At 32.2% G+C, this 72089-nt stretch overlaps 4 protein-coding genes across 6 annotated transcripts; all 4 read left to right on the top strand.

Annotated features, from left to right (window-relative positions):
* The first annotated feature begins 18798 nt into the window (after nt 1–18798).
* On the top strand, nt 18799–25801 carry LOC121174271 (uncharacterized). 2 transcript variants are annotated; one of them, XM_041013174.1, is made up of 11 exons: nt 18799–18955; nt 22779–23088; nt 23176–23394; nt 23488–23751; nt 23830–24465; nt 24553–24791; nt 24874–25041; nt 25114–25218; nt 25312–25381; nt 25479–25574; nt 25653–25801. In XM_041013174.1, the coding sequence occupies exons 2-11, from the start codon at nt 22783–22785 to the stop codon at nt 25746–25748; spliced, it is 2199 nt and encodes a 732-aa protein (XP_040869108.1). In that variant the 5' UTR covers nt 18799–18955; nt 22779–22782; the 3' UTR covers nt 25749–25801. The 2 variants fall into 2 exon arrangements, with proteins under 2 accessions (XP_040869108.1, XP_040869107.1); XM_041013173.1 differs by lacking the exons at nt 18799–18955; nt 23176–23394; nt 23488–23751; ... (5 more) ...; nt 25479–25574; nt 25653–25801 and adding an exon at nt 19330–22677 and having other exon boundaries at nt 22779–22920.
* Nucleotides 25802–42272: 16471 nt separating this feature from the next.
* LOC778072 (transcription factor MYB61) lies at nt 42273–44566 on the top strand. 2 transcript variants are annotated; one of them, XM_006605710.4, is made up of 4 exons: nt 42273–42402; nt 42590–42809; nt 42919–43048; nt 43175–44566. In XM_006605710.4, the coding sequence occupies exons 2-4, from the start codon at nt 42677–42679 to the stop codon at nt 44196–44198; spliced, it is 1287 nt and encodes a 428-aa protein (XP_006605773.1). In that variant the 5' UTR covers nt 42273–42402; nt 42590–42676; the 3' UTR covers nt 44199–44566. The 2 variants fall into 2 exon arrangements, with proteins under 2 accessions (XP_006605773.1, XP_003555168.1); XM_003555120.5 differs by lacking the exon at nt 42273–42402 and having other exon boundaries at nt 42443–42809.
* A 5780-nt stretch (nt 44567–50346) lies between these two features.
* LOC102669742 (replication protein A 70 kDa DNA-binding subunit C) lies at nt 50347–52629 on the top strand. Its single transcript, XM_041013549.1, has 10 exons — nt 50347–50487; nt 50565–50832; nt 50922–51006; nt 51158–51285; nt 51362–51452; nt 51552–51713; nt 51941–52009; nt 52081–52201; nt 52302–52472; nt 52561–52629. Exons 1-10 carry the CDS (start codon nt 50347–50349, stop codon nt 52627–52629), a joined length of 1305 nt encoding a protein of 434 aa, XP_040869483.1.
* Nucleotides 52630–66183: 13554 nt separating this feature from the next.
* LOC121174352 (uncharacterized) lies at nt 66184–67663 on the top strand. Its single transcript, XM_041013548.1, has 3 exons — nt 66184–66303; nt 66415–66631; nt 67605–67663. The coding sequence occupies exons 1-3, from the start codon at nt 66184–66186 to the stop codon at nt 67661–67663; spliced, it is 396 nt and encodes a 131-aa protein (XP_040869482.1).
* The last annotated feature ends 4426 nt before the right edge of the window (nt 67664–72089 follow it).

The raw sequence follows: 72089 nt of genomic DNA, 5'->3' as shown, positions 1-72089 counted from the left end.
ATTGAGAAGCTGTCAGAGTCTCGAACCGACTACAAACAACAGTTAAAGCACAAGCACAAAAGATGTCACTGCCAGACCTTATCACCCACATTATCATTGAAGATACAGACAAAAAGTGTTGCAACAAGGACCTAAGCAATGTATGCCATGGCAAACATAGTACAAGACAAACCGTTTCATAAGAGGTATGTCAACAAAACTGATCACAATAACAAGAATAAGTACAAATATAATAACCCACGCGCTACTCCTTCTAATCCCATCCCTCGTGCTCCTGCTTCTAATCCTTCTTTCAAGAAAAAAAAGGAGCTTGTTTTGTTTGCGGGCAGCCAGGACATTTCGCTCCTCAGTGCAGGTACAAAGTTATGAGAAATGTACAACGTGAAATTGAACTGCTAGGCTTAATTCATTCTGATCTTGCTTATTTAAAGCAAATTATGACAATAGGAGGTAAGAGTTATTTTGTAACCTTTATATATGATTACTCTAGATATACTAAAGTTTATCTAATTAGACACAAAGATGAAGTGTTTGATATGTTTTTATCTTATAAAGCCGAAGTTGAAAATCAATTGAATAGAAAAATCAAGAGGCTAAGATCTGTTAGGGGTGGTGAGTACAATTTGTTTAATGACTTTTGTGAAAAAAAGGTATAATTCATGAAGTAACCCCACTATGTTCACCTAAGTCAAATAGAGTAGTTGAAAGAAAAAATATAACCCTTAAGGAAATAATGAATGCTTTACTTGTTAATTCCTTTGCTCCTAACAACCTTTGGGGAGAAGCCCTTTTGACTGCTTATTTTTTAGAAAGTAGAATTCGACATAAGAAAACAAGTTTAAGCCTTTATGAGTTATGGAAAAGATATAAACCAAACTTGAAATATCTGAGAGTATGAGGGTGCCTAGCCAAAGTGATGTTACTCGATCCAAAGAAAAAGAAAATAGAATCTAAGACTTTTGATTGCTTATTTATTGGTTATGCTGAACATAACACTGCCTATAGGTTTTTAGTTCTTAAGAGTGATATGATTGAGTGCGACACCGTCATGGAGACTAAGAATGTCAAATTCTTTGAGGACGTTTTCCCTTTGAGGTCTAGTGCTAGTTCCAGTATCATTTCTAGTCTTGAACAACTAGTTGAAACCAATAGTGAACCTATAAGTGAGGATTTTAGAAAAAGTAAAAGACATAGGACAAAGAAATCTTTTGGAGATGACTTTTATACATATCTTATTGAGGATGATCCATTAAGTTTTTCAGAAGCTATTAGTTCTTTATATGCAAACCTTTGGGAACAAGCCATTAGAATTGAAATTGTTTCTATTAAAAAGAATAATACATGGACTTTAGTAGATCTACCTGAGGGTGCAAATCCTATTGGACGTAAATGGATCTTTAAGAGGAAGTATAACCCTGATGGATCTATAGATAAGTACAAGGCAAGGTTAGTTGCTAAAGGATTTACTCAGAAAACTAACATAGATTTTTTTGATACCTTTGCACTTGTTACAAGGATTTCCTCCATTAGGATTTTGATAGCGTTAGCTGCAATCCATAAGTTAGTGATTCATCAAATGGATGTTAAGACAACTTTCTTGAATGGCGATCTAAAAGAGGAGATATATATGACTCAACCTGAGGGGTGTGTGGTGGATGGTCAAGAGAACAAAGTGTGCAAACTTTTGAAATACCAATATGGTTTAAAACAAGTGCCAAAACATTGGCATGAAAAGTTTAATAAGACTTTACTTGTTGATGGTTTTTCTAGTAGTGATGCTGATAGATGCATGTATACAAAGTCTGTGAATGATGCTCATGTTATTATATGCTTGTATGTGGATGACATGCTTATTTTTGGTACATGCAATGATATAATTTTTAAAACTAAATCTTAGTATCTAAATTTGATATGAAGGACATGGGTGAAGCAAGTGTTATTTTGGGGGGTTCATCATGGATGGACCAATCAATTGAGTAAGGAGTAAGAGATTTCAAGCAGAGCTTGGCCAAGAGACTAAATTCTCTCATGGAGGAAAGAGAAAAAGCGAGGCTCATAAAGTTTAGCCAAATTTTAGAATAGGATTTATTTTTTGTTTTTAATTGTATTTGGGACCTATTTTTGGACTTGTAATGGGTAGTGATCTTTTATTATTATTGTTAAGTCTTGTAATTATTAGATTAGTTATTGGGCCTTAAGCTTAATTTAGGATTATTAGTAGGAGTATAAATAGACTCCTTAAATACTTTGTTGGCAGTTTTTGATGAAATTTCATATTAGACACAGTTAAGAAAATGTCTTTCTTGGTTCTTGTGTGAAACATTAGGTTCTTATCAAAGAATTCTATTATGTGGCGAATCATCCTCAACTTATCAATCTTCCAAGATTGTGGTGTTATTTTCATCTCCTTTTCTAATTCTGCTTTTTCCTTTTTATTTTCCCCAATTTCAGAAAGTCTCAAATAGGTTTCCTAGTTTGTTGATGCAAAAACTTAGATCCGTAAATTGGGGTTCAATCAATTGGTAACAGAGCCAGGTTCTTGAAATCAGGTGCTATTTATCACTTTTGTGTTTTCTTTTTCTTGTGTGTTTCTTCCTTTGTTTGCTCTTTCCCTTTTGTTTAACTTTATATTATTATTTCATCTTCCTTTGTTTTATTCCTTCGAGTCTATATTTCTTTTATGAACTCTATCTAGTATCAATATTTTTATATCTTTTTTTTATATATATAGTATCAAAATTAGTGCAAAAAAGGAAAGAAAGAAGTAAAAAAAAAGAAACAAATCTAGTTTTCAAATTTGGAGCCAAAATTCTGTTACAATCTAGATTTGGATTTTCCCAATCACATATTTGCATTCAAATTTGAATTTTGTGCCAAAAAAGTGTAGATAAAAAAAACAAGCAAAAAAAAAAAAGTTTTGCATTCATAGTCTTTTGAGTTTTTACATACCTATATTTTAAAAAAATTGTGTTTTGTTGGTTATTTACATCTAGTATAGTTCAATTCTTGGATAATTCTTTTTCTTGATTATGGAGTCTCCTAGTTTATTGTCTTCCTTGACATTCCTTTTGAGTTTGGGAAGAATACACAGGAGTAGTGAAGCTTTAAGTGTGAGGATTGAAAATATAGAGCGAAAAAGAGAGGATAGATAATTTAATTCTTCTCATGGAGAAGATTAGGGGTATGAAGAGGATAAGGGAGGAATGAGGAATGAGATGTATAGGGAGAGAAGAAGTCATAAAAGATATGGAGGTAGGCAAAGAGAGGAAACGATTGAGGGAGTGAAGGTAAAGATCCCTACTGCTAAAGTGGCTTATGATCCAGAAGTGTATCTTGAGTGGGAGATGAAAGTCAAGCAAGTCTTTGCTTGCTACAACTACAATTAAGAGAAGAAGATCAAATTGGCCTCTTGGAGTTTGAGGGATATGCCTTAGTATGGTGGAATCAAGTGAGGAATGATGTTAAGAGGATGAAAATGCCTTTAATTAATACTTGGCTAGACATGGAGAGAGTTTTGAGAGAGAGATTTATGTTGTCCTACTATGGGAGAGACCTTCATAACAAGTTTCAAAGACCAATTCAAGAAAATAGGAGTGGGGATGAGTATTACAAAGAGATGGAGATTTCCTTGATCAAGGCTCAAATTGAGGAGTCTTAAGAGGCCACCATGGCAAGATTTTCAAAAGTATAAATATTATGACTTTAAGTTAGTGAGTATCCCTTGTGATGCTAACTATTAATTAAATAAAAATAGAGGAAAACCAATTGCTCAAACTCAATATGCCCAAATCATTGGGAGCTTACTGCATTTGATTAACTTTTCTAGACTTGATATTGCATATGCAGTAGGCAAATTGAGTAGATATACCCATAGTCCTAATCATGGCCATTGGGATGCACTTGCTAGACTCATGAGATATCTGAGAGGTACCATGGATTATGGTATTGAATATAATGGATTTCCCGTAGTACTTGAATGGTATAGTGATGCTAACTGGATCTCTAATTCAGATGAGACAAAATCCACTGGTGGTTATTTTGCCATCCTTTACCCGATATATATATTTATATAGTAAAATACATGAAAATATGGAATTACATAAAATGAGATTTTATTTTCTAAGCATAAAAGAGTTCACGTAAAAGGTTCACATTCACTTCACTGTTACCAAATAAAACTTTCAGAAACATTTTTGGCTCAAAACAAGGTCGTTCAAGTTTATAAAAGAACTCAAGTTAAGCAGCAGAATAAAATAATGTAAAATAACATGTTCGAAACATCATGCAATTAAAATAGAAAATTATGCCCTAATGTCACATCCTATTAAATCATTGTGTCTTGACGTCCTCCAGCACAAAGTTCCTTAAAGCAATCTACCTTGTCATCTACTTCCACGAACACAAGGTTTGAGATCATCACAAGATCCAAACACAAATAGCACACACGGAGTGAGTGATGAAAATCCTAAAACTGCCCAAATACAGGCACCTATGACCAGGAGTAGGACCAAACAATCAATGGATACCCTCCAACAAATGGTAGCAGACATACTTAATAATGCCCAAGTGGTGAAGGATGAAGGCCCAGAGGTAGAGGCACTACTAAGAATATTAATTGTTGCAGGTAGAGACTAATTTGAAGGCCCATGCCAAATATGTTCTATTTTTTTATTTATAATTTTTTTTGTTGTAATTTTGGCCCAAACTGTTTTGAAGGTCCATGTCTATTTCTATCCTTTCATTCAGATACACTATATGTATGGATTCCGTTTTCAATAGAAGACTATTGGCATTTGATAAAAAAATTGTGAGAACTTCTCTCTAGGTTCCTCGCTGAACCAATCTCGGACTTATCAAGGTAATCCTTGTGGCTACTACCCTGACTTATCTTCCCTCTCTAGAAGTGGCGTCATCCAAAACTCTGTAGCCTGTATCAAGTGATCCACTCCTAGTAAGGATCACATAATCTGGTATCAGAGCTTTGGCTCTTGATCCGGGTTCTATCCTATCCAATTTTTTTTCTTTGTCATTTGTCTCAGGTTCGTGTTTTTTTTATTTGCGTTCTTGTTTGTGTCTTGTTGCATTCTTGTTTGTGTTCTTGTTTTTGTTGTTGTTCTTGTTTGTGTTCTTGTTCTTGTTCTTGTTTCTTTTAGATTTTGTGTCAAAAAAAAATTTCATTTCAAAATTATGTTACAAAATTATGTTTGGGGACAATTTGGCTTCCTGGAAGAATTTAGGGGTTTAGTAGGCTCTTGAATCTATTTGCCTATTTGCCTATTGAACAAATTTCCTAATTTCCATCCTATACGAATTTGAAAAGAGGCATTAAAAAAAGTTGCAGAAAGTTAAAAAAAAGAAGGAAAAAAAGAAAGTGAGTGTTTGATCTTTGAACGCAGATTTGAGGCAGTTAGAGGCATTTTTTTTTTTGCAAAAATCACAAACTAAATGGAATTCTCCTCTAAATTCTGAGTGTTTTGACATATAGTAGGCCTCAAACAGACAACCGTAGCAGAAGTTATGACCATTTGAAGTTTACATGTCATCTTCGTTAATTTTGTTCTCTTCTTCTCTGTGATTAAGTAACTTCTTTGTTTCTTCTATTTGTTATCCAAATCAAATCTAATTTTTTATCCAAATCAAATCTAATCAATTATCCAAATCAAATATGTTACTGAGTCTGTGATAATTAAACTGTCTTTCTTGTTATATTACCTTGTGCGTCTAATTTGATTCATCCATGAACTTAAGAGGGAGTGAGTGGTAAAAGGCAAGAGTAAAAACATCACACAAAAGCCTATATTGAGAGCATCAAACACAAGTGTACTACCATCAAAGAGAGAAACACATGAGTAGAGTGTGGTGAGGTCCTGAAACTTTTTTTTTTAAATTACTGCAAAAGATTCTCTTCTCTGTTTATTATGGCAGAGCTGGTGATGGTGGTGATGATTATGATCAATTGGACGGATCTCAGTGTTTTTTATTGGACATAATGACTACACAAATGCAATGATTGATGCACCATAACAATGAAGAGCTCTATGGACGAATAGATGGTCTGAAGAACCAATTGAATTAGACTACTGGAAGACATTATGGTGGTAACATAGTGGACAATGTTGGACCCAAGCAACACAAAATGGATGGGCAGAACAGAATTGAGGGAGTAAAACTCAATGTACCTCCTTTCAAGAGCAGGAGTGATCCAGATGCCTACCTTGATTAAGAGATGAAAATTGAGCATGTATTCTCCTGCAATGATTATACTGAATAACAAAAGGTGAAGTTAGCAGCAACTGAATTCTCAGACTATGCCCTTGTTTGGTGGAATAAAAATCAAAGAAAGATGATGAGAGATGAGGGTCGGGAGATAGATACATGGATTAAGATAAGAAGAGTGATGCGAAAGAGGTATGTCCTAACTAGCTATAGTAGAACCATGCGACAAAAACTCTAGAGGTTGTCCTGGGGAAGTTTGACTGTGGAAGAGTACTACAAGGAGATGGAGATGACACTAGTAAGGGCCAATATTAAAGAGGAAATTGAGGATACAATGACTCATTTTCTGAGTGGCCTAAATCCTAACATTAGAGATGTTGTTGAATTACAAGAGTATGTGGAATTGGATGACTTGTTGCATAAGGCAGTCCGGGTTGAACAACAACTAAAGAGGAAAATTGCAGCGATAAGGAACTCATCCAACAATTTCAACCAGAATTGGACCAACAAATTCAAGAAGGAGGAAGGCAACTTGTCTAGTTCACATGGAAAGTTAGCAATGCCCAATGCTAAAACCAAGCATAATTCTGTCTCAACATCCAACACCAGTACCAGAAACATAAAATGCTTCAAATGCTTAGGTAGAGGACATATTGCTTCTGACTGTCCAACTAGGAGGACCATGATCATTAAGGCAGATGGAGAAATCACCAGTGAATCTGAAACCAGTGAAGAAGAAGTGGAAGAAGAGCTTGAGGAGGCAGCTATGCAGGGTGATATGCTAATGTTGAAAAGGCTATTGGGGAGTTAGATGCAACCACTGGACAACACCCAAAGAGAAAAGATTTTCCACACCAGGTGCACAATTAATGGTAAGCTTTGCTCTTTATTTGTTGATGGAGGAAGTTATACCAATGTTGCAAGTTCCAGTTTAGTGTCCAAACTTAATTTGGATACTAAGCCTCATCCTAGGCCATACAGGCTTCAGTGGCTTAGTGAAGATGAATAGGTAAAAGTGACTCAGTAGGTTAAGGTGTGTTTCACCATTGGAAGATACAATGATGTTATGTGATGTGGTTCCAATGGAGGTGACTCATATACTATTGGGAAGACCATGTCAGTATGACACCAAAGCATTGAATGATGGCTTCACCAACAAGATTTCTTTCCAGCACCAAGACTAGAAAATTATTCTGAAACCTCTATCCCCTAGAAAAGCGTGTGATGACCAAATCAGAATGAGAAAAAAGAGAGAACAAGAGAAATAAAAGAGTGAGGCACCAAAGAGGAATAGGAAAAACAAGAGTGATACACATGAGAGAAAGAGCGATACACATGAGAGAAAATTTAATTGTTTAGCAAAGGCGATTGAAGTAAGGAAAGTGTTACTTGCTCGTGAGCCACTCTATTTACCGTATTGTAAAAACAGTAAAATTTCTACTGGTAATTCTAATGAGTTAACTGTTTTTGTTTCTCTTAGTGTTGAACTCTTATTGCAGGAATTTAAGGATGTCTTTCCCAAGAAGCATTGTTTCAGACCGAGACACCAAGTTCCTTAGTCACTTTTGGAGAAAACTATAGGGTAGGGTTGGATTAAAATTTTTTTTCCCACCACATGTTATCCTCAAACCGATGGCCAAACTCAGGCTAAAATTGAGTATGTGAAAAGATTGCATGAGCAAGTGAAGGCTCAAATTGCAAAGAAGAATGAAAGTTATGCCAAGCAAGCCAACAAGAATAAGAAGAAAGTGGTACTTGAACCAAGTGATTGGGTTTGGGTACACATGAGGAAGGAGAGGTTCCCTAGAGAAAGGAAGTCCAAACTTCAACCTAGAGGAGACAGACTTTTCCAAGTACTAGAGAAGATCAATGACAATGCTTACAAGATCAATATTCCAAGTGAGTATGGAGTTAGTCCTTCATTTAATGTTGCTGACTTGAATCCATTTGTTGCAGGTGATGATTCTAAACATTTGAGGGCAAATGCTTTCCAAGAAGGAGGAAATGATGAGAATCTTAAAACTGCCCAAATACAAGCACCTATGACCAGGAGTTGGACCAAACAATCAGTGGATACCCTCCAACAAATGGTAGCAGACATACTTAACAAGACCCAAGTGGAGAAAAATGAAGGCCCAAAGGCACATGCACTACTAAGAATATTAATTGTTGCTGAAGGCACAAACTAATTTGAAGGCCCATGCCAAATATGTTCTATTTTTTTATTTATAATTTTTTCGTTGTAATTTTGGCCCAAACTGTTTTGAAGGCCCATGTTTATTTCTATCTTTTCGTTCAGATACACTATATGTATGGATTTCGTTTTCAATAGAAGACTTTTGGCATTTAATAAAAAATTGTTAGAACTTCTCTCTAGGTTCCTCGCTGAACCAATCTCGAACTTATCAAGGTAACCTGAAATATCTGAGTTATCACATTCCTAAACAGGTAGAGATAAATAAAAACACATATATACATATAATATAAGTATAACAAGCTCAACTTAGCACAATTCGTATCATTTTACAACTTATTGCATAACGCCACTTGTCCCCAAGGATTTAATCACATATTACATTCCACACTTTCACATTAATCACGTGTTCAGAACAACACATCTCTAGTACAACACAACATCTCACACTCACACAATTCATTACCTACTATCACGTAACAAGTTACAATGATCATTACACAGGCGCTATGCAACAGATACACTAAGACTCAGTCCTATATATGCAATGTGGTACCATGTCAATGAAAAACAACACCAAGGTGCCTAAGAGTACATAACATGACACACCACACAATGGGTATGTCAAGTCACTCCCACTAAGTGAAATCATAAGGTGACCAGTTAGGGTCACTCTATTTTATGAGAATGTTCCAACCATATGAGATTAACATAGACTTAAAGGAGGACTTAAATTGAGTGTATTACCCCCAAGGCCTAGACTCTGAAGAATTTGTGAGGGTCTTACCTTCCTGATTCAGGTCCAACCCTAACACAACTTTTGCATGTAAACACTACTCATGAATTATACAATACACATGACCTCACTTATTTTCAAAACACGTTTAGCACAATGTGCTACAATTTAACACCTCATGTTCTTAACTTGGAATCTTACACTTTCCTTTTAACACCTCACACATTGTGTCAATTTACCACCTCAGGTTCCTAACTTGGAACCCTGCACTTTCCTTTTAACACCCCGCGCATCGCGCTATAATTTAACACCTCATGTTCCTAACTTGGAACCCTACACTTTCCTTTTAACACTTCACGCGTAAACACTTTTTTCAAGGTAAAAACCAGTTGGGTTATTGTATAATTCACAACTCAAAACACAAGTAATATCAAATCAAGTATTAACCACACACTTCCCAACCATATCCCATGTCCATAATTTAACACCTCTCAATGTCACAATCCACTATCACATGTTCACGTGTATCTCACAAATTAACACATGCTCAACTTGTCACTTATACTCAATCTCAATCGCAATTCATAATATATAAATAGTATTACATATATAAACACATGTAGTATATAAATAACTAAACACACAAATATTATAATCATGAATTTACAAAGTGAAATATAATCAAACAAAACTGCACAAAGGATTCACTAAAACTTTCGAAGAACCTTATTGTTAAATAGACTTTGACAAATTTTAAAGAATAACAATATGAAACAATATATAAACTCATACTAAATATTAAAACTAAAACAATAATTGAGAATGCCATTATGTTAGCCTATTCTAATTCCAAATTATATTATTAATTCCAAACTATATATAAAAAAAATCCTAAAAAGCACAAAAAGGAGAAAAATACAAAATCAATATCTCAGTCCCTCTTATGGTAAATCTCTTTTTACTTAAATTCATCAATTCACGTTAATTAGAAAAAACTCACTTTCTAGGGTTCACACTCAACACAAGAACACATCAATTTCACAACAATTTTGCATCGAGACATTAATTAGGTTGTCAAACATATATAATTCACAGTTATATTTGTAAAGATAGAATTAAAATTTCAGAAACACCTCAAAACTCATTTTAATTAATCCTCTAAGGATCCCTACACATGTTCTCACTACTCTCCAACTGTGAATAACTCATACGTTACCTCTAAGATTATTCAACCCTTTCCTCTGGTTGTTTTACTAGGGTTTCCAAGCATTAGAGAGAAAGAGAAGTGATTGAAGCCTCAATTTCATTGTCTCCGTACAAGGGAAGTTTTTCTCTCCACAAAGATTATTTCACAAATCCCAACGATGGAAATGTGAGAAAATGAGTTCCAAACCTGGTGTCAAATTTTCAGGACGATCCAACGATTAACGAGTCTAGGATCATAGTTCTAATGGAATAGGTTTGTATGTATGTAGGAAAAAGAGAGAGTTTTGGGAGAAGAAGAAGAAAGAACGAATTTGGGAGGAAGAAACAACATAGAAACATGAAACATATCTAATGTAAAAACTGAACTAATATGTCTCTATTTATAGCTAGGGTACTCTGAGGCTATTATTTACTTTATTTTTCTTTATTTTATTGTTTTATAAAAATGAACTTTGTTTTCTCCTTACCAAACGAATAAATATAATATCATTTTTATTTTCTAAAAACACATTTATTTTATTTACCTTAAAAAATATTTTAATTAATAAAATTATTTCTCCTTATTTATTTAATTACAAAAACCTCATTATTTTTTTAAAATTTTATTTATTTTTAAATAAAATACTTTTTCATATATTTTATGAAAAATGAGGTGTTACAGTTATGTGTTTACTCTTGGTGGTGGTGCGATAGCTTGGAGATCAGCCAAACAAACTATTATTGCTAGATCAATGTTAGCTCTTTGGCAAGTGTACCAAATCGCTCGTAGTAATAATCTCTCGATAAGCTGAGTGTCGTACCATAGGGATTTTGTTGCACTTATATGAAATACTTTTCAGTTTGCAAATTGTAAATTTGGTGCATAAAATTAAAGGCAATTTAAATCTAGCAAGGGATAAGAAATTAAAAATAAAAGATAAAGATAATAGATAAGATAAAGAACGATAAAAGATTTAAAGATAAGATTAAAAGATAAAACTAGAAGATAAAATATTTAAATTGCGATATGATAAAGATAAGAATAACTACTTCTAAGAAACTCAAATAAAGGAAGAATATAGAATATTACTAATTCTACTAAGCCTAAATACTTACTCCTAAATAGGGGATAACTACTTCTTTTAAAACCCAACAATAAAATATGAAACAATAAACAATGAAATATGGAATAAAATCTGTATAATAAAATTGCTAAAACTTAACAAGTCTAATTAGCCTAGATATATGAGTTCAGGATTTGTCTGTTATCAATACCAGTGAACTAATTCTGCTCCTCATGATGATAAGCCTACCTTAATTACCTATCTTCCAAATGCCCTTTGCGAAGACTTAATAATTAAGATGCATTAAGATTAAATTATAGATGTTTTCTAAAGCATGGACATTGGGTCATGTGAACCCTATGATTTCTTTCTTTTATTGTTCTATTAAGCGTTACCCTCTCTCAAGTGGCCTAACCCTTAAAACCGATTCATGCATTCATTCCTTATCCCTAATTAGGCTTTACCCTCTCCCGAGTGGACTAAAGACTAACAGAAAATAAAGTCCGAGATGCAGAATAAATAAGAAAGAAAAGCATATAAAAGAACCTGGAAGGAAAACCCTCTAAATGATAACCCGATAATTTCTTCCTTTTAGTGTTCTATTAAGCGTTACCCTCTCCCGAGTGGCCTAACCCTTAAAACAGATTCACGCATTCATTCCTTACCCCTAATTAGGCTTTACCCTCTCCCGAGTGGACTAAACCCTAACATAAAATAAGGTCCGAGATACAGAATAAATAAGAAAGAACGGTAAATAATAAGAACCTGGAAGGAAATCCTCTTTTTATTGATAACTCTTGAAATGCTTCATACATCATTGGCTTGTTAGGCCTGCCAGGCCCTAGTTAGGGGGTTTAGCCACTCATAGTCATGAGGGCTTTACAATGAGAAAGGGAGGGGGGGGGTGAAAGAAAGGTAATAAGAATATAAGAAAAGGGAAGGAAAATGAGAGAACTAAGTGCCAGAAGTCTGAAAACTGAGCTCTGAAGAAGTGTGTTCATTTTCCTAGACTGACCCTCTTATTTATAGGTGCAAACTTGGGCTTGGGCCTTTCGTAGTCTCGCTGAGCGCAAAGCCTCACGCTCAGCGCGTGTCATGCGCTTAGCGCCTTGACTTCTTGCGCGTTGGGCGCGTCCTACGCTTAGCGCCTTGCTGGACTTGGGCTTCTTCTGATTTTCTTCTTTTTTTTTTCCTTTATTTCTGCTCCTTTTTGCTTGTTGTACCTCCCTTTTTCACATCTGCAATCAAAATTCGAAATTAATTAAATCTTTCCAAATTAAAGCATAAATAACTGCTAAATAATTAATTCTAAGTTAATTTTAGACTGATTTTCCACTATTAATTCACTATTATTTAGCAGTTATCAATCAACAATAGAGTCAGAGTTTGTTGCTCTAGAAATGGCTGGTAATGAGGCTGAGTGGTTGAAAAACTTCTTAGCTAACATTCCTTTGGGAATGAAATTGACCCCATCAATATGTATACATTATGATTCCCAGTCAGTGATAGTTGTGGCTAAGGATAAAACATTCAATGGAAAAAATAAACATATACAATTGAGACATAATGTGGTTAAGCAGCTGCTAAAAGATGGAACAATTTCCATAGATTATGTGAAGTCAGAAGTAGACTTAGGAGATCATTTAATAAAACCCCTAGGTAGGAATATGATATTAGAAACATTGAAGGGAATGGGAATCAAGCCACTTGAAAACAAACAAGTAATGGTAACCCAACCTTTGTGATTGGAAATCCCATGAAGAAGGTTCATATGGGTAAAAACAAGTAACTTGTCAGTTCCGCTAACACTCAAATTGATTTCTATCAATTTGCTCTTAGTCCCTTCCTATGGTGTGAGAAAGTGTTAGAGTTGCATTAATGAGAGGATAAACTTTATAGTAAACTTTACGTGTTTGAGAAAGCTTTACATCTTATAAAGTTTTTAATGATTTTCATATCCCTTATGGGTGGTGTATGATTTGCAACATACACTTGATGAAATCACCTATATGAGTAACAAGTGGGGTCACTTGCATGAGATCTTGGCGAGATCTCTAGAGCACTCATGAATATCAGGCATGCATATGGCCTAGTAGTGCAACACAACGATAACAACAAATATTGTGGGGGTGTCTTTGATTGGTAGACCACTATCACACGCCAAGTGTTTTTGGTTCATATAGCTTGCTACACCAATTACACTGTGTGTTAAGTCCTATCAGTCTAGGTCTGGTTCATATAGCTTACTATATCAAGTCTGATGCATTACATCTCATGTTAACCTAGGAATTTTCTTTTATTTATTAAATGTAATTTATTCTTTTGAAATATGTGGGAGATTGTTGTAATTTTGATGTTTATTTCAAAATATTTTTTTTAAAAGATTTAATTAAAGAATATTATAAATTATTTATAACTCAATTTCTTTGTCTCAAGTTTTCTTTATATTGGTTTAATGTTCATTTGACTTATTCAAATTCTTGGTTAATGATTTAACATTAAAATGATGGGCAGGTGCAATTTTGATAACTAACATAATTTGTTTTCAAACGTTGGAGATTAACGTTGGAAAAAGAAGTGTGTATTTGAGAAAAAAAAAATTGATCAAGTGATATTGTTGTTCCTCTCCTCTTTGCTTCTATTAATCTTTCTACTTCTTTATTCATGAGTTGTTTATCTTTGCAAGTTGTGTAACCTTAGCTCTCCTAAGACATTCTTGTTGTATCCTAGGAGATTTACGTGGAACACCGCAAATAAATCTTTTACGTCAATGATTGTCACGCCTCAAGAAGTTCAACTGCGTTCGTGATTTTCCACTTCAAACAAAAATTACATTCCAGATTATATATTTTGGCTTCCAAAATAATCAATTAAAAGGTAAAAACATTTCTGAGAGGGTGCAAAAAACAACTGGAGGTGCATGAACTAACAATTCTGTAGTAGTTTATTAATGAATATTGGGCCAGACCAATAGATTAGGTTACTAACTCTAATAATAGATTTTAAATATAAAACTCAACAATTTATCATGATTTATGATAACATTATATATATATATATATATATATATATATATATATATATATATATATATATATATATATATATATTCTTTATTCTTAAAAGCCATTGACAGAATCACCGTAAATCTCAAATGTAAATTAATCTTGAAAGCAAGAAGATAGTGACATTATTCGTACAACGGAACAAGGCACGTTGAAGACATAAAAATTATGGGTTAGCTTAGATGCATGAAGTTGTATTATAAAGTAACCATCTGGATTAGATATTGGGCTATCTCATGTCTGGCACGAGTTCTTTTTGAGTTTGATTAGACCCCTGTAATCAAATTCTGTTAAGTATTTCCCGAACTCAACACAAGATCTGAAATTAGATTGATTGAGAAGATTCTTTAGGAGCAAATGCTAATTAGAATCTTTAATAGTCCATGTACAGGCATAAGCTTTCTCCCAAAATCACAAGCAATGATGTATATATAGCAATAAAGTTGACTATCATTTCCCACCATAAAGCAAAAGTGAAAATGTAACTATTCAAGGATGGGGTACAAATTAACATTTCAACTAGACAAAGCTTTTGATAATTGATGCGGTTAAGGCTTTTTCTCATGAGCTTATGTGCCTTTAAAAACTCTTGTAATTTGACCTCGACATCGAAATTAATTTTCAATACTAAATGGGAGTAGCTTAGTTAATAACAAATGATGAGTTTGTGATTGAAGATTGAGTTTGATTCCTACATAATACATCTTTAAAAGGAATAAAGAGTTTTAAGTGAAATAAAGTCTAAATTAAAGATTCAGCTAGATAACTGGCAACACAAGTTAAGTTTATAGAAAAAAGACCCAAGTTGGATCCCCGTGCAATACATCTTTGAGAAGGAAATTTTTTTTTAAGTGTGACTAATTTCAAAATAAAGATTAATTTTATAGCCAACTCAAGAGATCGGAACTTGTAAAGATACGGAGAATTTCACTAGAAAGTCCAAAACTCTATTTAGAGTGATTACTAAAAAAGTTCAAACTGAAGATTAATCTTATAGATAGTTCAAATAACTAAATGCCCTAATTACGCACTATTACAAAAAGTAGTTTTAACATCGGCTTATTAACATCGGTTTTTTACAAAACCGATGTTAAGTTAAACGCGGTGGCATATTTGTAAATAAAGTATCATTCTTAACATCGGTTTTCCAAAACACCGATGTTAACTAATGATGTTAACATCGGTTTTTTGGAAAACCGATGTTAACGTATGATATGTTAACATCGGTTTTCCAAAAAACCGATGTTAATATAAATTTTTTTTTAATTTTTATATATTTTAAAAAAATCATATATTGCGTTATTAATTATATTTTAATTAAAAATATATAATAATTAAGAAACAATTATAAATTCAAAAGGTAAACATTTAAAAATTATTTTTAATTCAAACTTTTTATTTAAAAATTTTCTTCCGTCTAAAAAACTAGGATGAAGTTGTTAGATCTTACACAAACCTACACCGTCAATATTTCCTTTTCTTATTTGTGTTTTAAGTGAAATGTGCAGCAAAACTTACATCCTCGTGAATGAATTCAAATAAATTTTGAAAATTAATTTCTGAAATATATTTAATACATACCAAATCTACGCGTTTTACTAAGATATGTTACTTAAATTAATTTTGGCCAAATATGCATTTATAAAAAAATATAAAAACATGGATGGTCAAAATATTTTATAAATTTATTTATTTATTTATGAATGAGTATTTATATATTCTTTTTTATTTATTTAGAATGAATATTTTTGTATAGACGGTATAGTGTTTATTTATACCAAATTATTTTTAAGTATTTGTATTAGGTATACCACTTAAAAAGAATAGAACAATGTTTTTTTTTTATTATAAAGTTTACATAAAAAACTAGTTTTTAATTTTTAAAATAATTTAAAAATTACAAAATATATCCCTATTATTTTTTTTATCTAGCATTTAAATTCATAATACATGGTTTAAAAAAATAGTAAATTCAATCGTTTCATTAAATATAATACATGATTGAATTTTACGTTTCCAAATTTTTAATTGTTTTTATTTCGTCCTTCATATTAATCATGATTGATTTTAACAAAAAAAAATAAATATGAATTTATTTTGATTAATGATAATTTTAATTTTGTATTGAATTATATTTAATTATTTTAATGGAAAAAATTAATTATGCATAAACTAAGTGTTTTATATAATAATAATACACAGAGATATGTTTCGTACACTACACAGAGAGATATGGAAAAAATTAATTTGAGGGGCATTAAAATTTCGTTCACTGCACAGAGATATTCAGAAAAATTAATTTTGATAACATTACAATTTACAGCTTGTACGTATAAACATTGCAATTAATTTGAGGGGCATCCCTTCCATCACTTCACTCCACACTCAATTTTTGGCTTCCCGCTTTCTTCTCTCTTTACAACAGGGAGGGAGTGTGTGTGTTTACGCTCAACCCTTTCAAACACAACACCCCTCTGCTTCGTAGTCAAGTAAGTTCACGCTCAACAGGGAGGTGCAAGTAAGTTCCCTCAACAATTTTTTCGATCTGGCTCTTCCTTAGGGTTTTAGTTGAAACGAAACTCTTTGCTATGTTCCTTTTCTCTCTATTTCGATCCCTCTTTTCTAAACTTAGGGTTTAGGTCATGCAAGTAAGTTTCGGTTTTAAAATGCTAGAAGGTTTTGGAAGCTTTTCCATACTCATGCGCTTTTTCTTCTTGGTAATGCTATTGCAGATGTTGAAGATTTCTACAACCAATGTGATCCTGGTTAGTTATACTTTCTTTTCATGTAGTCTTTGTGTGCCACAACACTTGTGTTTTTGAATAGCCAATTGGCTTTTAATTTATTGTAAGGATGGATTCAATTGTGGATTCAATTGTGGCTGACTTGGTACCCTTTTAAACCAGTTTTTCTTTTTAATGCGGTTGTGGTGTTTGGGGGAGGGAAGGAATTTAGAGTCTTGGTACCAGCAAATTATATTAGAAATTAGTTAATACAGAGACCAAATCAAACCACGTCCTTACAATTGGACCTTCTGAGCGTCTTCTTTCAACTGTTGAACCATAATTATATCATATGAATGCTTAATATCGATTTTTTCATCTCAATATAATAAAGGGGAAAATATCTTCGATACTACTATATTATAAAGCTGATACTTCTTCTAGATTTAATTGAGATCGATTAACTCTGTCGCGATGATAGTACAGACTAACTAGAGACATTATAAGACTAGGTGTCATTGTCATGGTTAAACCAGCTGTGCAAATAGAGTGATCCAAAATAAAAGAGTGTCACTTGCGGTAGTTTTTTCTATTGGTAAGATGTTGTAAAAAAGATAGTGAGGGGTGAAGTGATTAGATCTTTAAGAGTAAATAGTATACATGTATCGGTAGTGTAATTATTCGATTTTTTATTTTAGTCTTTTTAAAAAAATTAAATAATTTTTAATTTGTAATATTTAATTTTTATCCTTAGTTTCAATTGTTGTTTAGTTGTCAGTAGCTGTTGTTTCATTCTCTTGAAAGAAAAATTATATTAAAGTTTTACTCACTTATTGAAAGAAAAATTATATTAAAGTTTTACTCAAATTCACGTAATCTTGAAGGTTGGGTTATTATAATGTGTCTTGGGTCTTGGTATGTACATGAACTCCGTTTTTAAGGTTCAGCAAATAAGCACTAAAGGCCCACACTAGGGAATATCTTGAGCTTATTATAATAAAGTCTTGGTAGAACTCACTTTTTTTTCAAGAGGCTTCAGTCTTCACCATTTATTCAGAAACAGCCCAAAATATTGGCAGGAAAGAAAAAACCATGACATTTTTTTCCCTTTCTTCTTTTTCTTCCAACTTACTGTATCCAACCTACTCAGTCTAATTAATTGTAGTTATTATATATTAAGTTTTTATTTTTCTTGAGCTTTGTTAAACTCTGTGTAGTGGTAGTGGTGGGTGTTCTTTGTATAGAAAGATTCTTTCTTGTAAATTAATATGAGCATTGGCCACTTGGAGATTTATTGCAGTGACTAAGGCTTCTTGGGAGATTGAGCAATCCTTACAAAGTTTAATAGGTACAACGATAATCTTTATGTTGCATTTTGTCTCCGTGACTACCAGAGATTTAATTCTCACCATTAATTCGTTTTATCTTTTTTTCTCCATTATTATTATTTTTTAAGTAAACTGCCAGTGACTCTCCTATGTGATCTGTCTCTCTCTCTTTTAGCCTTTATCATTTTGTAGTCCAACAGTTAAGAGAAAAGGGAATACAATTGCAGTTAGATCTTTATTTCTCACAAAAAGGAGTCCTAAGTAGTAAGTAAGACATTTTTTTAATATAATTTAGAATAAATTGTTCTCATATCTTCTGAGCGCTTATTATACTTAATCTTACTCTTTTTTTTTATCATACACAAGATTGTCTTATGTAGGTGTTCATTCAGTTATTTCTTTGATTCTTGCTTTCATTTTGGACCGTGCTGCTCATCATCACAGGTACAAATGTTTGTTACCAATGAATATTTTTATTACGTGTTCACTGCCATTAATGACAATTGATATATGCTATACAAATTGTGTTCATGATGAGTGAACCTTAGATTCCCGTTTGAGATTGGATGCAATGATTCTTGCGGACAGTTTGCATTAATCATTGTATTCAATCTTGAATTGTCCGTTTGGACAGTTTGGGGAGACTGATATTTTTATGGTAGATTCATGTGTTAAGGTTAAAATTATTTTGTTTAATTTGATGAAATTTTGGTAATGCATTTCTAGTTGTTCTCTGAGTGCATACTTGATTATCAGGAAATTAATTTCACCGATTTCATGTCGTGTACTTAGAGACCAATGCGAAATGCTGCCAAAATTTTGTCAAATTTAACAAAATAGAATTAACCCTGATGTATGAAGCTACCATAAAAGACGGTCTTGCCGAATGGGATAGGGCCACACCTTTAATAAAAAAGTGAGATTTTCATGCATCGAATAACTTTGAGAGTATGACCGAGTTATTACTTAGATGGATCGAAGTTGGATGAATCAAAGTCGCATCAGCCCAGAATATGAGGAAGGCGTCGAACAATTCTTACAATTTGCTTCAGAAAGAGGTCAACCGGATGAAGATGGAAAATATTATTGTCCTTGCATCAATTGTTTGAATGGAAGACGACAAATACTGGATGACATACGAGAGCATCTGTTGTGTGATGGAATTAAGAGGAATTATACGACGTGGATATGGCATGGTGAAATGACAGACATGCAGAGTGGGCAACAATCCGAACCGTTTGATGTAGAAATGGGAGATCGCTTGGAGGATATGATTCGTGACCTTGGACAAGAGTCTTTTCAGCAAGCACATGCCCCTATGTATGATACATTACAAACTGATTCAAAGAAACCTTTGTATCCGGGGTGCAAGAATTCGTTGACGCTGTTGTCGGCAGTTTTAAGTCTGGTTAATATCAAAGCCAGATATGGGTGGAGTGACAAAAGCTTTAGTTCACTGCTTCAAGTAGTGCACGACATGCTTCCAGAGGAAAACACATTGCCTAAAAGTTACTATCAAGCAAAGAAAATATTGTGTCCCATGGGTATGGAGTATCAGAAGATTCATGCTTGCCCGAATGATTGCATATTATACAGACATCAATTTCAAGAAATGTCGAAATGCCCTAGGTGTGGGGTATCACGGTACAAACTCAAGGATGATGAGGAGTGTAGTAGTGATGAAAACTCAAACAAGGGCCCCCCAGCGAAGGTGTTGTGGTATCTTCCGATCATTCCAAGGTTTAAGCGTATGTTTGCTAATGGAGACGACGCAAAAGACCTTACATGGCATGCAAATGAGAGAAACTGTGATGGAATGCTTCGTCATCCGGCTGATTCCTTGCAATGGAAGAAGATAGACCGTTTGTATCCGGATTTTGGCAAAGAGGCAAGAAATCTTAGGCTTGGACTAGCCACTGATGGAATGAATCCATATGGCAGTTTAAGCACGCAACACAGTTCGTGGCCAGTTTTGCTAGTGATTTACAATTTGCCTCCTTGGTTGTGTATGAAACGAAAATACATGATGTTGTCTATGATGATAACGGGCCCAAGACAGCCAGGAAATGACATCGATGTTTATCTCAATCCCTTGATTGAAGACCTTACAAAGTTGTGGGACGAAGGAGTTTTAGTGTTTGATGGGTTTCGAAATGAGACATTTAATTTACGTGCAATGCTTTTTTGTACCATTAATGATTTTCCAGCATATGGGAATTTGAGCGGTTACAGTGTTAAAGGCCATCGTGCATGCCCCATCTGTGAAGAAGACACAAGCTACATACAACTGAAACATGGAAGAAAAACAGTTTACACTAGGCATCGACGTTTTCTTAAACCTCATCATCCTTACCGACGATTGAAAAAAGCATTTAATGGAAGTCAAGAGCATGAAAATGCACCGGTACCGTTGACTGGTGACCAGATTTTCCAGCGGGTTCAACACCTAAATACAATATTTGGAAAGGTCCAAAAGAAAGACAAAAATAAGACTTGCATATGGAAGAAAAGGTCGATTTTGTTTGATCTTCCGTATTGGGTTGATCTAGATGTTAGACATTGTATTGATGTTATGCATGTGGAGAAAAATGTATGTGATAGTCTCATTGGGACGCTCCTTAACATTCACGGCAAGACAAAAGATGGTTTGAATACTCGTCAAGATCTAGCTGAGATGGGTATTCGAGCGTCGTTACATCCAAGGTCTGATGGTAGAAAAATATACTTGCCTCCAGCTTGTCATACTTTGTCCAGAAAGGAAAAGTTCAGTTTTTGTCAATGCCTACGACGGGTCAAAGTTCCACAAGGATACTCTTCAAATATTAAGAGCCTTGTGCATTTGAAGGATCTTAAGTTGGTAGGCTTAAAGTCTCATGATTGTCACGTCTTGATGCAACAATTGTTATCGGTGGCCATACGAGACATTTTGCCTAACAAAGTCAGGCTTGCCATAACTCGGCTGTGCTTTTTCTTCAATTCTATATGTAGCAAAGTTCTTGATCCTGTGAAGTTAGACGAACTGGAAAATGAGGCTGCTATTATATTGTGTGAGTTGGAGATGTATTTTCCGCCTGCATTCTTTGACATCATGGTTCACTTAATTATTCATCTAGTCAGAGAAATCAAATGTTGTGGTCCTGTTTATTTGCGGTGGATGTATCCGGTTGAGCGATACATAAAGATCTTAAAAGGGTATACCAAAAATCTACACCGTCCTGAAGCATCTATTGTTGAAAGGTACATTGCAGAAGAAGCTATTGAATTTTGTTCAGAGTACATTGAAAAAGCTAAACCTGTTGGGCTTCCCGAGTCTCGGCATGACGAAAGAGTAAGAGGTAAGGGTTCAAGAGGACTGCATGTCATCACTCCAAGTGTAGAAGATTTGCAACAAGCTCACTTGTATGTGTTGAATAATAGTAATGAAGTTTTGCCATACATAGTTCGTCATGAAAATTTAGTCAAACAAAGTAATCCAAAAATGTCGAAGAACTCAGTGTTGAAAAAACATAACAAGACTTTCCTAGATTGGTTTAAACACACAATCTTGGCTGATGATAATGCTTCTGAAATGTTGAGAAAGCTAGCAGATGGACCTAAAAGAAATGTTATAACTTGGCAAGGATATGATATAAACAAGTATTCCTTCTATACAAAAGCACAAGACCAAAAAAGTACAATGCAAAACAGTGGGGTTACCCTAAGGGCTGAATCTCAACACTTCGCTAGTGTACATGATGACAATCCTTGTGTAGCTTTCATCCCTTACTTTGGTTTCATTGAAGAAATTTGGGAGCTTAACTATGTCAAATTCACTGTCTGTGTTTTCAAATGTAAGTGGGTTGACAGTAATACCGGTGTGCGGACCGATGATGTGGGATTTACGTTGGTGGATCTTAACAAACTCGCATACCAGAATGATCCTTTCATTATGGCAGAACAAGCGAAACAAGTATTTTATGTCGAAGACCCTTGTGATCAAAGGTGGTCAGTGGTTTTACATGGAAAAACAATAGGTGTCAATGTTGAAGATGATTATTCATACATTGATACTTATGTTAGTCCTTTGTCCACACAATTGTCACCTAATGTCATCGGAGAAGAAACTGACGATGTTCATGCTAATCGTAATGATCACGATGAAGGAGAATTAATTAACATCGTCTAATGTAATTTTTTTTTATTTTGTACTTAATTTCAATTCATTTAATTACATTCATACGCATTTATTTTTTATAACATATTGAATTAATGTTTTTTTTTTTCACAGCCAAATGGCTACACAGTCAAACTCTCCTCCGCCTCCTCCTCCTTCTACTGGTGTAACATCGCATTCGTCGTCACCACCATTGAAGCGGACTAGAAAGGCCTCACGCCTAAGATTATTGGCGACTAGACCAGTTGGGGCAGAGAGACCCCTTGTCCATGTGGATCCTGTTACTGGCAAAGCAGACGGTCCCCACAGCAAGAAATTTAGAACATATTTAGGGATCGTTGCTCGTGATAAGGTGGATGTCACATACGAAAATTGGAAGCATGTCCCTATTACTCAGAAGGATTTGATATGGGAGGATATTCAGGTATCATGTATTATTTCATGTTCCATATTGTTTGTTAGCCAAATATTTGAATTTAGTATTAATAAAACCTAATTTACTCTTTGTTAGGCTGAATTTGATATCCCTGAAGCATCTGATTTAAGGACAAAAAAGAAAATACTTCAGACTGTGGGGGAGCGGTGGAGACAGTTTAAGTCTGATTTGACGTCGAAATGGGCACTTGCAGCTGACAAGGATAGTGTTGATGACACTGTATGCAAAATGTACGGCATTAGCAAGGAGAAATGGACCCAATTTTGCCAGAGCCGTAGAGACCCTTCATGGGAGGTAACTAATTTGGGATTTTCATTTTTTTAACTTTAAATGAACTTATTATAATACATTGTAATCATGAGTTTCATTAATGTTTCATTTTTACAGAATGTTCGAAAAAAAGCACAAGCTGTCCAAAAACAAAACACTGCCCCTCACGTGATGTCTCGTGGGGGTTATGAATATTTAGAAAAAAAGTTGATGGATGAGAAGAGAAAGAAAAAACTAGAGGAAGCAACTCAATCCGGAAGCACTGACACCGTCATTGATCCTCCATCTCCCATCAAACGACACGTGAAGTGGAAGCTAGCCCGCACCAAGAAAACTGGTGACATGACATCTGAAGCAGCAAAGGAAATTGCTGACAAGATTGTAAGTCACTTTCAATTCATAATTGTAATTATTTTTTTTATTGTGTGATTAAGTATAGAATAAATGTGTTCTTCACAGGATGCGCTTGAGGAGCAGGCCTCACAGGGTTCCTTTGTTACCCATGGACGTCATGATATACTGACTGCTGCCATTGGGCGACCAGAACACCCTGGTCGTGTGCGTGCTGCAGGAGCCGGTATAACCATCAAACAATACTTTGGATCAGCTTCAAGGACCTCCTCCATTGCTCCCGAATACCTGCAACAGTTGACGCAACAAATCAAGGACCAACTAGAGGATTCAATCACAGAAAAAGTCACTCGACGGCTAATGTTATCCCTCAGCCAAATGCAATCACAGGGACTCGCACTGCCTCCTGAACCTGATGTTGGTCCTTCAGCTGCTCGTGTCAGCACAAAGGAGAGTTGTGTTGATCCCTCAGGGAACGATCTAGACACCGGTGACTCATACAAATGTGGGTTGTATATTGAAGAATATCCTTCTCGCCTGGTTGCCCTGGGAAGAGTTTATGAGGGATCTACAACAATTCACAACATTCCTTTGCTGCATGATCAAGTTAAGGTTAGTGTTGAGGAGATTAGAGATGTAGATGCTCCCATTCCTGTACCCACTAAAGAGGTTAAGGTCGTGGGACAGGCTCTTAACACATTCCTTGCTTGGCCGACACATCTAGTCAAGCGTTTATCAGAACAGGTATTTTAGTGTCATTAAATGCTTATTTTTCCAATTAAAATGTTTACTGTGATTAAATTATGTCAATTAATTATGTTGGATAAACAGGGAGCTGTGAGACCCGCGAAACCTGCAGATAGGCCGGATGATGAGGTCGATGATCCGCTATATCTAATGACATTGACCATTCCACAGCTTTTTCTGAAGCCATTGCAGGTTATGTGGGATGCTACCTTGTTTGGCCTATTTAATGAAAACTTTCCCTTGTACATAAAGCATGAAGATCTGTCTGAAATTGCACATGGTGGTCAATGTCTCAGCATATCTGTTATACAGTTGTGGATTCTGTAAGTCAATTTAGATTATTGTTAGTTACCTAATTTATTGTTTTACCTTCATGCATAATTTACTTTGTGTTAACAATAATAGGCATATGACTGAGACAAGTATGCGAGCTGGGAATATCGATGTGTATGGATTCCTCGAGCCACATTCTATCCAGAGATCTGGCCAATCACAATTTGAATCAGAAAATTACATTAAGAACTGGATGCAAAATTCAAAACGAGATGTGTACCTAGGAGCCTACTTGAATGGGTAACTTAAACTCAACAAATGAATTTAAATAATGTATAATAGTATAATAACATATATTGGTCTCCACTGCAGTGCACATTGGCAAATGGTCGTCATTTTGCCTAAGGAAAATGTTGTCATTTGGTTTTGTTCGTTGCATAATAAGCCAGACAACTACCTCAAAGGCATAATTAATAGGTCAGTGTTGTTTTTTAATATATTTGCATTAGCATTAGTCAGGTAAATCAAAATTTTAAATGTACAATAAGAATCTATGTTTGTATTCAATAGTGCTTTGAAAGGACTTGACGATACTCAACAAAGTAAATCCAAGACTCCTGCTAGGTGGATTGTTGTTAAAGTAAGTTATTTAAACAATATGTTTTCACTTATATTTTAGTATTGTGTAGACTAATTTGTACTGAACGTTGCATATCTAAATTTCATAATATATTTAGTGTAATAGACAAAAAGGAAGCACTGAGTGTGGGTATTACGTCATGCATTGGATGTCAACTATAATCTTAGGAAATTTCCAGAATAATTGGGAAATGGTAATTTTTAATTCACCAAATTTCATATTATTATGATTGCTAATATATTATTAACTTATGTTTTATTATATCATGCAGTATTTCACTGATCCTAGACCATTGGAACCAGAAAGATTGAAGGCACTTCGCAACCAGTGGGCAAAGTACTATTTGAAAGTGAAAAATGAAACTTAGGATGTTTAGACAATCTTGTAATTGTAGTTTATATTTACTTACTTAATTTACAATTCGTGTCTCAACATTAAATATGTTTTAAATTCATAGTAATTAGTAAATTTCTTATTGAATTTTCTGGTAAAAACTGTTTCAAAACAGAATGAAAATTATATGTTGTGTGGTCTGATTTTAAAATTTGCAGGTTATTTTTGGGATTTATTGAAAAAACAGACATCATGTTAAAAATAAATTTCTAAAACAACATCGGTCTTTAAAAAAACTGATGTTGTAAGTGACATTTAACATCGGTTTTTTAAAAAACTGATGTTAATTTATAGATTTATAATTTTTTTTTTCATAATTCGTATCATATAACATCGCTTATTTAAATAACCGATGTTGTATTTATTAGTTAACATCGGTTTTGAAAAACCGATGTTAATGATACTACTTTCCACATCGGTACTTTCAACATCAATTAATAACTGATGTTGAAAGTCTTAAATAACCGATGTTAAAACCTTATTTTCTAGTAGTGACGGATGGATACAAAAGAAAAAGTTATTATCTCCTGTTCGCTGTGTCCTCCTCTCTCGGTCTCACTGAAAACACTTTCTAGATGCTTACATGTTCTATAAATAATAATATAACAAGTAACTATCCCAGTGAGTAACGAGGAATCAGGAATGTAATATAGAGTTTAGCTTAATAATGACACTTATTGGCTATTAATCTTCCATATAAGGAAAGCAACGCCATGAAAGAGACGCTCGTGTTTTTGTCATAATCGCTTATTGCTTTGACAAGACAAAAGATAATTAACCTGATGGTAACTAAAATTTATAAAATATGCATGTGCTTGTGTTGCAACTAACCTTAATGGGCCAATTTATGAGGATAACTTGAGGGTCTTCTCAGATTGGAACTTTTGTGAGCCTTAATATATAGATTCTGGCATCCAACAAATTAAGGTGGGAGCTGGCACCACAAATTCTGCTCCATCATATCATAGTTTGTATTGTACTTCTGATACTTCTTCTCATATGAACTTCCTAATTACTTAATTAAGGAAGATATTCTATTTCTGATCCCATACGTAGTCAAAATTGTGAAAGATCGCTCCTTTGTTTGCAATGTTAATAACAATATAACATAACGCGTGTAAGGGCCGGGGGAAGCTAGCCTAAACAAAAATGTTTCAGTTAGCCTGGTGAGGAAAATGATTTGAATTTGATATAGATAAAATCAATTATAAAAATTAACACAAGTAAATAGGAAAAAAATATGTTAATAATATTACGACTATGAAATAACATAATGACAAATAAAAAGTGACTAATTAGTAATTAATACTAGATGATGCCCAATTAATGGAGTTAAGAAGAGAATATAATAAGTGGATCCCATCTGTATTTTATGCTATTTTTTTTAAATCGTCATTTTCTTATATTCTCTATGATATAAATTATTAACAAAATCATTTGTATATGTTATCTATTTTACTGGGGTGTATTGGATTATGATTTTGAAGGATTTTAAAAGATTTTTTTAATAAAAAAATCTTAAAGTATTCAATCAAGACTTTTAAATGATATAAATAAGTCTTATAATATTCAATTATAATTATTATGATTTTTTAAGGAATACAACGAAATCCAATGGTATTCAAATAAGACTTTTTGCAACTTACAAAAAATCTTCTAGTATTAAAAAATATAAAGATTTTGAAGGATTCTTTTTTAGTATGAATTTTGATGGGTTTCATGTGACTTTTTAATAAAAAAATATACATCAAACAATCTTACAAAAAAACCATAAGACTTTCTGGGATTTTTTTTTCTTTTTCTTTCATTACTCATAATTTTTTCTCTCTTTCTTGAAGGCAATATATATTTTCATGTACAACACTTCATAACCTTTAATATCTTGATAATCTTCAATAACCACATGTTAATTTATCACTGTCATGTGCGAGTTACTTCTTATTTTGGCCCATGGGGACTTTATCTTTTTTGTATTTGTAGTTGTTTATGACACTCCTTGTGACTTATTCAGATTTTTATCATTAATACAAGATACTTTTTTTAGTTTCTAATAAATTAACGAATTTTGTGTTTGATCTCTGATAAAAAAAAATTATTTGTTATTAGTTAGGACTAAAATAAAATTCGCTAATTTATTAGGGACTAAAACAAAATATCAAGGACCTAAAAAAAAATTATTGTTTTATTAGGGACTCGACGCAAAAAAAATTTACTAAGGAACAAACGCAAAATTTGAATATTTATTAGGAATCAAAAACATATTTAAGTCTTAATACAAATACAATCATTTTCAACTATATACTCAAATGAGGATTTGCTTCAACACTATAAAGACCTGCAAACATAGATACATTTTTTGGCATACAACATGTTGGGGATTTGGTTGATGAGGAACACTATCATTTTTAATAATGGTAGATCGAACCATTTGAAACTCATCTCATCTATTAAAACTTGTTCAGGGAAGTGATTATTATATAAAGTTAAGACTCAATCAGAAACCTTTTATTTCTGTGGTGCATCTATCCTAGAGCATGCCTCCCCTCATGACTTGTGATTGTTGTTTTTCTATTTTGAAAACCCGTATTATATTTTGCTTTGCCTTAAAAAAACAATTAAGGGTCATGTGACTTATTTATTTTTCATGAAAAAATTAAAAATATTGAAGGTTCGTCGGATTTTTATGAGTGAAAATTTTTTTTATAAATTATTAATTATTTTTTTATAGACTCTTATAATTTTGAATGTTTTCTAAAAATTCATGTAATTCTTTAAAATCTTATAAATTCATAAAGTCTTTTCAAATCTTATGAATTTATTTTTTATAAATCCATTAAAATCTAAAATACAAAATCAAAATCATAAAAGTCTTTCAAAAAATCTTTAAAATCACTACATCCTCTTAAAATCATTTAAGATTTTGAGAAATTTTTTTATGCTAAAAAAATCTTTTAAAATTCAAATCAAATACAGCTCCTTAATTTATTAAAATCTATCTATTTTGCTTATCTTTCTTCAAAGTATAATAATTTGTTTTAAAAATATAAGATAATAGAAAAAAAATAATTCAGTCAATGTAAAACTATTTAATTATATGGCTTTTTGTATGATCAATTATAATTAAGATAGATACTAAGGAAACCTGACTTATTTGATTGAGCAGATGTGTGTAAATTGTTGTAAATATCTAATACTTATTTTTTATTCTTCCGGATAAGAAAACTTATAAAATGGAAGAAAATTTAAGAATAATACAGAAAATCATTTCATATTCCTAAACACTTTTGCTTGATTTATTGGTCTAAATATTTTTTTTTCGTTTTTGCTATGAATTAATGGTAATCTATTGCGTGACGATGTACTCAACAGAATGTCTCACCTACCTCGTTTTCTTCCTCTTTGGTTGCCCACACCACTTCTCTTTCATTCACCACCTATTGCATTCCATTCCTTTCTCTTCTACTTCATCTTCTTCTAACTTTGGAAACACTACAGGGTTTTATGCATTTCAATAAGTCGGTATATGAAGCTTCAATTCAGTTACTTAGTGAATATATACCTCAAATTTTGGTGATTTAGGAACGGATTAGTATTCCAAGCTTCATGCAAATAAGTGAAAGACACTACCCTCCAAGCATATACCAATTTGGAATTGCTGGCTTCGCTTGATCGTGACAACTCACATGTACATTCACACTCGATCGTATGGGATGGGATGAAAAGGTCTTTGATCCCTGAGAAGACAAGATTAAACCAAAATCTCTCTTGCTATAGCTAGGTGTTTTCATGAATGATACTATTATAAATATGATCTTTAGTAATATTTTTTTATTTAACATTTGATAAAAATGTTACTAAAATCTTTTAATGACATTTGAAAAATATTACAAAATTATAAATAAATATTATTAATATGTTTTTACAGCATTAATTAAATGTTACGTATAATTCATGTTAAAATCATTTTGTAATATTTTTAGGGATAAAATGTCACAAAAACATCTTATTAGTAATATTTATTCATAGACAACATTTTATGAATGTGACCAAAATTTTTAGTAATATTTTTATTAATTGTTAGAAAAAAAAATATTGTTAAAAGTGAGATATGTACTAGTGTGAGGTGATGGAAATCATGTTTGTATTGGACAACTTTGCTCCTACAATTTTTTTCATAAACTATTATTAATAACATGGACTAAAGACATACTTTCAAAAAAAAAGTTAAATGAAAATCTAATAAAAATATTTAAAAGTTAAACCAAAAACTAATAAATTTACCCAAAAGTTAAAAATATATTTGTTTTTAAGTCAAATAACTAATTAACGTTAACCCAGTCTTTAATTTAATTTAATATATTAGTAGTATTATCATATTGATAAAAAGTTACATGCATCGATTAAAATAGTTAGTGGGAGCTTTGACAGAGACCAAAAAAAATTACAAACTAAACTTGATGGTGGTTTCAACTTGCAACTGCTGCTATAGTAGCATGCAGCTAATTTTAATCGAATAGTTGCAAATAGATAACTATTGCACTGCTTAAAGTAAAGAAAAAATTTCTTATGAAATAATGAGATATAGCTATTGCTTTTTCTTGTGATCAATTAGTTGACTGTTGGAGAATTATATTAAGAAAAGATGGTTTTAAATCTCCATTTTTCAAGGACATATCGATTATGTTTCCCTCTCATTCAAATGCCCATTATGATTTTCCAAATCTTTCGCTTCATGAATTTCATTTTCACAAATTTCCCATCAACATCATACTTTGCTTTACATGGATGCCATCGTTTACACTTGTTAAAATGATGAAAATTGTTGTTATAATACTAATTGACATTAAACTTTCCCTCATGGTAAGATAGGCTTCGTAGAATGTATGCTTTAAGTTGTTATAGCAGCTACAGGTAATTTATAGAACCAAATTATACTTCAAATCATCTTTTTATAGTCAATAAAGAATAAGAAGAATATAGAGACTGACATTGTAGCTCTTGCTACATGTTACAATCATAAACATGTGATTGTAACAAAAGAATGCCTATTTAAGTAGTATGGTTGTTCTATTGTTAGTATGCAAAAATTGAATTTTGCACCCAACTTCCTTTTCCAATATTTTCTCTAAAGTGCTTAAACTTCATTAGAGTTTCTAATTTCTCCTTCATAAAGTCTACCCACATATACCTTGATAAATTATTAATAAATGTGATCATGTATCAATTTTTGTTGATTGAAAGCTATTTTAGCAATCTAAAAACACCTAGACGCATTAACTTTATTAATCAGTATCGTTACTCTATATCTCGAATTTTCATATAGTTCATGGGCTTTATCATTCTACACAAATAATGCTATCTTGTACATTCAAGGTTGGTAGTCCCTTTAACTAGATTTATTCATCATCATCTTTGATTGATCATAGTCCTTTTAACGTGACACTTTGATGTTAATGAGATAGCACATGTGTCACTAACATGGATTGTTGATACCGTGGCTAAAGGGACACTAACATGCTAACGTAATAAAAGAAATTCACGCAATATATGTAAGTCTCATTTAGTGGCACAAGGATTTTGAATTGATACAATATGGTTAGGATGAAACATTTAATCAAGGTAACAACATCACCATTATTCGTGTCTTGTTAGCAATTAATTATAGCTAATAAGTCTTTGAGATTACTTGACAAATGGATCCTCAAGATTACATTTTTGCATGTTGTGTTATACTGAGAAATATACATGAAACACCCAAAGGGTTTCAAAAGTAAGGCTATCCAAATTATGCGTGTAACTAAAGAAAGTAATATACAATACTAAGAACATTGTAAAAAGAATGTACATTTTTTAGTACAAAATGGATATTTAGTGACATCAACAAACAAACTTAAGTTTGTTCATAAATGATCGAGATAGCAAGAGTGTTATAATTCTAGTTTATGTATATGATCTTATAATCATTGAAAATGATGAAAAGTAGGTTCACAAAAAAGCGGTAATTTGTTAGAACATTTTTAAATGAAGGAGGTTGTAGTATTAAAATATTTTCTAGGACTTAGGGTTGAAAAAACCAAGGACGGGTTATTTTTATCCCAACAAAATATGCTTGAGAGTCTACAAATTAAAGAAACACGGCTTGGTAGATTGTAAACCGATTTCAACTCCGATCAAGATAAACATGAGATTATGTTTAGTCTAGGGAATAGACTTGAAGGATAGATACTGCAATTTATAGATAGGTAGTCAAGACAAGTGTTAAGACATCATCGACTTTTAGATAGTGTTATAAAAGTCTTACAACTTGCATAACATTGTTTTGGCCACTTTTTTTTAATTTATCATATTCTTTATTTAGTTAAAAACAAATATTATAAATTGATAAAAGTTTATGAATTTCCCTTACCTAAGTGACAAGCTTTTGTACTTGAAAAAAAAAAAAAAGAAACAGAACAAACATATTCAGAATTTTTTTTTCTCACCCTCCATTTATTCTTTTTACAATTGGACCATATGTCGAAGCAAAGGGCTCTTGTGAATAATTGTTAGGACCGTGTTGTTCAAGGGAGGGCTTGTTGCAAGGACAAGATTATTGCTATCTATTTCAACATTAACAATCAATGATTTTTTGGACAAATATCAAGCAGACTGAAAACAAAACAGTGTTAATAAATAAAAGAGGACTTTAATTGATCCTCTTTTAATCTTCATTATTTGTGGCACTATGCATTGGACCTAAATAAAAATCTTAATTTTAGTATGGCCTACCAAGATTAGTATCACATATTCCCATTGACAATAATGCCACTAAATTCTTTTTCTTATGCAGTTTAATTTCCTTTCATGAAAAACTAGGGGACCGGGGGCTCCATTTACTAAAATTTCCATCCGTATATTAATTCAAATTTCCCAAAAGGAATCCCCAGCTCAGCAACTTGAGAGACAAATATTGCACAGCAAAGTGTACAAGCGATATCGGATTGGATTTGTCTCGACCATTGTCTACCTCTGATTATCACAATGATTCAAGAAAAAAACTTGAGATAAATGTTGGCTCTTACCTTTTGTGACTAAGCTAGCTTCGTTTGAAAATTAAAATAAACATCAGATATCATGAACCAGCCCTTCCATACATGCATGTTTCTTCTTCTAACAAGAATTAAATTTCCACTTTACGTACTCTATCAAGTCCAAGATGGAAATATTTGTCTTTATTTTATAATGAAAAGATAGGTTACATCAATGCTATTTGAGATAAGAGTAATTGCATGTTTGGATCTTAAAGGGTATATAGGCAGAGAACCACTCTAGGGGCATTATCTTTATTCTTTAAGAGTTTCTTTAGGTTATTCTCTAATAAGTATTTTATCATGGTCCCTTCAATTATTTACTTATGTTAATTAACTCGCGTTTCTAGCGAATATTTATTGCTACGCACAAAATTAATTTTGATCTTAAGAAAGAAAGTCCAATTTGGTTTTTGTTAAAATATTGTTGTTTCATACGTTACAATCATTGGAAGTCAGAAATTGATTCCTATAAACCGAGACATCAACATTCGATTGCAAGGAAGCAAAGAAAAAAAAGAGAGGAAAAAGACGACTAGGTTATCTTTATTCTTTAAGAGTTTCTTTAGGTTATTCTCTAATAAGTATTTTATCATGGTCCCTTCAATTATGTACTTATGTTAATTAACTCGCGTTTCTAGCTAATATTTATTGCTACGCACAAAATTAATTTTGATCTTAAGAAAGAAAGTCCAATTTGGTTTTTGTTAAAATATTGTTGTTTCATACGTTACAATCATTGGAAGTCAGAAATTGATTCCTATAAACCGAGACATCAACATTCGATTGCAAGGAAGCAAAGAAAAAAAAGAGAGGAAAAAGACGACTAGGTTATCTTTATTCTTTAAGAGTTTCTTTAGGTTATTCTCTAATAAGTATTTTATCATGGTCCCTTCAATTATGTACTTATGTTAATTAACTCGCGTTTCTAGCTAATATTTATTGCTACGCACAAAATTAATTTTGATCTTAAGAAAGAAAGTCCAATTTGGTTTTTGTTAAAATATTGTTGTTTCATACGTTACAATCATTGGAAGTCAGAAATTGATTCCTATAAACCGAGACATCAACATTCGATTGCAAGGAAGCTAAGAAAAAAAAGAGAGGAAAAAGACGACTAGAAAACATTGGTTCAAATTACATAGCTGACCAACTTCATTTTGGTCACTAATTAAATGACCTAATTAAATATATCGTTGCAAATATACAAAGTACAACGAAGCCAACACATATTATTAATGTAAAGAGGACGCAAGAGTAATGAAAAGTATAAACATTTTACAAATTTTTGGAGTTTGACTTAGCTGAACAGTATGGGAAATATACGATAAGGCCATGAAGGTTTAATTTATAATTCAAACATTGTCCAATTGGACGGCTGAATTAGGACATTGCTAAGGCCATGGAACCTTCACAATGTCAGTGCCAAGAGACAGGTTATCCCAGAAAGATATCAATATTAATTAATATCATCCGTATATATATATATATATATATATATATATATATATATATATATATATATATATATATATATATATATATATTTCATTATTGAGAACGTGTTCTTGAAAAATAAGCGCTTTTAGACAATTGACCAGTTTGGAAGCTTGTGTGCCACGAATAAATTGCAGAGAATATTGTGCTATTTGTGCCATTGAAGAAGGAGAATGGAAATGTTTAATTTGCAATGGGCACAAATGTCCTTTGATCTTTTTAACCCCGATCGGGTTATGTATTTGTGTTTATTTTCTTAATAAAATAAAAGCACGCCGTTTAAATCTAATGCTAATTCTCGTTTCTTGCCAAGACATATGTATACCCACTTTCATATGACGTACCTACCCCTTGTTGTTAATTGTTACACTACTATATATTTTAATTTTAATAAAATATTTAATACTTAAACAAAAAATAATAATAAGATTTCGAAATTAGCTAAAAAAAAAACCTAACACTGCAATTTCTTAAAAATATATTTGTTTATAAAAAATAACAAAAATATACAAATGTATCATTTATTGTCATTTTATATTTATTAGATAGTTAATAAATAATTTTACAAAATATTTATAACTTCACAAGTTAACTTATTTTAGAGTTACTCTTTGTTTTTAATGTATAACTAGTTTTAATTATTAAATTTTAAGAAAATTAACGATTATGATGAAACATAACTCTTTTAAAAAAATTCTTAAAGCAACTTGATTTCTCTCTTCTCATGAAAATCAATAATATATATATATATATATATATATAAAGACTTATCAAATTAAAGATAATATACCATAAGCGTATAAACGTATCTAAAAAATATTTTTATTTTCAATCTTAATTTTTTTAGCTTTTAGTTATAAAGATTTCATTTTATTTTTACATTGTTTCTTGTTTTCAAAAATTTATATAGAAAACAATCAAGTGTTTTTTTTATATTCTGTTTTCATTTATTATGTTCACTATTTTCTATACAAATTATATATATATATATATATATATATATATATATATATATATTCTCAAACCAAACAATTTATAAATTAAATAGGATGAATTTATCAACCTCAATATTATTGGTAAATAGATCTCTTAAATATATTAATTAGTGTTTTTTTATTATGTATATGAAGAGAAAAAAACATTACTAAAAGAGACACACTTTAATAATCTTTACGTTTTGAAAAAGTTAATCTCAAATTGTGAATCAACCAATTATCTCACATATTTCTATTCTTGCATCCACCTATATAATCTACTTATCACTTGAGTTCAATTTTTATAAATAAATTAAAAACAGTTTTATTTTCTCTTTGTTTCTTACCTAGCTATTTCCATAAACATTTCCTATTTTAATCTATTTTATTTCTCACCTATTTCTTTCTTTCAACTAAAGGACCTAGGGGTTTAAGTTTCTAATAGTGTGTAATTACAATTAGAGTTCAGAGGAAGAACTTGTTCACTCCTAATAATTTTACTTGACTTGACTCAATTTATAGTTAGGTGTCGAATTCGATGACTACTCCATGTATATCAATAATCCTAGACAAAGAAATTAGAGGCAATATTCCTTAAGGGAACTTTTGTTGTAACCCTTGTCCTTTGAAAATACAATTGACCTAATAATTCCGATGTAGGAAAATAAAAGAAAATCTATAAATATTTTAATTTGCAGACAAGATTTTTAATTATTATTTTTTATTTGGAATTTCTGCCACAAGTTCAGTAGCCACATGCAGACCTGATTTCATTAATTAGATTTCCTTTAAGACTAGGCACAACAGAGAAGCGAAGGAGATGCATGCAATAGCTTAGAGACTCACATTGAAGACTAGCTAAGACGAGATCACTTTCAGAGACATCTCATGTCATTCTTTCTCAGAATTGATTCATGGTGTGTTTTGTATAGGTTACATGTTTTTGTGTTTTCATTGCTATGAGTATAGACAAATTCCTCTTTTTTTTCCTAGGATAAAGGCATTGCTTGGTTTGAATAATGAGGTATTTAGAATCTTTTTTTTTTTACAAAGGTATTTATATTCTTATATTTTATTTATTGATGAATCATAAATTGAACTTGTATGTTGAGTAAGAAATTTAAAATTTTATTCATAATTAAACCATGTAATAAATATAACCATCAATTGATTTCAAGAACAGAGGTTAAATTTGTACGAGATTAATTGTGAGATGTCATAATTATTACTAATGTCTTTATTCTCATAATTGAGTTAATGAGCTAGTTAGGCTTTATTAATTAAAGAAGATAAACACAATAGTAGGAATTGGAATTATAGTTAATCTAGGGGATCAATATATTAATTGTAGATCATAATTAATTATGAATTCTAAAATTTTATTTATAACACATTAAATTTAACTAAAAAATTAATTTAATTTAGTTGATTGAATCATATGTGTGAATTGTTATAAAATAATTTGTATTAGAGACTTTGACTCTTATCTTTGAATGAAAAACATATATTAAATTTAAATAAAATACGAGTTATGAAGATTATTTTTTAATAAATGAAGATTATATAATAATACTTTTTTCGTTCTATTATAATTGTCATATAAAAAAAAATATTTTAAAATAATTGTCATTTTAGTTTTTTAATGTAATATTAATTATTTTTTTCTACTTTATCTCTTGTATATTAATGATGAATTACAAAGATTAGAACTGAATTAATCATGATACAAGGTTAATTTTAAAAAATTATTTTTTTTATCTATTTATTATTTTTTATTATTTGTATAAAATAATTTAAAATAACAATTATTTTGACACGGAGGAAAGTAATCTAAATATCTACTATCTTGTTATACAATGTGATTTGTAATTGGAATCAGTTATCAAATTATCCAACAAACTTAGGAATTTATTATTTTATTAATTGAATGATAACTAATCCCTGATATACCTAACTGGTGAGACCAGTTTCTTTAGTAGCCAAACTCAAAGGGGTGAATACTCAAATTTAGAGAAAGGTCGTTTATGCATGCAAGCACATCAAAACCCTCACCATTTAATTTTTAGAGACGTGTGCAAATTGCAGAGTATTGTCAATTTGGATTGTGATTTTTCTCTTGTAATTAATGCAACACACGTCCATTATAATTTTTAGAGTGAAAAAAAAGATTATGAATTGTTCATTTTATGTCAGTTTTGCTGGTGAGATATTTAATTTTTTGAAACAGTCTAGTGTAAGTTGCAAAGTGTTGTGAATTTCAACAATTATGTTATCATGACATTTACTGTAGTAAAAGTGGGTAAACTGAAAATTACTAACTTAAATTTAAACAAAAAATTTATTTCATTATGTAAAGTGATTTATGAACACGAACATAAGACACTCCATGAAAACCTCAAAGCAGAAATAATTAAGACATGAATCATCCCTAGATTACCAATCCCGTTTGAATATTGTTTCGTGGGATGGAGACATGTTACTTCCTTTGGGCCCGAAAGAGGAGTTAGTATCACTACCATGGTTTTTAACCCAACAAGTCTCGTATTCATCTAATAAGTCCTCAAGATTGGAGGTTGAGTCATGTTGGTTGCTTGATGGGTTATTATTGTCACAGATTATGGCATATAACTTCAAAATGGTAGTGATGGGTTGTTGTAAAAAATGTTGAACATTTGTCGAAAATCAACATCATCTCACAGAATAAAAGATGTGTACATATATCATTGTCTTGAATCAAATATAGGACACCGAAAGTGGAGATGTTGGATATGTTGTTGTGGTTCAATGTTAAAAAGGAAATTTTGATGGTGTAATCCAAATGCTATTTAAAAAAAATATTTTAAAAAGGAAATTTTGTAAATGTTATCGTTTTGGATTGTTTGATTTTTTAGGGTTGTTGATATGAGACGAGGATAAGGAGAATAAACAAAGATGGGTTGTCGATGAGACCATATCTGAGTTAGTGGTGGCTCGTGGTGGTTTGACAAGGGTCAAGTAGGATGTGTTTGTTGTGGATGGGATCAATTGGAGTTTCGTCTTTGTCGACTGGGTCTGATGGTATTGTTTGTTGCCTTTGCGAGAAGCCGACGATTCAACTACTATCGCAAACCAACAAGCATCCGAACAAGTTATTTTGGTGATGTGTTGAGTGGAACGTAAGGATTTATGCTCTTTATTGAAACATGGTTGGGTTGGAGTTGTGCTATGTTCTATGGCTTTAAATTGCTTTTGTTTGTGATGACAAGAAGTTAAGAAATGTAGATTTTTGATTTGAGACAATGATTTGAAGAAATCATTAAACCAAGACTTTGAAAGTAATGGTGGTGTTGGAAGTAATGTGGGCAATGTGGATTGTGGGAGTAATGTGGATGTGAATCATTTGTTGTCACAAATGGAGGAGTTGAAGCTTAAAGTTGCAACAAATGAAGAAAGAATTTGTTTGTATGAGGAACAAATCATGGAGTTCAAGAAGATGCTAGCTAAAGAAGAACATCAATCTCAAGAAAATTCTAAAGTTGTTGTTGAACTAAGGAAAAAAATTGCAAAGCAATATACTGATATTCACATTGAACGAAAGATGATCAAGGTTTTTAGGATGCATTGTAGTGTTCCTTTGGGGTTTATTGAGTGCTATTATCATTGCATTTACAATGAAATAGTGTTCTAGTAGGTATGATAATGTTGTCTTCAACATCAACATTTGTAATGACATGTTGTTTTAAATTCTTGTGAAATTTGAACCTTTTTATTTTTAGGTCCCTATGAAATTGATAATTTTTTTATAGGTTCCCATAAAAATATGTAAAATAGTGCTAGGTCCTTATCAAAATGACATCTATTGATCACATGTTAGGTTACTTTAATTTTATTTTTTTAATAAAATATTTTATTAAATTAAATATAAAAAAAATCACTTGACACATGTCAAAGATATCTCTTATATATAATGAATGGATACATTATTACATTTTAGATAAAGACTAATGGTAAAAATTTCCTATAAAATTTTTGAAGTTTTAGAAATCCAATAAAAAATAAAAATAAATAAAAATTAATTACCAAATTTAGATATATTTTAAAGATGTTAGAGATATTTAAGTTTTTTTATGATTACAGACAAGAAAATTCCTTCATGATGACACGGTCATTTAAAATTGACATTGTCTGATTAAAGTCAGAAAGCTTGTGGAATGACAAATATACAGTGGCCTGTTTGGACCTTGGATCTCTCTGCTCTGCTTTTCTGATTTGTCCCTAGAGGGGGAAAATGGTACTATTAGACCCAAACCGTTGAACTTTTCTTCCCAAACACAAAAACATTTTACCTTGTCTCATAATCATTTGGTTAATTTTATTTTTTATTGTCTGCCTATGCAATAGCCACCACTTAGATGAATAATTCCGATCCCACTCAGTGTTGGTCTGCCATTCCGTTGTGTTTATGAAGTGACACGACTCCTTTGTTGGAACAACATCTCTCTTGGTAAGATTGTGATTTGTGCATCTTCCTAGACCGGTTTTTCTTTTTCCGTTAAGGTTAAAGCTAGATGAAACTATTACAAATAAGATCTCATAATTAGAGTGAAGTTAGACTAATATAATATATTATATTCTTAATAAGTCTAACTTCACTCTAAATCCTTTATTATTTTTTTCTAAATCTTTTATTATTATTTTAAAATTTTATGAGTTGCATAATAATCACTTTATAAATTTATAATCTTAATAATAATTTGATAGGCAGTATTACATGTAAAGTAGTTTCATATTTAGTGTTGGTTAAAAGAAAGTAAATCAAATTTCAAAAATTTGCATCTTCAAGAATTGGTCGAGTAAAATAAAATAGGATCTCACATTAATTTAATAAGATATTGGTTCAAGTTTTTACTGGTTTGTTAAAATGAAATAAATGTAAATACCTGTATAAGTATTTTTTAAGTTTAAAGGTTTTTCTTACCTTAAATTGGGACACTATTTCCTCTCCTTAAATTTTTACAAATCAACTTCAAAATTTGGTGGATACTACTTATACACAAGTTTCACGGATTTAAACAAGTTAACTTAATTTAATCCTGATTATATTAATATCAGCACAACTAAAAAAATGATTGCAAGTTACATTATAATATATTATGTGAAAAAAAGTTATCTGCCTCATAAATAAAGAGATTTAATTGAACAATAAAATTACTATCTGAAATCAAAAGTAATTATATATTGTAGTATTTGGTTAAGTTTTCTTCTTGATGTGTTTATTTGTATTATTATTATTATATTGTAAATTTTTTTCTATGATAAACATAATCTATATATAATGAAAAATTTATCAAATAACATTATAAAATAAGTGAATTTTGATAAAATCTTTTATCCTCATAAATTTTGATAAACATATAAATTTTATAATATAATACAAAATAAAGAGAATTAAAATTTAGGAGGCATGGCCCCCTTAGAGTTAGAGCTGCTCATAATTAAGGGTAAAGATTTTGGTAATTTACATAGGATTTTATAATTAAATCTTTTTTTTTTCTAGATCATATGTATATTATATAAAGATAAGTATGATCAATGATAAAATTTTCTTTTAAAATATTTAAAACAATTACATACTTAAATTTAATATTTTTAATTAAATTAAAATAACTTCATATTAATTAATCCATATGCTCAGTGATTATCATTAAACTTATTAATAAAATACAAGAGCTCATATCATTGCATGCAGTAATAAAAGTTTTATTCATCTGAGCGTGGCTGCGGTTTGTAATATTTGGATCATCCAAAATTGTCTGCTTTCTTATATATCTGAGAGGCAGAGATTCAGACTGCAATCAAAAGGGACAATTGCATTATTGTGATTGTCGCATTTGCATATATAAGTACAGTTGTTTATTTCCATTATTAACTTTGGTTTTAGTATCCTACCTAAAAAAACAACGGTTTTAGTATCTTACCACACACACATAGAAGTCGTATGAAGTCAGAAAATTGACATTGAAGAAAACCACATTTAATTGACAAGATACGTAATTTTCAAATTGCAAAAAAGATGAATCATTCGGATAGTTAGTTGAACTTCCAGCAGTTTCTAAGGGGGGAAATATGACCTTAACCTGGACAGATGTCAAAAGCAAATTAGCATTCGTTCCCAAATGATGAAACTTTTCCAAACGATCATGGTTTTGAAAAACCATCCCAAAAAGCCAAAAAGAAGAGAAGGGCAGTTTTCTACATAGGGAACCTGGCTGGCAGAAAAAAAAGTTAGTCAAGAAAAGGAAAGGGCCATAGAGTTTTCAATTTTTTTTATGTAATTGCCAAAGGGGAACAAAAGAACCTAGAGAAGGTTCTGTTATCATCAATTTAATGCAGTATGCTTTGTTTTGCACACCTTGCTACTCTCAGACTTTACTTGTCTATGAGAATTTTGCCCTTCTCAAACCATGTGGTTTAATTTATACTTCATGTTTCCACTCTTGGAGTAGGTTTAGCCTAGCAAAGCCACTCCTTCAATTTCCATACATAGTTCTTTCATCCATGACTGTCTCTCTTCTTGCTATTATATTATATCATGTGAGAATGGGGACGTTTCGTCACACTTGAGAAGTTTCAAACACACGAGACTAGAATTTAAAACTCTCAGCTCTAAGCAGCATGGTCCATAACCACCTAGGTCGGTGAAAAGTAAGAACCCTCTTAACTAGCTTTAATTTGTAGCATATGGCAATTACCAAAAATTGGTATATGCAGTCACATGAGGATGAGAACTACTTTGTTGTTAAAAAAATTGAGATCTCTTAAGAAAATGCCAATTATATGGGACATATGTATGAAACTAACTATTTATATACATACAAATCAAACTAAATTGTATAAATAATCTTGTGCATTACTCTCTTGGATAGAAACAGTGGGAGAATCAGGACCGTCCAAACATGATGACCCAGATGGTGGGACCAAGGTGATTATGTGGATTGTCCCGTGAAGAACGGAGAGGAGCCCAGTTCAGGAAAGTTGGATATAAGTTTAAATATTAAAAAAAAAAAGAATGGCACTGTCCAATCAGCTCTTTGGTACAACTTTCTCCTCTGTAAGGCTCTCTCCTATTTATTTGATTCCCTATCATGCTGCCATTTTATTTTCCCAACTTTGCTTGTCTAACCATAATAATAATAATAATCCAGTTTAACTAAAGTCTGTCTTCATAACTCTTCCCCTCACCCCACCAAAACACCCCTTTAGTTAGTTTCCTAGGTATTAATTCTTCTTCCACGTAGGTTTAATTTGGAGGACACAAGAGTTTCCAAAGCATCGATCATTCCATTGGTGGTGGATTGAAAGACTTGGTGAGTGACGTTGTACACATGGGAAGACACTCTTGTTGCTACAAACAGAAGTTACGGAAAGGCCTTTGGTCTCCAGAGGAAGACGAGAAGCTGCTGAATTACATCACCAAACATGGTCATGGATGTTGGAGCTCGGTTCCCAAACTAGCTGGTATACACATATATAATATTGTTTGTTTCAACTTTCAACACTTCATTAATTGATGTTGTAGTTGTGCACTATGAAGTACAATTCACAACCTTAATTGTAAACATGCCAGGTTTGCAGAGATGTGGCAAGAGCTGCAGGTTGAGGTGGATAAATTACCTGAGGCCTGATTTGAAGAGAGGAGCATTCTCACAACAGGAAGAAAACATGATTGTTGAACTTCATGCAGTTCTTGGAAACAGGTATAGTTTTAGTTATGTAGTTATATATCTCACACAAAGCCCTCTTTTTTAACGTACAGTTATTACTTTTGACTTTTGTGCTTCTATTCTATGTATGGTTGTTTTATATATTTTTTGCTTTATCAGGTGGTCTCAGATTGCAGCACAGTTACCAGGAAGAACAGACAATGAGATTAAGAACCTATGGAACTCTTGCCTGAAGAAGAAGCTGAGGCAAAGAGGCATTGACCCAAACACCCACAAGCCACTCTCTGAGGTTGAGAACGAAAAGGACATGATGCCACCCTCAACCGACAAAAGCACTCAGAAAGCGTCTGTGGGATCCAATGAAGTGAGTCTGGTTGATCATCACCAGCAACAACCAAAAATCATGCCTAATTCATCATCAGAGAGATACCCTCTTGAAGTTTCCACAACTAGTTCCACCCAGGAACTGTTCCTAGATAGGTTTGGTACCCCCACCACCTGCCACCACCACCACAACAACAACAACACTTCTGATGTTGTAGGATCATACTTCTCCTTCCAGCACTTGAACTATGGAACAACAACAAACATGTCCCTCTCTGCAAACCCCAACGCCTCTCTTTGTTTTGTTCCAGCCTCCACTTCTTCAGACCTTAATAACAATTCCACCATAACCTCCTCCATGCTCCCTTCAATTTTCCCAACACAACACGTGAAGCTCCAATCTAATAACAACAACCCTTCCATTTCATCTGATGGGGTTCAAAACTGGGAAACAAGTAACTTAAATAACAGCAACAGCACAAACAAAAACAATGGGAGTATGCAGTTACAAAGCTGCACAAACTTCATTGACAACACGTGGGGGGTGGGAGAGTCTATGAAGGTTGTTAACATCAACAAAGATGCTGATCAAATGCCTCTACAAGCAGAACAAGAAGATCTGAAATGGTCTGAGTATCTTAATACCCCGTTTATTCTGGGAAACAACACAGCGCAGAATCATCAAATTCATACCTCTCAATCTATCTATAGTGAGGTTAAACCAGAAACAGGTTTCATAACAGACGAGTCATGTGCTACATGGCACCATTATCAGAATCAGACACCAGCTTTTCAACTTTCCGATATATATAGCAAGGATCTGCAGAGATTTTCAGTGACTTTCGGACAAACCCTGTAACGTGTGTGTACGTAATATATGTGGAAAATTCAATTCAACGAAAGAGACAAAGATGTTGCCGACTTAATTTTCCAATATGATGATCCAGGTCAGAATTTTCTCTCGTGAGTTCTGACCACAGGTGTGTGCCGTTAAAAAAAATACTTTCTTTCTTTCTTTCCATATTGTATATTTTGTTACAGTGTAATATTTGTGATTAATTCCAGCTTCTTATTCCACCCACCATTTTGTTAATCAAACATATATAGAGGCACTACTGCTGAATAAGGCTTGTTCCAATCCAAGGCTTACAAAATATTCTTCAGTTGTTAATTATGGATGTGTAACTCGTGTTGTGTGTATACAAATTGACAGCATTAATTGTTTTATATATTTCTACTTTCATTCAAGTTTCAATGTTGTTATTTTGTACCTAGATCGAGTTGAACAGTTGATATTGCATTAGTTCATGGAGCGTGCGTGTGACTAAATAGTTTCAAATCCTAATATCTTTTAGATGTCCGGGATTTGTTCTCTTCTCTCTTTTTACACAGTCAGCTTTTCACTTGATCCTTTTCAAATTGAGAATCCATTGAATTTCTCATCTTTCTTTTCTCCCTCTCTCACTATCAAAGCACCAGGGACCCTATTTCTTAAATGGGTGTCTGTCACTGTCTCCTACAGATAGAGATTGTTTTCACTTTTTGAAAGTCCTGAGCACACACACTTTCCCTTCCCCTCTCAATGACTCAAGACAAGAAAGTATGCAATAGTTGTCTTCCTTTGATTTACCTCTTTCAAAAGGGTCATCTACTTGTACACACCACATGCCACACACACAGAGACTTGGATATATAGATTTGATTACCAACTCCAACAGTTGTAGGCACTAATAGCCACAAAGAGGCAAAAAAACCACACAGCAATTTTCTGCCACACCACCGACTAGTTAAAGGCCACAAAAAGAACATATTTAACAGCTTTCTTCGGTTAACATCTTCGTACGGACGCAGTGAAGAATGAAGGGAAAAAGGAAATGGATTCATAATTCAGTATTAGATTAGAGGATATTTTGTTTATTGTTAGTATATTGGGAAGTGACACAAATTGTGCCAATTTAAAACAAAAGGATTCTGTGTGAATGTCCTTAGCGATGTGGGCCTATTCCTCTTAAAAGCTTCGCACCAGATCACGGGTCCCTCAGAGGGCATCTACTTGCTACTGTTTCTGAAAATGAAAGTATATAGCAAGATAAAAATAAAAGAGGGGATGGGGTGTTCACTTCACACAGACATGACAGAAATCACCGAGAGAAACAACATGAAAACGAAAGAAAAGCAAGCATCATTCACGTAGAACTTGTTCTGAAGAAGCACCCCCCACCATAGAAACAAGTATATTTTTCCTTTTTTTTTTCCTTTCAAAGTAGTGAAATAGTGTTGACCAATACTCATCCAACATTCATTAAAAATTGAGTTGCCTACAACAAACCTTTGACGTCATAAAATTCTCATTAAATATAATAATAAGAATACTAAAAAAAATTGAATTAAAAACTTTGTGCGAGTCGAATAGAATAATTACTATAGATAAATTTTTTTATCATTTATCTTTAAATATTTAACACAATTACGTATCTAAAATTTGAATTAAATTAAAATAATCTTAGCGTTAGTTAATATATATGCTTTGAATTAAATTAAAATAGTCTTAGCGTTAGTTAATATATATGCTGCTAGAAAGTAAATAATAGTAATAATAAAGTTGAGGATAGCAACTAGTGAGAAACCCAGTGACTAGAGAAATAAGTATGTAGAAAGTCATAATCACAGATACATATACTTATATTATATTTAACCTTTGACCAGCTGCAAGATGAAAACTAGTATCAAAGCAAAATATTATTGGCTACTCGATCTTTTATTTTGCAATTGGCATCAACAAAGAAGCTTAACTCAAATAGCTTAGAAGCATCCGTGACAGTGATTTCTTTTTCCCTTTTAGCACAAAATTCCTCCAATTACCTGTCAAAAGGCTAATATTTTACAAGTTATCTTGCCATTAGGAAGAAGAGATTCATACGTCGTATTAATTAGATATGTCTCTATTATTATAGCGGAAAATGGAATATCTTTGAAATATTAGGATTTGCTTATTCATACATTAGGACAATATATTCACTCGCAGCCCCGTTGATAGTCCATGTGCACACAAATACAATAAGTCTTCTCGGTCATTAAATATTTCCAAGCTTATTATTTCTTTAATTTGCGGGAGATAGTGATGGTACGTTTACAATCTCCATGCATGTGAAACAAATAATTGGGTCTATTTGCTGGGGCCCTACAATCATCAGTGCACAGGAACAGAACAAAAATCCTGAAGAGGATAATGGGGTGGTGGCTATGCAATCCCAAGTTTGATCCCCTCGTAAAATATTCATGTACTAGTTAATTAAACAGGCTTCATAAAGTTTTTTTAGTTTTCAAAAATAATTCTTTGCACTCATATAATTGAGTGAGGAACAAAATATATTTATATGCGTCTGTTTACTATTCATGTAGTGATTAATAAAAAGGCAAGGACAGCAAACTAATAAACAAATTGTTGATTATGATCATAATGATTGAACTGATAATGACGGTGTTCATGAAGCTATATAATATATAGCCTTATCAATAGACTTGTTCTGGGTGACAGATAATTTGTGAATAGTTTTGAGAAAGTGAAGGAGAATGAACAACACAATGACCAATCAAATGTGAACTCTCAAAGCGGACACTGAAATTATTTTTCATCTCAATGTCTCTTTCTCTCTCTCGCTCTCTTTGCTAAACTTAATGCCTCTTCTATATTTTAAAAATACATCAAATATATAGTACCATTTATTTGTGTTTTTTTCTTTCAAAAACCTTTATCAAATGCTAATTTATCCTCCATTTGTTTGAATGGAGTGAAAATGAGGGGAGAAAATTTTAAGGTCAACTTTTTTTCTTCAACTGAAAAAACCAAAACATCATTATATGTGTTTTGTCTCTTTTTTTCTTCAAACATAATAGGAAGGAACGAACGAACACAAGGTTTAATAATTTTTCACCTTCACATTTTCATTCAAAATTGATAGACTTTGGACATTGGAGCCTACTAGGTTATTAGTTAACTCATTATTGAACCATACTGACCACTGCAAAATCATGGCACTGTTAGAGTTGACTCCCTTCCAGAATTATAGTTTGAGTAATCTATATTGGCAAGTATTTGCAGTCCTTATTATATTTTTCTTTTATAATTTATTAATGAATTTCCAATTTTCAAAATAAATATTATCATTTTTAATTTTTTTATTATGAACCCATTCCGCCATTAATATAATATTTTGTACTTATTTATGTGCCAAACTATAAACTTCTAAAATTCATATTGTTCTGGTCCTTTGGACCTGTCCTAACCAAGGTCTGACCAGGCCAATAGGCCCAAACCAGTTACAAAATAGTCATCCCCGGCCAATAGATCCAAGCCAACAAAAATAAATAAAAAAATAATTATCATAATATTAGTACTCTATTTTATGTACTCTAATAATAAATTTTAAATATGTTAGTATATATATAAAAAATATATAAGATAATTATGATTATATATATATATATATATATATATATATATATATATATATATATATATATATATATATATATATATATATATATATATATTATAAGTGTCTTATTGAACTTTTTTCTAAAAAAAATACTTATGAGATTGTGTATGGGAGTGGCATTGGGGGCAGACACATGTAATAGTTACATTTTACCCACTTCATTAGATAAATATTTGTTCATTTCCCTTAAGCAGATACATGTAGATTTTTTTTAATATCAGGCAATATCCGTGGGCACACATGAATATTTTGTAAAAAAATAGTTTAAAAATATTTTAACAAACACTTTTGTTTTAATTTTATTTATTTTAATATTTTCTCGAAAAATAATTTTAATTTTTATAACTAAAGTTATTCAAATACTCTACAATCTACACAATTAAAAAGGCCCATAAATAATTTTAAATAAATAAATAAATTTTGTGAACTCCAAACAAAATTATCTAAAAATTATTCTATAAAATATAAACTCAAATAAAAATACACTAAAATATATGTCCAAATAAAACTATACTCCATAACATGTGTACAAATAAAAATGTTTATGTATTTAAGCTTGGTAAAAAAAATAAAGAATATTTAAATATTTTAATATTAACGGATAACACATATATGCAGGTACGAGTACCATAATATTTGCTACCGTGTCCGTTAATTAACGATAGTAAAAATACATATATGAGTGTACTCTTTACCCACAAGTATCCGCTAAAGATACTCATTTAGTCTCTGCTCTGAATTTTATCAACAAATATCAGTGGCTGTGATTTTCTTCGTCATTCTTAGTTGTGCATACTATCAATATCTATATACTAAAACTGAAGTATGTGGAATATACTAAAATACCCATGGTTGAGAGCTTGACAGCTGTCCAATTTTTTGGTTTTTTGGTCATTTATGCCCCCTCTAGGTTGGGTTGGTTTTCTGCCACCTTGTTGCCATGTGTTATTTTGTGGTTATATGGTTATGGTTTTAAGCCACGTAGCTTGGTGTGTTGTTGAGTGATTAGATTGTCGTTTCCAGTTTTGGTGGTTGGTGGTGTACGTGGCTTCTTTTCTAGCGTTTTTGAGTCTTTTCACTAGCAAGTTCCAAGTTGCTGATTTATGCTGGGTTTGCATTGTTTCTTCTTGATTTTGATGTCCTGTTCGGTTTCACTTTTTTCATTTGTTTTTAGTTGGCTTCCGTCTTCAATATACCTGTTCTGTTGTTTAGCATTTTGGCGTGAGGCCATGGTTTCTAGTTCGTGATTTCCGTTCTTCTGTGGTTGAAGGTTCGAGTCAGTTTTTTGTTGTTTCGTGGTTTTGGTCTGTGCTTGTTTATGTTCTTCTAGCACGTGTTCTGTTCTGTTGTTTATTATTAACAAATTCTTGCTTTTCTTTTCGTTGTCTTGCATTTGTCAATTGTTCTTTGGATTGCATTTACATGGTTTTGGATTGATCATATTATTCCTTTAGAGCTATAATTCTTTGGTTCTGTTCTTTTGCTTTTTGCTGAGTTGGCTATTTTGTTTTTTGTCTCTTTTCACTGGCTTCGATGGTTGGATTGTATTTACATGGTTTTTGATTAATCATATTATTGTTCGTCTGTTGTGCATGTGTGTTTTTTTATTAACCATATTATTGTTTGTCTGTTGTGCATGTGTGTTTTTGTCAGGTTTTTGTTGTTTGGTGATTTTGGTTTTTGCATGTTTATGTTCCTCTAGCACGTGTTCTGTTCTCTTTTTTATTATTTACAAATTCTTGGTTTTCTTTTTGTTGGCTTCCATTTGTCTGTTGTTCGTTGGATTGCATTTGCATGGTTTTGGATTGATCATATTATTCCTTTAGAGCTATAATTGTTTGGTTCTATTTTTTTGCTGTTTGCTGAGTTGGGTATTTTGTTTTTAGTCTCTTTTCACTGATTTCGATGGTTGGATTGCATTTTCATAGTTTTTGATTAACCATATTATTGTTTTAGAGATATAGTATTTCGGCTTTGCTTTTCTATTGTTTGCTGACTTGCCTATTTTGTTTTTGAGTTGAGGTTGTTACATGTATTGGCTGACTAGATTAATTGATAGTCTAATACTTTTTGTGGTATGTTGGCATTGATGGAAATCTTATTGCATGTGTGTTTTAAGGATGGGTTGATATTCTGTTTTTCAAAAGTAAAACTTTGTTGTGTTTGTTTTCGGCCCTTCCATTTGTTTGTTGATGGTTGCAATATTATTTGTTCGGAGATATAATTTTTTGTTTCTGCTTCTCTGCTATTTGCTGATTTGGCTTTTCTTTTTTGGTTCAGGTTGTTGCATGTATTGCCTTAGTAGTTCAACGAATAGTATCATAGTTTTTATGCTATTTTGTCATTGATTGAAATGTTATTGCATGTGTCATTTAAGTCTGTGTTGCTATTCTATTTTTTGTTAGCATAATTTTCTATTCTAAATTGACCATCATTCTTTACATAGCATTTGCATCATTTTGGATTTATTACATTTTTCATTTAGAATTGGTAGGTCTATGTAATTTTATGGCGAGGATTCCTAACAAGATTAGGTCTATTGATGGATCAAAAGAGACACTTAAGCTTGCTGTTAGAATCACCGATCTTTGGTTCGTTGGGACTCCCAACAAGTCTGAGCAAGCGGAAATGGTTTTTGTTGATTCTGAGGTATATTTTGTGCTCTCTATTTGATTGTTGGATTGTTGTTCATATCATTTATTGATTATATAGTTTGCATATTTCAGGGTGATCAAATTCATGCTATTTGTAAATCGGACCACCTCAAGTCTTGGAAAGCTGATTTGAAAGAGAATTGCACTTATGTTATGCATAATTTCAAAGTTGTCAAGAATAATGGTCAATTTAGAGTGTGCGAACATGAGTACAAGTTATTTTTTATTGGAGTGACGGTTGTTAGAGAAGCTGATTTGCATGAACTGCCTTTTAAGGAATTTAGATTTGTTGAATTTGCAAATGTCGTTGCTGGCAATTTTGTGTCTAGCCTGTTGGTTGGTGAGTACAGTCACAATTTGTGCTTTCATTTTGATCATAACTTCTTTGGGTTTTTTTCAATGACCTATTTTCATTTCTGGTGGTTTAAGATATTATTGGGGTCGTTGATCAAGTGGTCTTTCGGCATGTTTCATCAAAAAATACCAGGGTTGTTTTTAGAATGAAGGATTTGAGGTTATGGTTAATCACAATTATTGCTATCTCCTATGTATATTTGGTTATTTAGAGTTTATTTTGTCGAGGATTTTATTTGTCATTTTGCATGATGCTTATGTCTATTTTATCCTTATGAGGTGATGGATGTAATGTTGTTTCTTTGCTGTAGTGGTGAAATTTTGTCTTGCACACTTTGGGAGAATTACTGTATTCAGTTCCTATCCTATTTGAATGAACGTGGGGATGATGGGCCGATGGTTATTATATTGACACATGCCAGAATAAAAGATGCGCATGGTAAGTATGATATTCTATTTACTGATTTGGATACTCAACAGATGAGTTTTGTCGTTGTTGTTCTTGGCATTTACAGGAAGTTATCCAGCTTCAGTGATCAATTCCTTCAAGGCGTCAAAACTATTGATTAATGATCCTATATTGGAAATTCAGGAATTTAAAGAGAGGTATTTTGCTTATCATCTTTGCTTTGTGGCTGTTAAATTCATGTGTCAATTGTCTTGAGTGTTTTCTATTGCTTTTTTCTATTTATTCGATTGCCTTAGGCTTTTAGATTTAGGTGTTGAGGTGACTCCAGTTTTACTACCTGGCGATCAAGCAAGTTCACAAATTTCAGGGGGAAGCCAGCTATCATCAAAGGATTTGTTTCTTTCAAAAGCTGAAGTCAAAACTATTTTTGAGATCAATGGCATTTCTGAGGTGGACCTGTTATCTGTGTTTATTTTGTATTCATTGCAATTGGAAGTCGAATTTGCCTAGATTTGTTCACATCCATATATTATAGCTAATGTGTCTAACAATGGCATTTTATTGTTGCCAATTTGATTGTTATGGTTTTTTTAAAGGACGTTGTTTGTGTTACGGTGGGGACTATTAGCAAAATAGTCATGGATAACCATTCATGGTGTTATCCAGCTTGTGTTCAATGTCATAGGAAAACTGACATCCAAACAGGACCATTCACATGCGGATGTGGCAAGGATAATGATCAGCCTGTTCTGAGGTAATTGGAGTTTTAGTCCATTAGCATGTTTTATTCAACATTTTGTATTTGACTAGCATCTAAATTGGTAGGTATAGAGTTGAAGTCATGGTTACCCAAAACAATGAGAGTAGCAAGTTTTTGCTCTGGTACCGTGAATGTGCTGAATTGATTGGTGAAACAGCTGATGATGTGAATAGGGTCAAGATTGAAGTATGTTCATGCCTTATTATATGCTGCTTCTCATTTTATGTATTATATTTTGTTCTTGGATTGTAACTAGCAGCTGGTGGATTTGTCCTGTTTCTGGCAGGATGGTGATCTTGATTTGAATGCTTCCCCTCAAGCACTCGACAAATTGTTGGGTCATGTGTTTGCTTTTAAGGTCAGGATTCAATCAAAATTCAAAAATGCAGTTGTTCTTAGATACTCAAATGACCTAGATTTGATCAATGTTGTTCTCGAGATGCTGCCTGATAATGAGGTGTTCTTTTCTGATATCTATTTTAGTCGTTGTTGTCATAATGATATGATTCATAAGTTTGACTATCATCAACTTATATATGATGCAGGCATGTTCCAAAATAGATCCTTCCAATGTTGATTGCAATAATACTACGCATGTTGAATGTGTAAGTTAATGTTGTTGTCATGAACATCGATATGTTATATTGTTTTTTATTTACCAGTTTATGCTTTATGCAGTAATCTCTGTCTGTCACAACTGACCATGATCCGGTTGCCGGATTCCCTTTAATGCCCAAAAAGCGGATGTCATCTGATGAAGTTGATGATGAGTTAGGGAGCTCGCAAATTTCCTCAGCCCAACTATTATCTAACAAATTAACAAGACATTCTCATAAGAGCCAATTTAGCTTATTCTAGATTCTTATTGTTGTGTTTTCACGGTGCTATTAAAATATTGTCATATTGAGCAGGCAATTATGTAGTTTTCGTTATCACTGCATTTGACAATTCCCTTGGCTTTTTTTTCCAGCATGTTAATGCTTTGAACATTTGAAAACCGGTTTTTTTGGATTCATGCTTTTAGACGTTCTAAATTGAGATCTGTCCATATTATGTGTTCCTACTGTAGTATTGCAAGTTTTCTTATATTAAATATGGCACTAAAAACAATTGATTTTCCCAGTATTCATTGTTTGGTTCTCCTCGATACAATTGAACTGTTGTTTATCATACCTTTGATGGTCTATATGGTTCTAACAAATTAATGGAGGAGTTAGCCTAAATAAAAAAAACGGTGAAAGAGATAAATTGATGCTCAAATAACATCAAATATTAAAAACAACCAAGGAGGAAAATTTATAGCTACATTGGCGATCATGTTGATACTCGATATTCTCATATTCTTAATTTGTTTCTTGGTTAACTGCTTAATGAATTCCATTCCCATTTGAATTGCGTGAAAATAACAACAAAAAAAACCAGATTAAGAAAAAAATAGAATGCAGAGGATTGTGTTAAATTTTTAGTTTCAGTTTTCCTTCTCAATCGAGGTGCTCTTTAAATTAATAAAAGTTTCTATCCTGATATCATATTTCCTCATTTAGAATGTGTTTGCCATGAATGTTATCACTCCATTTTTTTTAGCTATCACTGCTTTGCTAAAATCATGTGTTCGATATTTCAATTGCAATTTTTTAGTTCATTGATGGCTTACGCAACTATAATCTTGATTTTAACTACAGCAAAGTAGAACTATATAAAACAGATCTAATCTATGGCCAAGAGAAATCAAAGAAAAATTTGTAATGTGCCAAACAAGGTTACATAATGCCAAATAAAAGATGTAAAATAGAAATTTCATATTTTAAGTTGAACACATGAGCTAATAGATTTGAGCGTACAAATTAAACAAATTTATGTTAGTGAATGCAAAATTCATCAATATATATACAATGTCTTCCATTGCAAACTTAGTAGCAGTTACAGAAGTCAATATTTTCGCCAATGACTATGATCATTTCTACCTTACCTATTTTCAATTATGGCCTTGGTTTGTGTGTCTAGATTGACACCAGAGTCCTAAATAGACAATATCTTTCATTGCAAGCTTAGCAACAGTCCCAAAACCCAATTTTTCCCGAAACCAAGTGTCATGATTTCTATATTACCAATTTTACTAGCTGTTAATGTTGCATCATAGTTTTGCTATGTCATCTACCTTTGGTCTCATCTCTTTACCTTACAATTCAATCAATTCTATCATTACCCTTTTTCAATATACAAAATTAGCAACATGCAAACATATCTAATCCAGGAAATTCCACCACTAATAGTCAGCCTATAATCCATAACCAATGAAATGCGTCATCTCCGATTTATTCCATCTTCTAATTTTATTGTAGTTTCTGCAGATTTAAAATAAGCATTTGGTTCTTTGTTTGAACATAAATCTATTGTTTAGTTTATAATTCACTCAATTCTGCCTTTAGTCATTTTCAACATGCAAAACTATCAACATGCAAAGAGATTTGATTCTTCAAAAGCCAGGATCAACAGAAAATGTATTATGCAGCAGAAGCGACATGGTCATGCTCAGTCATCTTCACAACCAACAGTTAACTGCACTTCAGAATATAATAGTGAGACATCTCATATAGCATGTTCTGCAAGAAATCAATTTACTTAGTTGCCTTAATCACATTTTCTTTTGTTTTTTTCTCTATTTTTTAGTGATTGCGTCTGATTCATTAAAAAGTGAAGATTCTGAATCCACACAAGGTACTGAAAAAAAAAATGTTTCATGCTCTTTTTTGCTATGGTTCAAACATTGTTATTATATGTATTTCTAATTTATGCCACCACTAATAGTCATCCTATAATGAAGAACCAATGAAATGCTTCATGTCCGATTTTTTCCATCTTCTAATTTTATTGTAGTTTCTGCAGATTTAAAACAAGCATTTGGTTCTTCGTTTGAACGTAAATCTATTGTTTAGTTTACAATTAACTCAATTCTGCCTTTAGTCATTTTCAACATGCAGAACTATCAACATGCAAAGAGATGTGATTCTGCAAAAGCGAGGATCAACCAAAAACGTATTATGCAGCAGAAGCGACATGCTTATGCTCAGTCATCTTCACAACCAACAGTTAATTGCACTTCAGAATATAATAGTGAGACATCTGATATAGCATGTTCTACAAGAAATCAATTTACATAGCTGCCTTAATCACATTTTCTTTTGTTTCCTCTCTATTTTTTAGTGATTGTTTCTGATTCATCAAAAAGTGAAAATTCTGAATCCACACAAGGTACTGAAAAAAAAATGTTTCATGCTCTTTTTTGCTATGGTTCAAATATTGTTATTATATGTATTTCTAATTTATGCAGGTTCATGCTCTAATTTTATGACTCCCTTCAAGGATTGTCAATCTCCAACTAATCAACCTATAATCAACACTGAAGGTAATGACTATAATTCTGATTTCCAGTTTCAGATGCTACTGTACATGCTCTTAAATTAATATTCAAAATTCTTATCATGATATTGTACTATGATATTGAACAATTTCAGGATATTCTGATCTTGGTGATCAACTCATCCAATGTAGATATTGTAATGCACAAATGTGGTATAATGAAAGAATATCAAAAAATAAGAATTGTCAGAATCCAAGGTTCAGTTTATGTTGTGGAGATGACAAAGTTGAATTGCCATTATTACAAAATCCACCCCAATATCTCCAACAACTTCTATTTCATGATGATACAATTGATAGTAAAAATTATCAACATAACTTACGAGCATATAACATGATGTTTGTCTTTACTTCTGCTGGAATTAAGCTAGATAAAACAATTAATAATTCAAGAGGACCTCCTACAATCAGAATACAGGGCCAACCATGCCATAGAATAGGCAGTCTATTACCAATGCCTGGGAAAAAACCCAAATTTGCAGAGCTATATATCTTTGACACAAAAAATTAAGTGCAAAATAGAATTAATGTCATGAGGTAGAATTTCTTTTATTTATGTCAGTGATAAAATTATTCATTCACTTACAATAGTTTGTGCAGTTATGAATATTTTTAAATATTGTTTTTTCAGTCAATATTCTGGAATTCAGAGTCATATTGTTTCAGCTTTAAGTCACATGCTCGATCAACACAATTCTCATGCTAAAAGTTTTAGAATGGCCAGGGATAGATTGGCAGGTGATCAAGCCAATAATATCAAATTGCAACTCATAGCTGCTCGGGGAAAAGATGGTCGTGTATATAATATGCCTAATGTTCCGGAAATTGTTGCACTTATTGTTGGCGATTTTCATCCAGGCTCAAAAAAAGATATTATTGTTGAAACTCAAAATGGAGAATTACAAAGAATCCATGAACTTCACCCTAGTTATCTACCACTACAGTATCCTCTACTCTTTCCTTATGGAGAAGACGGATATAGAGCTGACATACTTCACCGTTCTACTTCATCCAGCAAAAAAAAAAAGCGAAACCGTCTGACAATGAGAGAGTGGTTTGCTTATAGACTTCAATCCAGGTCAAATGAAGCACAGACTTTATTGCATTCTCGAAAATTATTTCAACAATTCATTGTTGAAGGTTATACCATGGTGGAATCTGAAAGACTTAGCTATATCAGAAACAACCAAAAGAAGCTTAGAGTTGATAAGTATTCTAGCTTACAAACTTCATTGGATACTGGAACAGCTAAAGGCTTAACCAAGGGAAAAAGAGTCATCTTACCCTCAACGTTTGTTGGGAGCCCACGTTATATGGATCAACTTTACTTTGATGGTATGGCAATATGCAGTCATGTTGGTTTTCCAAATCTTTTTATTACTCTAACCTGTAATCCAAATTGGCCTGAAATTCGTAGATTACTTTCACCTTTGAATCTCAAACCAACAGACAGACCAGATATTGTATCACGAATTTTCAGATTAAAATATGAACACATGCTGTCAGACTTAACAAAGGGTCAATTACTGGGAAAAGTGGTTGCATGTAAGTTGACTATCATTTTTATACTTAAATACAAATATAACTTGGTCATTTTTCTTTGTTGTATAACGCAGATATTAATGGCTAAAATATTACAATTTAACCAACACTTTTACAGATATGAAATACAGAATTATACTTACCATCATAACATTATCTTTTGTGAATCATAGATATGCATACTATAGAATTTAGTTGACCATCATTTTTATACTTAAATTAAATACAAATATAAGTTGGTCATTTGGGCATTTTTCTTTGTTCTATAACGCAGATATTAATGGCTAAAATATTACAATTTAACCAACACTTTTACAGATATGAAATACAGAATTAAACTCACCATCGTAACTTTATCTTTTGTGGATCACAGATATGCATACTATAGAGTTTCAAAAGCGAGGACTCCCTCACGTGCATTTATTACTATTTCTACATCCAGACAATAAATATCCATCTTCAACTGACATAGATCAGATAATATCAATAGAAATATCTTCCCATCGAGATGGCCCAGAACTCTACAGATTGGTGGAGAACCATATGATACATGGCCCATGCGGAATTTTACAAACCAACTCTCCATGTATGAAAGAAGAAACAATTTCAGCCTCAGACTGTTTTGGATTCAAACGGTTATCCACTCTATCGTAGAAGAAACAATGGTCATTCAATTTCAAAGAATGGTGTTATCATTGATAACAGATATGTAGTACCTTACAATCCAAAATTACTGAAAAAATATCAGGCACATATAAATATTGAATGGTGTAATCAAAGTACTTCAATCAAATATTTATTTAAATACATAAACAAAGGCTATGGCAGGGTGACTGCTGTTATGCTTTCTAATAGCAATAATGCAGCTCAAAATGTAAATATTCAAAATGATGAACTTAAAGAATATATAGATTGCAGGTAATTTCATCTTAACCTGCATAATTTATTTTCCCACTATTATTTTTACTAACCAACCTATATCACAGATACATTTCTACCTGTGAAGCTGCTTGGAGAATATTTGCTTTTCCAATCCACGGCAGAAAGCCTGCTGTTGAGAGATTGTATTTTCATCTTCCAGATCAACACAACATTCTTTATGAAGATCATGATGATATAGATGATGTACTATCGAAACCAACTATTTCAGATTCAAAATTCCTAGCTTGGATGAACACTAATAAAGATTTTGATGAGGTCAGGAATCTAACTTATTCACAATTTGTGTCAAAGTTTGTATATAATAAAAGAAACTGATCATGGCAACCCAAAAAAAAAGGATATACCATTGGAATACTCATATGGGTACCACCAACCACAGGAGAATTATTTTATTTAAGAATGATGCTTGGCAGCTGCAAAGGACCTACTTCATTTGAGGATATCAGGACTGTTGCGAATATCCAATATCCAATATATAGAGAAGCATGTTTTGCAATGGACTTTCTACAAGATGACAGAGAATATGTTGAGGCAATCAAAGAGGCTAAGGATTGGGGCACAACTAATTATCTAAGGAAATTGTTTGTATTAATTCTATTAACGGGTGCCATGAGCAAACCTGAAGAAGTTTGGAATCAATGTTGGCATTGGCTAGCTGATGACATTGCATATCAATATACTAAATCAACAATCAACTCAGGTAGGTCGTGACTATTTTTATGTTCCACAACAATGGTCAGAATCATTCACTAACAACTTGATTTTTATTTTTTATTCACTAACAACTTGCTTTTTTTTTTCTTAGAAGTACAAATCAATGATGATACTCTTAGAAATTTGACATTGATTGAAATTGAACAACTATTGCACATAAACCAAAGATCACTAAAAGACTATCCTACAATGCCATATCCTCAGGATATCAATCTCATATCCTACCTACAAAACAACTTGGTATTATCAGAACTTGACTACAACCATGATGCAACGAGATCAGAATTTGAGCATCTTTTTGCATCCATGACAGGCAATCTACCTATTCATATATTATAAATTCTATTAATGACAGTTAACATCTTACAAAAAATGCTCATTGTGAATTATAAATTGTATTGATGTTGTTAATATTCTATTAATAACAGGCAATCTACCCTCACTTAATTCTTTCCATCAATAACTAAATTAATCTTCATTTCAATATAACATTAGTTTACTTATCAATGCAGATGAACAAAAAACAATTTATCACAGAATTATCCAAGCTGTCAGCAACAATGAAGGTGAAATGTTTTTCCTATACGGATTTGGAGGCACAGGAAAAACATTCATATGGAGAACATTAGCAAGTTCATTGAGAGCAGAGAATCAAATTGTGATTATTGTTGCTTCTAGCGGAATAGCCTCTCTATTATTACCAGGAGGCAGAACTGGACATTCCAGATTTAAAATTCCAATACCAATTTTTGAAGACTCAACGTGTAATATCCATCAAGGCACCGAATTAGCAGAATTACTGAACCAAACAAGTCTAATAATTTGGGATGAAGCACCAATGGCCCACAAATTCTGTTTTGAAGCGCTTGATCAAAGTTTAAGAGATATTATCACAAATAAATCAAACTCAAATCAAATATTTGGAGGCAAAGTTATAGTATTTGGTGGAGATTTTCGCCAAATACTACCAGTCATCCCAAGAGGAACCTGCTCAGACATTGTAAATGCAGCAATCAATTCATCCTATCTATGGGATTCATGTGAAATATTGACCTTGACAAAAAACATACGGTTACACAACAATCTAGAATCAGTTGATGAACAAGAAACTGCCACATTTGCTAAATGGATTCTAGACATTGGAGATGGAATTATAGATGATGAAAACGATGGTTATGCTACAATTCAAGTTCCTGCTCATCTACTCATTACTCAATATGATGATCCAATCAGTGCTATAGTCAAATCAACATTCCCAGACATAGATCAGCACCACAATAATCCTAAATTCTTTAAATCCAAGGCAATACTAGCTTCAACAAATGAAACAGTAGAACAAATCAATCATTACGTGTTATCCTTCATTCCAGGTAATTATATCATTACTTATTTAATTGACACTTGCTCAGTCAAAAATATAACCACTGAAATTGTAATTTTGCAAATCATAGGTGACCACATGGAATATATAAGCTCTGATTCCGTTGATAAATCAGAAACCACTGAAGATTCGTATTTCCAATCAATTACTACTGAATTCCTTAATTCATTGAACACATCCGGTTTGCCAACTCATTCTATCAAACTTAAAATTGGAAGTCCTATAATGCTGTTAAGGAACCTCGACCAAAATCAAGGTCTATGTAATGGTACTAGATTAGTGGTAACAAAGATGGCAAAACATGTAATTGCAGCTGAAATTATCTCAGGTAAAAACATTGGCCTCGCTGTTTATATTCCAAGAATTTCAATGTCTCATTCACAATCACCCTGGCCGTTTAAACTATTAAGAAGACAATTTTTTACTATGCTATCTTATGCAATGACAATTAACAAGTCACAAGGACAATCACTATCCATGGTTGGACTTTATTTGCCGAAACCGGTATTCACTCATGGCCAATTATATGTTGCATTGTCAAGGGTCAACTCAGTAAAAGGATTAAAAATTCTGATTCATGATGATGAGTAGAAAAGCATGAATTCCACTACCAATGTAGTATACAAAGAAGTGTTCAGAAACATTAAAAGTTAAATTTCAGTTATTTAATATCAGGTTCAATTCTATTGTCATGCTTTTTCAAATAGTCCTATTCTTTAATAATCAATTGTTCAATATTATATTATCACTACATTATATAATTTAAGTTATTACAATCTTCAATACAATTCAATTGATATTAAATATTGAGAATTGACTATCAGTTTCAATTCTTTTCTGATGTTTTCTGAAACAGTGCTACTCTTTTGTGATCACTTCTTGCAGACAATTTCATTGATTTTAAATACTAAGAATCCACCAACAATAACAACAACCAATCTATAATTTTTTAAATAACAATGAAAATTCCATTGATATAACCGCTTTGACACAGACACACAGTGAGAAAAATACACACACACACACACACACACACACACACACACACACACACACACACACACACACACACACACACACACACACACACACACACACACATATATATATATATACACGTGGTTTTATTAATACCAAAATAATAACCATCCACAAATTTAATTACCACCACAGGAACGTGTAAAATAGTTTAGTGATTAGGTGAACTTTACATTATTAATCTATTAATTAAAAAATTAACCCATTTAAGGCCCAACTATTACATGCACACCACAAACAGCACTAAAGTCCAATCACTTCTAAAACCATTCACAAAAAAACTGTTCAGTTACTTCCACAATTATTCACGTTGAGACTCTTCATATCATCACTGCCTTTCGCATTCAAGAAGAAACTATTCAGTTGCACCGTTTCCAACAAAAACCTACCGCCACTTATGCCATCGAAAAGATAAATCAATTAATCAAGTCTACTTAACTATTAACCCATATTACACGTTCCTCTGGAAACATCATCTTAACATCATATCACCATACTTTTACTTTAGAAAAACCCAAGATGAGTATCTCATCCTCCACCGCTTCAACCAGAGTAAGGAGTGTCTCTTACAAAGTTTTTTTTAGCTTTAAACTTTTGACATTACTAAATCTTTTGTTCATGCAGATCAGATATCCAATTGTGAGACCACCTGCAATCATCCAATTTAGAGCAGCTTCCCACAATGACCAGGCTATAGTTTAAAATACAGAAAGCTTTTTTTTTCGTTCCCTTGCATCTGTTCGTTATTCCTTACATTCCATTTGCATGGTTTTTGATTGATCATATCATTTATGTTTGTTCTGTTTTTTCCCTGTTTCCTGCCTTGCGTGTTTTGTTTTTGTCTATTTTTGTTGGCTTCCATGCTTCCATTGCAATTGCATGCTTTTCGATTCACCACATTACCACTTTAAATATATAGCATTTTGCTTTGACTGTAGTTTTCGCATCGAACTTTATATCATTTTGGTTTAGTTCCTTTAACTTTTTTCATTTTCTCTTCTAACATATTATTTCTTTTCATACAATTTCTTGCTTTTTATATCCAGACATTCATAGAAATACCCCCATTTTACCATGAACAATGGGCACCCAATTACCCACAAGAGGTTCGGTTCAAATACAATGGAGCAACCTACCCAATACGAGTCCAACAACAGTGAGACAGATATTTTTTTGCAGATGGACTCGCAGACGTCAGGGCAGATTTAAAAATCTACGAGTCTATTATCATCAACTTCTTTGCCTGCAATGATAACACCATTTTTATCTACATTTTACACCTCCCCTGAATCAACAGACATGTGGCAGACCAATACTTCATTCCCGTCTACATGCCTGGACAACAGAAATAACCCAATGTATACTGGGTGCTCCCCAACCGCTGGTAATATGCAATCACATTAACTTGCATTATTATGAGAATTTCAATAACATTATTAATCTGTATAAATGATACGCAGGAAATCCCATCACATGCAAGGAAATATCTAAAAGAATGTGAGAATCACTTGACAATTTTAAGGAAGAATGCACCTCCTCTGCAATGGGACGTCGTTACGCTTGACCGCGGCATTAAAGATAAAAGTATTGTCTGGCCATGGTACAAGTTTCTCAGGGAAAACGATTTCCATCACGGAGACGAGGTATCATTCTACTACTAGCCACACGAAAGAATTTGGGAAATAGTCATCAGAAGAGAAAGGAAGTGGCAATAATTTTCGTTTTATATGTAATTATATTTTGTTTTATATGTAATTATATTTTGTTTATTTTTTCTGAACAATCTCTGTTTTACCAACATTATAAATACATATCTATCTAATCTTCAATTATACTACTGTGATTGCAATTGTACTAACCAAGTGACCCGTGCGTATGCACGGGTTACAGACTAGTTTTTAACTAAATATGAATCAATTTACTATATATTTATTTTTCATAATATTTTTTTAATTAAATGATAGGCCTAATTATCAATTTTGTCCCCAATTATTTTAAATAGTTAAATTTGGTTTCCAAAATTTTAAAAGGTTCAATTATATTCTCAAGTTCTTAAAAATGAATTAATTTGGTCCTCAAGTTTTTAAGAACTTAATGACCAAATTAAATCATTTACAATAATTTGAAGTCTGAATTGATTCATTTTTAAAATTCTTATGACCAAATTGAATCTTTTAAAAATTTGAAACCAAAATAATTCATTTTTAAGAATTTGAAGATCAAATTGAATCTTTTAAAATTTTAAGGACCAAATTAAACCATTTAAAATAATTTAGAAACCAAATTGATAATTAAGCCTAAAAGATAAAATATGTTTTCTACATTTTGTAATTAAATAGTTGAACATAAATAAAAATATTAACAAATATTATATATTAAATTGATAATTATATTACTCGATTGAAATTTTAATTTATTAAATATGGATTTTTAAAAGATACAAAAATTCAAAATTTAAGATACATATTTAATTAGAATAAATATTGATTATATATTCCTATCAAATTTTTTATGAATATTTTTTTTAGAATGTAAATAAAACTAAAAAATAGGAGAGAAATAAATCAGTAAATCACATGTAGAATAAATATAATGATAAAAAATATATTTGAATGAATTAAGTTTAAATTATCAAAGTGATAGTCAGTATAATTTATTATAATAAATATTGACCGTAAAAAAAGTATAATAAATTTTGAAATTAAATATATTCAATGCATTAATTGATTATCATAAAACACCAATTTATTAGTATTGGCTATTTTTTTACATATATATCAATATATTTTTCATTTAGCATGGTTATCAATTCTTTTGAATATTACAATATGCTAATAATTCTTCTATATATATTTTCCATATAACTTGTGACATGCATAAAAAATTTATACCAAATGTATATTTTTCATATACATAAATTCGTAAAATACAAAATGATCAAATCAATTTATGTATTAATATCATATTGATAATTAATATATTATTAATTATTTATTGTATTAATTTATTAGCATCAATCTATTGATTAATTAATTTATTAACACAAATTTATTTTATTAATGTTAATTGATTGTATTTAATTGTTAATTATGTTTGTCTGAATTAAAAGTAAAATAATCTGATTTAATATATTTTGGAAGTAATCAATATGAGATTGTTACATAACATGTATATATTTTTTTCCTTGGCTAATTTAAGCATCAAAATCATTACAAATAATGTCTCTTCATTCTTCTAATTTGTTAGAAATCTCGCATTGATTGATGATATTGACAAATTAAATTATGAGTAGAAGATAATCTTCATCTTACAAGTAGGCACGACAAAGAGAGTTAAAAAGAGATGAAAATTTTAAATTAAAGTGATTTAGTAGGCAAGAAAATAAAAAAACAAATAAAATTAAGTTTTTATTGAATTTCCATTTTATCCACCAATACATTTAAAAAAATTCTGGTGTTAATTTTTTTTAAAATAAAATAAGGTGCAAAGCATAATCGATTATGTCCTTATAAAAAATTAGTTTAGGCCATATTAACGAATGAAGCTCACAGCTCAGTAGAGGAGAAACAATAAAAAATTGAAGGCTAAAATAAGTCACTTCTACACAAGCTCAACCAGGTTGTTCAAAGGACACTTTTGTAAAGTTTCTCACATTATCACTTTCCTCTTCTCTTTCATCCACTTTCACCTCATTTTTTAGGTGAAAGTACTTTATGATGTTGGGTTGGAGCTGTGCAACCAAAGCGCAAGGGACACTTTTTTGCTAATGAATTGACAAGTACACTAATTTGTGTAATAATTTCTGGTCCTAACATTTGAAAACGCTTGCCAGTTTTGGAAACCAAATTGAATGGTTGTTAATGGGTGGTAATGGCCACTAATGAACTGTAACAGCCAATAATGAATGGTAATGGCTACTAAATGCATTCTTGATGGTAGAATGCCTATATAAGCACATGAATTTGGTCCCTAAGCTCATCCCTTTCGAATTCAGTCTGATACACCATCTAGAGAAAGAAAGAGAGAGAGTTTGGAAGAACCAAAAACAAGAAACTCTTCATGGCAATGGCTGGAGGTATGATTTTGATTTTATTTTCCACATTTTTGTTAATAACCTGTGTTTCTTTTGTAGTTTGTAATATCATAAGTTAAGAGGTTTAGTCTAACATTTGGTATCAAAGCCACAATTGCCTCTGCCTTGTCCATTTTCGGTTTTTGGTATTTTTTTCGATTTGATTTCGTTTATGGTATGAAGGGCCTTGTTTCTTAAAATAAGTTTTATGTCTAAGTGATCTTTATAATTTTGATTAATTATGGATTAGCCACAGCATCTATATTTGATTAAAATTATATATTAAGTTGGTTAAAGATCATATAAGGAATTAGACATAATATTGTAATTAATTATACTTATATAATGAATTTTATCTCACAGGAATTTTTATTATATCTATATAATTAATTGGGATAAAATGACGTATTATTTTTCATGATTTACCTACAGGCATCATGATGTATGTATAATTTGTCGATTTTATCATAAAGTAAATATTTACGATAGAAATTAAATTATTTTCATGTTATACCCGTAAAGCATGAATATTGAGCAAGTAATTTGATTATTCTATCATAAGGTTTAATTGTTTCTTATTGAATTAAAAATTTAGCCCACAGACAATTTTTATGTCACAAGATTCAATTTTATGGTATGTTTACATTGGTAAAAGATACAATTAAGATTAGTATGCCTCAAATTTTGACATAAGCCTTTGAATTTTGCAGCTTCTCAAACTATTAGTTTTTCTGATATTCAATGTGATGTTCCCGAACTCAAAGGAGATAACTATAAGATATGGAAGGAGAGAATTCTTCTACAATTGGGGCGGATGGACAAAGACTATGCTATAAGGAAAGATGAACCACCTGCAATCACTGATGAAAGTAGCCCAGCTGACGTTGCACTATATGAGCGGTGGGAGCGATCCAACCTCTCAGCGTGATGTTCATTAAGACCAAAATCTCGGCTGGGATACGTGGTTCTGTTGACCAGCATGAAAAGGTCTGAGACTTGCTTAAGGTCATTGATGACCAGTTCATCACTTCAGATAAGACTTTAGCAAGCACCTTGATCATGAAGTTCTCTTCTCTTCGGCTCACCAGTGTGAAAGGTGTGCGTGAGTACATCATGAAAATGCGAGATATTTCATCTCAACTTAAGAAACTAGAGGTTGATATGTCTGAGTCCTTCCTAGTGCATTTCATTTTGAACACCCTTCCGCATGAATATGGGCCATTTAAGATTTCCTACAACACACATAAAGATAAATGGTCTATCAATGAATTAATGACCATGTGTGTTCAGGAAGAAGAAAGGCTTGTAATGGAGATGGGTGAGAGTGCATTGCTGACTACTGCTTATGGGAAGAACAAAGCAATTAAGTCTCAAGCTAATCAGAAGGGTAATGGTAAAATACCACCTCAAGCTGATATTAAGAAGGTGACAAAGTGTTTCTTTTGCAAGAAGAAGGGACACATGAAGAAGAATTGCCCCGAGTTCCAGAAATGGCTTGAGAAGAAAGGTAAATCAATCTCATTAGTATGTTATGAATCTAATATGGTTAGTGTTAATATTAACACCTGGTGGATTGATTCTGGATCTACTATTTATATTGCAAATTCTTTACAGGGTATGCAAAACCTAAGGAAACTAGTGGGAAGTGAGCAAAACATTTTATCAGGCAATAAGCTAGGCTCACATGTGGAGGCCATTGGAACTTGCATTTTGACTTTAAGTAGTGACTTTATTTTAAAATTAGAAAGGACTTTTTATGTACCAAGTTTTTCCTGAAACTTGATTTCTATTTCAAGACTTGTACTGTTTGGATATTCCTTTAATTTCAAAGACACATCATTTGAGTTATTTTATAATTTTGAATGTGTTGGGAATGGTATCTTGTCTGATGGTCTTTATCTTCTTGGTTTACAAAATAATGCCACTTATAGTTCTATGCATGTTCAAACTGGTATTAAAAGGTGTAATATTAATGAGAATTCCTCTATGTTATGGCACCGGAGATTAGGACATATCTCCATTGAGAGGATTAAAAGGTTAGTGAAACATGGGGTACTCAATACTCTAGATTTTGCTGACTTTAAGACTTGTGTGGACTGCATTAAGGGTAAGCAGACCAACATGTCTAAGAAAGGTGCTAACAGGAGTTCAAGCATATTAGAAATAAGTCATATTGATATTTGTTGTCTAGATATGGATGCACGTGGTCAGAAATATTTTATCACCTTTATAGATGATTATTCACGATATATGAATGTTTATTTGCTTCATAACAAATACGAAGCATTGGATGCCTTCAAAGTCTTTAAGACTGAAGATGAGAACCAATGTGGAAAGCAAATAAAAATAGTGAGATCGGATAGAGGTGGAGAATACTATGGTAGATATACTGAGAATGGACAAGCACCTGGTCCCTTTGCAAAGTTTCTTCAAGAACATGGGATTGTTGCCCAATACACTAGTCTGGTTCTCTAAATCAGAATGGTGTGGCAGAAAGAAGGAACCGAACATTATTGGACATGGTTCGGAGTATGTTTAGCAACTCCAATCTTCCTAAATCCTTGTGGGCTGAAGCACTAAAGACGGCAGTGTATATATTAAATCGTGTTCCAACCAAGGCTGTCCCAAAGACACCTTTTGAGTTGTTTAAAGGTTGGAAACCGAGTTTGAAACATATGCGCCTTTGGGGTTGTCCGTCTGAGGTAAGAATATATAACCCACAAGAGAAGAAACTTGCCCGAGGACCATTAGTGGGTATTTCATTGGATATGCCGAAAGGTCTAAAGGTTATAGGTTTTCTTGTCCACATCATATTATTAAGATTGTGGAATCAAGAAATGCCAAATTTATTGAAAATGATTTGATCAGTGGGAGTGATCAATTGAGGGACTTAGGTTCTGAAATTGATTATATAGAATCTCAACCTTCCACGTCAAATGAAAGATTGGTTGTAATTCATACCCCTCAAGTTCAAAGGGATGATGAACAACACATGATTGGCATTCCACAAACTGTTGTTGATAATCCAGTAGATCAAGTTGATCATCAAATTCATGAAAATGATGAACAACCAGTTGAACAACATGATCCCCAAGAAAATGTTGATGCAACATTAAGGAGGTCTACTAGAGTAAGAAAATCAACTATTCCTAGTGATTATATTGTATATTTGCAAGAATGTGATTATAATATTGGAGCTGAAAATGATCCTGAAACTTTTGATCAAGCCATGAGTTGTAAAGAGTCAAATTTATGGTATGATGCCATGAAGGATGAGATGAATTCCATGCAGAGTAACAAAGTTTGGAACCTTGTAGAGATGCCTAATGGGGCAAAGGCCATTGTATGTAAATGGGTCTTTAAGACCAAAAGGGATTCATTAGGCAACATTAAGAGATACAAGGCAAGACTTGTTGCTAAGGGATTTACTCAAAAGGAAGGAATAGATTACAAAGAGACTTTTTCTCCAGTATCTAAGAAAGATTCTCTTCGTATAATCTTGGCATTAGTTGCTCATTTTGACCTTGAGTTGCAACAAATGGATGTGAAAACAGCTTTTCTTAATGGTGATTTAGAGGAGGAGGTTTATATGAAACAACTTGAAGGTTTCTCCTCTAATAGTGGTGAGCATTTGGTTTGCAAGCTTAATAAATCTATATATGGTTTAAAACAAGCTTCCCGTCAGTGGTACCTTAAGTTTCATGGGATAATTTCTTCATTTGGTTTTGATGTAAACCCCATGGATCAATGCATATACCACAAGGTCAGTGGGAGTAAAATATGTTTTCTTGTTTTATATGTAGATGATATTTTACTTGCAGCCAACAATCGGGGTTTGCTACATGAGGTGAAACAATTTCTCTCAAAGAATTTTGACATGAAGGATATGGGTGATGCATCTTATGTCATCGGCATTAAGATTCATAGAGATAGATCTCGAGGTATTTTGGGTCTATCACAGGAAACCTATATTAACAAAATTCTAGAAAGATTTTGGATGAAAGATTGTTCACCAAGTGTTGCTCCCATTGTGAAGGGTGATAGGTTTAATTTGAACCAATGTCCAAAGAATGACTTTGAGAGGGAACAAATGAAAAACATTCCTTATGCTTCAGTTGTTGGAAGCCTCATGTATGCTCAAGTATGCACAAGGCCTAACATTGCTTTTGCAGTTGGAATGTTAGGAAGATATCAGAGTAATCCAGGTATTGACCACTGGAGAGCTTCTAAGAAAGTGCTGAGGTACATTCAAGGGACCAAAGATTACATGCTTATGTATAGACAGACAAACAATCTAGATGTGATTGGTTATTCAGACTCAGACTTTGCTGGTTGTGTTGACTCTCGTAGATCAACATCTGGGTACATTTTCATGATGGCTGGTGGAGCTATTTCATGGAGGAGTGTTAAGCAGTCTTTGACTGCTACTTCTACCATGGAAGCTGAGTTTGTCTCTTGTTTTGAGGCTATATCACATGGTGTATGACTTAAAAGTTTCATTTCTGGGCTGAAGATAGTTGATACTATTTCAAGGCCTTTAAGAATTTTTTGCGATAGCTCAGCTGCTGTCTTTATGGCTAAGAATAACAAAAGTGGAAGTCAAAGTAAGCACATCGACATTAAGTACTTAGCCATTAGAGAAAGAGTAAAAGACAAGAAAGTGGTCATTGAGCATATAAGCATTGAGTTGATGATCGCTGATCCTTTAACTAAGGGCATGCCACCGTTTAAATTTAAGGATCATGTAGAAAGAATGAGACTTGGTTCCACTTTATGATTGTATACTTATATGTTAAAATTGAAACTTTTATATTATGATATTTTCTCATATTTGGGTGCACATTGATTTATTTGAGAAAAATTATGTTTTGGACCAAGAATAAACATTGGGTTTATTCATTAAGTTTTATTACCACTTTGAGTATACTGCTTGGGAAATTGAACATATTGTAATACATGGATGATATTACTCGTTATAAGAGGAACTATCACTATGATTCGTATATTCATTTGTTAAGAAGATTAAGCATTAAGTCAAAATGTTTGGACCAAGTGGGAGAATGTAATAATTTCTGGTCCTAACATTTGAAAACGCTTGTCAGTTTTGGAAGCCAAATTGAATGGCTGTTAATGGGTGGTAATGACCACTAATGAATTGTAACAGTCAATAATGAGTGGTAATGGCTACTAAATGCATTCTTGATGGTAGAATGCCTATATAAACACATGAATTTGGTCCCTGAGCTCATCTCTTTCGAATTCAGTCTGATACACCATCTAGAGAAAGAAAGAGAGAGAGCTTGGAAGAACCAAAAACAAGAAACTCTTCATGGCAATGGCTGGAGGTATGATTTTGATTTTATTTTCCACATTTTTGTTAATAACCTGTGTTTCTTTTGTAGTTTGTAATATCACAGGTTAAGAGGTTTAGTCTAACAATTTGTTCTAATAAGTAAAGTTAAAATAAAAGTTTGAGTGTCAAATTCACAAGAACTTTGTTTGTACTTAGGTAGATGAATATTTAATTAAGAAAAAGATTTGGAAAAGGTTCTAAAAAATAGTAATTTAAATTGGCAGGAAATTAAACTAAAATAAACAAGAGAAAAAAAAATTATCAAAGTAAATTAATTGATTAAAACAGGAGAGATTAGAGAACTAGATATTATTGTAGAAGTAAATTCAAAATATTAGAATGTAAGAAACTTAACCTACTAGAGCTACTCTTAATGTAATATTAATGATTTTTCTTTATTTATAATTATTTAAATTTACACTTACATATACTAATATACTCTAACCAAGATCCCTTCAAGTGAAAGAGCCTAAATTATCTATCTTTTCTCCCAAATCCCTTTGTAGAGAGAAAATAGTTAAATTGCATTAAGAATAAAGATGTATAACATGCTAAACAAAATCAACCTATCCCAAGTGATGACTTTATTTAGATACATCTTCTCAATCTTATTAGAAAATAATGTTTTCCAACGCTACTCCTAAAACTTACCATGCAAATGGGTGATCAAACCACAAATAATAATATTAAGCACAAGACAGAATAAAAGTAGTATTATTAAATAGATAAGAAAAGAAATTAGTAGTTGACTGCTAAGTTCCCAACAAAGGAGATTTAGTCTCTCATTGTTATAAGAGACTTTACAAATGCAAGAGGAGAATATTTAGTAAAGGGGGAATAAATAAGAAAGGGAATAAAGGGAAAGGATGACTTCTAATGTTTGTTTCTCCTTCTTCCAGTCTTTGTTTTCTATAAGGAATTGTATTATCTTGAATTTTATGTGTCTTTTCCTTCTTCTCTCTCCTTCTTTTATAGGTACAGATCAGTTTAGTTTTCACCCAATCTTCGAGTTGAATGCGCTTGTCATGCTTAGCGAGTGTAGCAGTAATCCTCGTGCTAAGTGCGACTTTTTCCTGAATCAGCCTTATTTCCTCAATTAGTCCTGCTTTCTTGAATTATCCTGTTGGTACTAAGCGTGTTGTTCTCGTTAAGCCTGTCTCTCGCACTAAGCGCGCCTCTTTAGATTTTCAATTTACTCTTTTGGGCTTTGTTTTAATCATTAAGTATCATAAATTCATCAGCTTTTAATATTTTCTACACAAAAACTTAAATGATATTAAAATAATAATTATTTGCACAAAAGGGAAGAAATAGGAGAGAAAAATTATAAATTCCTATATAATTTAACCCCAAAATATACTTATAAATAATCGTTATTACTTTATGATAATGGAGACATTGCTCAAACTTATAAATGTAGAGATGAAAACTTCATGCAACATACGCAAGGATCTTCCAATTGCGCTTAAGATGCCACAGAGATCGCTAAGGGAAGAGCTTCGTCCATCAAAGGAGGAGATGTGTGTATTTCAATCAATTATTGTTTAGTTCCTACCTCTTGAAGCACAGAATATTATTCATCAACATCAACAACCTCACCAGTAACCATAGG

This window comes from Glycine max, chromosome 20, assembly GCF_000004515.6.
Source record: "Glycine max cultivar Williams 82 chromosome 20, Glycine_max_v4.0, whole genome shotgun sequence".
NCBI classification, from domain to species: Eukaryota; Viridiplantae; Streptophyta; class Magnoliopsida; order Fabales; family Fabaceae; genus Glycine; species Glycine max.
The sequence above is the reverse complement of the archived record's forward strand: the minus strand, read 5'-3'. Positions and strand labels throughout refer to the sequence as shown.

Excerpts from the sequence above, each read along its gene's own strand:
- LOC778072 (XM_006605710.4), top strand. The coding sequence starts at position 42,677 with ATGGGAAGACACTCTTGTTGCTACAAACAGAAGTTACGGAAAGGCCTT. Across the intron at positions 42,810-42,918 it reads CTCGGTTCCCAAACTAGCTG|GTTTGCAGAGATGTGGCAAG; the intron begins GTATACACATAT and ends TAAACATGCCAG. Across the intron at positions 43,049-43,174 it reads CATGCAGTTCTTGGAAACAG|GTGGTCTCAGATTGCAGCAC; the intron begins GTATAGTTTTAG and ends TTGCTTTATCAG.
- LOC121174352 (XM_041013548.1), top strand. The coding sequence starts at position 66,184 with ATGAAGTTCTCTTCTCTTCGGCTCACCAGTGTGAAAGGTGTGCGTGAG. Across the intron at positions 66,304-66,414 it reads ATATGTCTGAGTCCTTCCTA|GAAGAAGAAAGGCTTGTAAT; the intron begins GTGCATTTCATT and ends ATGTGTGTTCAG. Across the intron at positions 66,632-67,604 it reads GAAATGGCTTGAGAAGAAAG|AATGGTGTGGCAGAAAGAAG; the intron begins GTAAATCAATCT and ends TCTCTAAATCAG.
- LOC102669742 (XM_041013549.1), top strand. The coding sequence starts at position 50,347 with ATGGCGAGGATTCCTAACAAGATTAGGTCTATTGATGGATCAAAAGAG. Across the intron at positions 51,453-51,551 it reads ATTCAGGAATTTAAAGAGAG|GCTTTTAGATTTAGGTGTTG; the intron begins GTATTTTGCTTA and ends CGATTGCCTTAG. Across the intron at positions 52,010-52,080 it reads AATGATCAGCCTGTTCTGAG|GTATAGAGTTGAAGTCATGG; the intron begins GTAATTGGAGTT and ends CTAAATTGGTAG.
- LOC121174271 (XM_041013173.1), top strand. The coding sequence starts at position 19,482 with ATGGATCGAAGTTGGATGAATCAAAGTCGCATCAGCCCAGAATATGAG.